This window comes from Emydura macquarii, unplaced genomic scaffold (assembly GCF_026122565.2).
Source record: "Emydura macquarii macquarii isolate MOO-44397 ecotype Brisbane River unplaced genomic scaffold, CSIRO-AGI_Emac_v2 contig_2768, whole genome shotgun sequence".
Taxonomy (NCBI): domain Eukaryota; kingdom Metazoa; phylum Chordata; order Testudines; family Chelidae; genus Emydura; species Emydura macquarii.
In genome coordinates, this window is record NW_027132905.1 from 35097531 (window position 1) to 35167774 (window position 70244).

Below are 70244 nucleotides of genomic sequence, written 5' to 3' on the forward strand. Positions count from 1 at the left end.
GATATCTCAGTTTTAGTAAGGCTTTTGATATTGTTTCATATGACCTTCTCATAAGTAAACTAAGGAAATGTAGCCTTGATGAACCTACTAGAGGATGGGTGCACAACTGGTTGGAAAAGTGTACTCAGCGTGTAGTTATCAATGGTTCACAGTCAAGTTAGAAACCCATATCGAGTAGGGTCCCACAGGGACCCTGGGTCCGGGTCTATTCAATATCTTCATAAATGATTTGAATAACAGCAGAGAGAGTACACTTATAAAGTTTGCAGATGATAGCAAGCTGGGAGTGGTCACAAGCATTTTGGAGGACAGGATTAGAATTCAAAATGATCTTGACAAACTGGAGAAATGGTCTGAAATAAATAGGATGAAATACAATAAGGACAAATACAAAGTACTACACTTAGGAAGGAACAATCAATTGCACAAATACAAAATGGGCAATGACTGCCTAAGAAGGAGTACTGCAGAAAAGGATATGGGTGTTATAGTGGGTCACAAATTAAATATGAGTCAACAATTTAACACTGTTGCAAAGAAAGCAATCATTCTGGGATGTATTAGCAGGAACATTGTAAGCAGGACACAAGAAATAATTCTTTCACTCAGGACTGATATCGCCTCAGCGGGAGTCCTGTGTCCAGTTCTGGGCACCACAGTTTGGGAAAGATGTGGACAAAGTCAAGAAAGTCCAGAGGAGAGGAACAAAAATGATGAAAGGTCTAGAAAACATGACCTATGAGGAAAGATTAAAAAAACTGGGTTTGTTTCATTTGGAAAAGAGAAGATTAAGGTGGGACATGATATCAATCTTTAAATACGTAAAAGGTTGTTATAAAGAGGAGGGTGATAAATTGTTCTCCTTATCCACTGAAGACAGGAGAAGAAGCAATGGGTTTAAATTGCAGCAAAGGAGACATTAGTGAAAACATCCCTAGCAGTAAGGGTAATAAAGCACTGGAACAAATTACCTAGGGAGGTAGTGGAAGCTCCGTCACTGGAAGTTTGAAGGAGCAGGTTAGACAAGCACCTGTCAGGGATGGTCTGGATAATGCCTAGCCCTGTCTCAGTGCAAGGGATGGATTAGATGACCTAGCGCGGTCCCTGCCAGTCCTACATTTCTACGATTTACAATATAGCAAGGGCTTCTTTAGCATTACACTGAGATTCTGGCAGGTTTATTGTTACAAAGATAGTACTTGATTCTTCTTACTTGCCTGAGTAAGGGATTGCTGAATTGGAATGCAGGGTGGGGAACTGGAGTAGTAGAAATGTGATGGAAAATATCCATTGCATAGTGATCTATAGCAATATTTTAAAGGAGATTTTAAAAACGTTTGACAAACTAAAATGCCATAAGGATTAGAACATTTTGCACCAAGCAGTAGCTGAGCTGTTACACAGAATGGGGTTCTAATAATATTTTGCACTTACTCAGAACTTTTTCATTCATTTAGGATGCCCAGCTCCATGCTCAGTCCAGTACCCCACAGCTGTAGCTGTGAGCATGACAAAAACCTGAGACATTGCAAATGCTACAACAAGCAAACTGTAACATACCCCTCTCTCTCAGCAAAGTGCATGCAATTACTTTTGTCAGAGTCTTTCCCAAAGAAATTCTTTAAGCCTTATAAAATAAACCAATGGCAAACAGTCTCCCCACTCTATCCCCTCCCCCAGAGGGTGCCTCTCTGGTCACTACCCCATATGGACAGTAAGCAGGGCGCTGGGGAACAGTAACAAAGCATCATGTGTGACCCTGTACTGGAGGAAAGAACCCATATGCAGGCTTGTGTCTGGGGATAGACACAGAATGTTGCTCCTTTGAACAGAATTTGCTGTGATTCTCAACTTTCTGGTTTAGCATCTGCCTATGAAGTGCCTTGCATGTTCTTTGCACTATGCAAATACTAAATAATAAAGCCAATAGGATAATAATTAATAACAGTGCATAGATATTACAGTGATGGACACTTTGGAAATGTAGATAGACAGTGGAGTGATCAGATAGCAAGTGTGAAAAATCAGGATAGGGGGTGGGGGGTAATAACACCTATATAAGACAAAACCCTGAATATCAGGACTGTCCCTATACAATAGGGACATCTGGTCACCCTAATAAAGAGAGAAAAAATGATTCAATCTGTGGCCCCAAATCCTGCAAGAAATTGCACTGGGGGGCCCTGTGCCTGTGTAGAGCATAAATTGAAGTGGATGGGGCTCTGCATAGGCTCATGACTCTGCTTCCTGGGAGTGACTTTGTAGAACAATCCAGGGCCCAACTTTCCCTCTATCCAACGTCCAAGTAGGTTCTACTGAAGAACTGTGCAGAGAAAATTACTTTAAAATTGACAATATCTTTCCAAATATTAAGAGAAGCTGGAACTGTCTCAAGAAGGGTGTCTTTCATCAGGACTAAAATAGGCAGCATTTTCTCATTTTTCAAATCCTTAGAACTGGGGAATATATGGGCAGGCCATCTGGGTTCTATTCCCATTGCCACTGTCTCTCTGTGGAGCACAGCGCTTATGTGCCTCAGTTCCTCCCTCTGGAAAATGAGGAAAATAATTATTATTTTTATATTCTAGTCGTGGGCCAGGACCTGTTGCGCTAGGAGCTGTGCAAAGTACAGAGTATGCCTGCTTCTCTCCTTTGGTGACCTAGATCTGCAGAGGAGAGGTGCTATCAAAATGCAAAGTGTTACTGTCAATTAGCTATCATGGTAAATCAACAGAAGAGGTGGAGAAGTGCGTACTATCCTGGTTTCCCAAGGCTTTGTGGGTGGGGTGACAGAGCAGAGCTCTTTTGTGGCTTGGCTCTGGCTCTAGGAGAGGAAGGGGAACTCGCAGGGCAACTTTTTTGGGGAAAACAAATAATCAAGGCCAGTCAAGACACTGTGAGGGGCCCAAGCCCACATTCCACTAACCCTGCAAACTCTGCCTGGATGTTGGGCTGCGAGCTGCAGGTTCCCCTTTCCCCGCTCCTCTCAGCCCACAGCAGCGGCTCTCTCCCTGTTTTCTTTTCCAAAGGCTCCCTCCCCCCCGGTCTCTTATTAGAATATTGTATCTGCCCATTTCTGGGAGCTCTTTCCCAGACTCAAGAAGGAGGGATTGGGAGAAAAAGAAAATAAAAGCAAAGGAGGTTCCCAGCCACCAGCAAAGAGGGAGGAGGAAAAGCACCCCCGAAACCTCCCTTGCAAAGGAGGTTCATGTACTTCCTACTGCCTCGGATCCGAGACTGTGTGTGGCTGCTTTGGTGCTTGCAGAACCCAGAAGTGAACAGCAGGCGACCCGGAAGGTTTGAGCTAAGCCTTTAACACACAGCAAAGCCAGAAAGACCATCCCAAGCTCGGCTTTGGGGCGGGGGGTGGGGTGGGGACAAGGGGTTTCTTTTTTTTTCTTTTATGTCTATTTACCAAAAAAAACTAAAACAAAAACAAAAAAAACCCTGCAGTTAAGACAAACCAAGGTCTGTATGCAACAACCCCCTCCCCCCCAGGAGATCGGTGGTGGTTGGGGTGCTCCCAGCCAGGAAAGGAGCAGGGAGCATGGAAGGGGGAGCCGCAAAGAGAGGGGGAATTTTTTTTAAAAAAAAGATGGGGTCGCAAGAAAAAGTTGCATGTAGTTTTCTGTCGCTCTTGGTCTCTTTTGCAAATTGCAATCGCATGTCAGTTTCCAGCGAGCGCTGTTGGGTTCGGGGCAGTCTAGCGAGAGGAGGATTCCACGGGCTTTTTTTCCTCTCTCTCTTTAATCTGGTGCATGCATTTGATCCCGATGAGTGTCGGCTGCGTGGTGGGGGGCTCTGTCTTTTCAGTGCCCCCCAATGCACTAAAGCCTGGGCGGGTTGATGATGAAGAGGAGGAGGAGGAAGAGAGGAAGCTAAAGGGGGGGACGGGAGCCCATTTTCTTCCTTGCAGACGGATCGCTGGCTGGATTGCAATTTGCAAAGGGAGCATGATTGTTGGTATAGGAAGTGTCTGTTTTTTTTTTTTGTTTTTTTTTTAAAGCCGGGTTATTCAAAAAAAACCCTTTGGTGCATTTCTCCGGTAAACAATGATTCATGGGGCTTAATGCAAATAAACTGATTGCAAATGGAGCTTTCCCTTTGCACTTTGCAGCTGCCTGATTTTTTTTTTTTTTGAGTGGCCAAGCGTCAGATTTCTGTCTTTTTTTGCAGATCTGCAGAATATGGCGTCCCTGTCCTGTTTTAAAAATAAGCCAGGCTGCCATTTTTGTTTTTCTTTTGTCTGAAAATTTTAATAAAACTGTCTGAGAATGTGGGAGAGGCAGCTGAAAGGCAAAAGGGGCACCTAAAGGGGTGGTTTTTTTCCTTTGCTATGCGTTTTGTGTTGTTGCAAAGATCTTGCTTGCACGGAGGGGGTGGGGGGGGAGGATACAATGTAACTGGACTTTTTAAAAAGGAAACAGTCAAACATTTCTGTGGGAGGGGGTTTAAGATTTAAAGTTAACTTATGCAAAAGTTTTTTTAACAGCTTTTTTTTTTTTTTTTAAAAAAGAAAGAAACGCTGTGAAAAAGGCTGCTCTGTATTTTCTCTTTCTCCCTTTGGATTATTTAATGGAAAAGTTAATTGAAGCTGAATGTAGCTATTTTAAAAAAAAACATGGTTGTGAATGTTGCATGTTGGTTAAAAGGGCTTCAGTGTGGGGGGGAGGTGAAAAGCGTTTTTTATTTGATGTTGATAGAAAGCAATGTTACAAACGGAATATTTAATCAGGAGTATTTTGCAATTGCACTTTAGCAGGAATGTGGTGTTTTCAGAGTGTGGAATCTGCAGTTTTAGAAACTGACACAATTTTTCGTGCGGTTGTGTAGAGAGGTCTGTGCATATGTGAACATGTATTTAGTGTGTGCTATCTATGTGTATAGTGTGTATATGCATTTACTATTTATACATGCATAATTTTTAATACATGTTGGATTGTAGCATCCAGGCTGTTCCAGAATATTTAAAAGAGAGTCAGATTAATAGGGTTGTATTCTAGGACAAATGATTTATTTTTAGAAAAGCTGCTCATTCAGAAGTATTGTACAGTTTAGTCAAGAGCACACATCCTTCTTGTATGGTATTGTACTTTTAGTCTTCTTTCGACAACACCTTCGCTTTTATTTGCTGGCTGTCTTGGAAAGGTGAAGTACAATTTCTCAAATGGCTGTTTGAGCTGTTCTGTTACAGTTGCTCTGTGACTGACAGCAGATGGGTCAGCATGAGGCCTCTTAAACTGAAGTCACATTTTTAGGGAGGAAGCAAAGTTTTTAGATCCTGATTTAGAGGTTTTTTGGAGGGAGTGGAGGTATGAAATCTAGTTAGGCCCCAGTCCTAAGGTTGGTTCTGCTTTTGTTCAAATATTCCTAAATAGTTTAGTCCAATCCTGTTCCTGGGATAACTCCTCTGACTTCAGTGGAGCTACTACAGGGATAAATTTGGCCCTGGTTTATTTTCTCTAAAGAGCATTCCCACGGATTTGTTAGTTTGAAGGCAGTATCTGTTGACCATGTGTGTGTCTTCAGGGGCTCATTTTTGGGGTGTTTTCTGGGTATTTGATTTATGGCTTGGGTGTGTGTATTGGGGTGTGTGTGAAGTTATCCTCCTTGTCCCCTATAGAACACCACCTTGCGCGCAGGATCTGTACTCTGCTAGATCTGGAGATGGACAAATGTAAGGGGAAGCAACGACAGTACATACAGAGGTGGGCACACTGTTATAATCGATGACAGATTTCTACATGTCCTAGTCACCCACCAAAGTGCATGAAGCAGTTTAAAAGTAGGGATCTGACCAATCTCCAGCATGAATATGAGGCATGATCTTCCCAAGCCGCCCACATATGGACCTTGGCGAATGTCTGTTGAGGGCTTCCAGCTGATTGCTGGATCCAGCCCTTCTGGGAATCCATTTCATATTGTAAGTCTCTAGATTGTTCCAATCTGGATCCCAAAACATTATGAAAAAATGACTTGGAACTAAAAAACAACTTTTTCAGTACTGAAAGTATGTCAAACTACCAACAATCAGCACGTCTAAACATTACTCACATGTGCATGTGTGTATGTCTGTCTGTCCATCACGGATGTGGGAATTAGCGGACCTGGGTTCTAGTCCCAGTTCTACTACTGATTTCCTGTGGGACCTGGGCAAGTCACTTAACTTCTCCGTGCCTCAGTTTCCCCATTTGCAAGACTGGTCCAGTGATACTTATTTGTCTCTTTGTAAAGTGCATTGAGCTTTCTGGATGAAAAGGGTCTCTACAAGTGCTCAGTATTGGGATTATTATCTGTATACTGTGCAGCTGTGGGAAACAACTGGGTATGCATGTACACACCCTCTTGCTAGATAACTTGGGATCATAGCTTCACCTGCTGTCTTGGTTTCTGCTGTCTCAGCAGTGAGCATTTGGAATCTGATTTGTCCAAAAGACGCTTTCCCCATTAGCACAAAACCTCTGCATTTATGGAAGTTTTTGTGGTGATCCAAGTTGCTAACGAGGCCCGGTGTGCAGAGCTAGACATTAATGTGGTGAGGACTTCTTAGATGGCTTTGTTGTAATGTTCATGGCTTAGGCAGGAGTTCTGCCTTCCCAGCAGTCTGATAGAAATGTCTCTGTATGTGTTAACTTTCCTGGGAGTACACAATGATGGGAGAGAACAGGGCTGAACTGGAGGGTTTGCTTTGGCAGAGAAGTAAGCTGTAATGAAGGTTTCCCTGAAAGTATCCTTTGGCCTGTGTGCTCTGATTATGCTAAGTGTTTACACTTCCTTGTTGATGTGGGGTGGAAGTATTATTTATTTCTATTACAGTAGCACAGAAATAATAACACCTAGATCCTGCTCCTGCTCTGCCATTCTGCTCTAATAGTGGTTTATTCCCATGCTGTATTGTAAATATGGGATCCATAACTCACCAGGGGTGCAGCTTTGCTGATAGTAGCGGTGGTGGAAGCACTAGTGTAGACAGGGCTCAGGTGCTTTTAGCAGCCTATTGTCTGACTTTGACAGTAGGGTGATAGCCACCTGTATCCAGTTCGTACTGGTGCTTCTGCTGTTGCCAGTGGGGATGCACCAGTAGTAAATGGTGCTGCAGCCAGAGGGAGTTGGTGTGAGGACTGGGATTAGGACCAGTGGTTCTTGGATCCTTGCCTTGGGATCTGCCATTCTGAAGTGGAAATGCACAGAATTCCAGTGAAACCTCTCCTGGTGTAAATCGCTTTCATCCGATAAATCTCCCCCATGTGCACTGTGCCTCCAGCAGAGCTTATTGGTGCTACACCACTGAACTTATTAGGGGACATGCAAGTCTGACTGTGGGGCCTAGAGCAGAGATGGCAGCCCCCAGGAGCTGGGCAAACACTCTGAGCTTGTGGCTTTGGTTTTATTTTAGTCTGATCCTATTTATGGGGTCTGTTGGTGTCTCAGGTTCCCCTCAGTGGCTGCTGAGTCTTGTGGCTATTGCAGGTCTGCCCTGACAGTTTGGTGGTAGAAAGGGTCCAGTTAGGCCTCTGCTTTCTCCCAAATGTTGGATCCCTCCTATGGCCAACAGCAAGACTTCGACAGTGGCAAATTCAACTGAGAGTGCTGTGGCAGGTAAATGGATTTTAAACACAAGACCTTGCCATTCAGTTGTCTCTTGTGCTCCCGGCCTCTGCATCAGAAATCCCACAGCCACGTCAGCTCTTAGCACGGTAGCCCTGAACCGCCGTCTTGGCCTGCGTGACTCCCTAGCTCTGTTAATTAACTAGCTTCAGCCTCTGGCTGCAGAGTTGCCCCATCTTTTGAACGTGTCTGAAGCAAATGCAGGAATCATGCTGCAGTGGTTTCCCCTGGCCATGATTTTCCTAATACACAATATGGTCCAGACCTGGCCATTTCCCCCTGTGATTACTGTAATGTGCTGGATAGTCACATTTTCCCAGTGCAGTCGCTGACACAATTCTCTATATACACTTTATAAGGGAGATGGTTGGCCTCACTTGTACCTTATGGTCTCTCATCCCCTTTGCTTGTCGGTGTGCATGTTTGCTTTTCTCTCTCGTTAGAAATGGTGAGGATAGAAGAACTCCTGGTGCTGATGGGATGGCGGGGGGGTTTGGTCACTCCCACATTATAAGATTGACAAGTCATCCTGGAGTTCGCTGGGAGCAAGTGTGAACCCAGGGCATCTTCCGCACAGTACACCTTCCTTGTGCTTCTGTGGTGGTGGCAGTCTTATGGGTCAGGTAGCCAGAGTCAGGATCAGGGCTATTGTGCTAGGCACCGCACAGACAAAGAGGCTGGGATTGGTTCCTGCCCTAGAGCACGCTCTCGGTAATTTGCGATGTGTGCACGTGGAGGGGTCAACTCTTCTAGCTCGCTGGAATGAGAGGTTGGCCAGGACTGGTGTGACCCAGGGTTAATGCAGCCATCAGAGACGGGTGTCGTGTGGGCAGCGCTGTGCAGGTTCTGCCAAAGTCCTTCAGGCCTGATCTATAGCCATCTCAGCCCCGGCACCTCACACTGAGCTCTTGAATTGTGGGCCTCTGCCTACCAAAGAGGCATTGGGTGGCTGGAGAGGGAGGATGGCCCAGTGCTTAGGGTGCGAGCCTGGGGCTTGAGAGACACGAGTTTGATTCCTGGTACTGCCATAGACTCTCTGGGTGGTCCTGAGCCTCTCTGTGCCTACGTTCCCATCTGTACAGTGGGGAGGATGGCAACGGCCCTGCCTCACGGGTGTGAGAAGTGATCCACTAACGATTGCGAGGTGCTCAGATACTACAGTGACAGAGGGGCACGTCAGATCCCAGCAAACTGATTTCGTCTGTGCCTTGCTAGGCTAGACGGGCCATCTGCAGAAGATGAGTTTTCTCCCTGCCCCGGTTAGCCTGTGTTAATGCTGTGGCGATTAGGATTGTGTCAGCTCTCCGGTCAGATCCATGATCCCCTCCCAGGAGCTGCCCTGTGTGTGTGTGTTTCAGGAATGAGAGAACTTCAAACGTGGTAGAGAGTTTTGGCAAGGCCTCGGGGAGCCAGGATGTTGGCAGCTGGGTCACACACATGCTCAAGGCTGCACAAGGAGAGGGCCCCAGCTTTGGGGTTTTCCTGATCTAGTGTGGCGCACCCATGGTGGTGGCCTCCAGAGGAGGTGATGGGGTCCCCTCTCTCCTGCTAGGGGGCCTGCTGAAGACCTCTGCATTTCCAGGGGCTGGGGAATGTCCCCGGCTGTCAGGGAGGAGGTGAGCTTGTGAGTGGGGAAGGGGGTTGCTTCTTGTTGTGGGGGCTTGGTCAGCTTTGATCAGGAAAGGAAATTGGAATGAAAACACCAGAGTTGTGGACCTTTAGGGGGTGGAAGTATAGGATTTAATTGGTTCCATCTTGGGTGAATTCTTCTGGTGCAGAATCCCCACGGCTGCTCCTTCCAGAAAGTAAGATCTTGATGGTAGGTTTCTAGACTTCCTCTTCCTGGGTTTTCTGGCTGAGAGTCTGGTTTTTTTGTTTTAGTTTTTTTTTTTTTTTTTGCTTTCACAGATGTTATTCTTTTTTGGTGTCTCTGCCTTAGTTAAATTCCTTCTGCATAGGAAAAATAGGATTGGTGTGTGCGCATGTGGGAAGAGGACCTCACGGTTTCCACGTGTGATTTCATAGCCATTGCCATGGGGAGTGACACAGCGTCTCATCATCAGCTGCTTTAATGAGGCCACGAGTTCCCATTGCAGAACCGGCTTTTCAGTGCCAACGCCATCGTAGCTGAAGGCTAACTTTTGGGAAGGCAAGTTCACTCCCCCAGGTGAGCCATTCATCTGTACATAGCTTCTCCCTGTGCCTCTCAGCATGTGCGTACGCAGGGATCGAACAGCCTTGTAGAAGGCCAGCTACTGAAATCATGGCTGTATGCGAAAAATTAAATCTCTTCTAAAAATCATCATTCAGGAGAGTAGGTTAATTTCCACTCCTCTCCGTCCCACTCAGTTTTGCCAGGGAGAGAAGAGTGGTAGAGAAACTCCCACTGGAGCAAGAGGTGAGGAGAGTGATATTCAGCCCATTTGTCCTGAGGTTCCCCCCAGTGCTTTATGTGGAGTGAGGGGCTGAAGCCCCACAGTGAGGTAGGTCACGATCATTATCCCCATTTTGCTAAAGGGGAAACTGAGGCACGGAGCAGGACAGTGACTTGCCCATGGTCGCTCAGTGAGTCAGTGGGAGGGCCAGGAATGGAACTCAGGCGTCCTGATATCTAGTCCTTTGTCTGAACTACTAGATCAGTCTCTTCTTGGGAAGGCTGAGAACTCCTCAAGGGTATGAGTTGGGTGTGGACAGAGAGAAAAGGGATTGAGCTGGTGGATGGAGAGCGCAGAGAGAAATTGCAAAAAATGTGTTGAGCCCAGAGTGCATGAGAGCCCAACGCAGGAGGGCAATGTGTTAATTTTCATTTGAATGCTTTTTGAAGTTTGGTGCCAGTACGTTACCAAATCCACCTTTCAGCACCCCAGTCTGCTTGCTGGCAGTGCCAGGGGCACCTGGTTTGAGGTGATTGGGAGGCTTGGCTGTGGCTGGGAGATAGTCACGGGAGGCCAGCGCTTCTGCGGAGGAGTGCGGTGCACTAACTGGCTTGGCTGCCCTGGCTCTCTTGTTTGTGGTATTGCTGCTGGCTTTTGGGGCTCTTCCTCGCCCAGTCATGCCCACAGCAGGCGGGGGGAAACAGGAGCATCTTTGGGGGCTGCTGGGTGGTGCTTTGGGCACATGGCATTTTAATCTGCTGTCGGTGAGTTATCCCCGTTCTGACTCTCAGAGAGAAGCTGGCTCAGTGCTTGTTGCTGCCCCCAAAAATGGCTTTGAAATGCAGGAAATTGCACTTGGCATCTCAACATCTCCACAGAGATGGGACTCCAGATCCCATTGCCCCGTCCGTACTGCTTTATATCCTCCCCTCTTTCTTTGGGCTGTCTGTGGCCTGGGATTTTTGCTCACTAGCAATTCAGTGGGTGGCTCACCCTCTCCCCAGTGCTCTGGTGTGGACTCTGGGGCACTGTGCTGCAGGAAATCGCATTGGTGATTTTTAGACAGGGGTGCTCTTCTCTGAGTCCGTGATGAACAGCTCTTGCATGGTGCTAGGGGGTGGTCTGTTGGCAGAGGGTTGTCTTTTGCACGGCAGGTAAAACTAAGTTCTGACTCCTTCCGGCTGTTAAAGATCCCATGGCACTTTCCCCAAGAGTAGGAGTGTTTAGTCCAGGTGTCCTGGCCAGACTATCCCAACCAGGATAGTTTCTCCCTGCCTCCCCAGATCCCACTGCAGTTTAAAACAGATACAGTCTCTTCCTTCCTTGCCCAAACAATTGTGTAGGGTTACTGAGTGCTATTAATCAGCTGCCATGTTCTACCCCAGATGTGGCTGCGTGGGTGAGTGGTGCTGGCATCTCGGCCTCTGGTACTGTGATGACTCTGCTGGCCCAGAGCGTACACAGCCATGTGCTGCCTTGCAGTTTCCATGAAAAGAATCTCTTGTTTCTTTTTATTTCAGCAAAGACGAGACAGAGGGGGCTGCAAAAGTAGAGGAGTCCCCGATAGAAGTGTAGCTTGTATTAACGGCAGTGGTAGGAATTGGTGAAGGCTAGTGTGCTTCTGGGACTGGGGCTTGTGCCTGCCTGCACCAGGAGGGATCGTCCACCTCTGCCAGCCTGGAGCATCATCTACACGTCTCCCCAGGCAGCTGCGGCCACCTGGCTTCTGAGGCCAGCCTGTGAGTACTGAAACACGAATGCACCTAATGTCTTCCCTTTGCGGGGCCGCGACAGGTCCCTGTGCTGCAGCTGCCTTCTGAATCGCTTACCTGGGCTTCATCCCCTTCCCTCCCCGACCCTGAGGCCATGCAGATCTCCTTTGTGACAACTGCTTTCCACACTCTCTCAACATGGGGCTTCAGTTCACACCACCATCCTGGGGCTGTGATGGGTCCCCTCTGCTGCAGCTGCTGTATGTGCACTCCCACCCAGCCTGGAGCCAGCACTTCAGTCCATACCCTGGAGCCACCATGGGTCCTCTACTGTGCTCTATTTGCAAACCATGCTCCTAACTCAGGGTCCCACCAATGTTGTTCCCGCACCTCTTTTCCCCCTGCCCCTGAGAGTGCTTTCCAAACACCCTGCGGCTGCATTAAGATCCCTCTTGCCAGCTGTCGCCCTGTTCTGCCGTGTTCTGCCTGTTGGCAACGAGCCCCAGAATGCAGGTAACACCCTCGGGCCTGGCGTCGTTAGCTCTGGGGGTCTCTCCCTATCTGGGTCCAGACCCTTTTGCGGCAGATTCCCCTCTCATGAGATGGAGCCTGAATGCCCCTGTCACCCTCCAGTCCCTGAGTGAAGAAATGGGAGCAGGTTTGTGCCGTTCCTCTTTCTTGCCCCTCCCCCCCCGGGGGTATCTGGGTGAGGCACAGGGAGGTGAGGTCTATCCATGCTCTCCAGCCTTTGGGGCACATGTCCAGCCGTTCCTGCTGGTCCCCTGCTGCGGGAGCACCCCCTCCCACCACCAGTGCTGGTCACGCAGGAAAAAGCTCAGCCTCTTTCTCTAAGGAGCCGTGCTGCCCCATTGTGTTGGGGCCGCTCCGCACATGGGCCAGAGCCCCCAGCCCCAGCAAGTGCCAGTTGGCTCCAGAATGAGCTCTGCTCTCTGGAGGGACAGCCACGTCTCCCCCTCACTGCAGCACGCTCCTGCCCCCCAGTCCTGGCTCTCAGGAGCCCCTTCACTTCCATTGTGGCGGTGGCCACTGGAGAGGTCATCGTTGCCCGTGGCCCAGGTCTAGGAGCATCTGGTGGGTGGTGAGGATTCCAGAGCCCCTCTGCCTGTGTGCAGGGAACTGCAGGAGCTGGGATCCCGGTGATGCTGAGCTACTCAGGAGCCCCAGGCGAGGCACAGCTCAGGTGTCCCCAGGGATCCCCACCTGGCAGCTCCCCATGTGGCTCTCTTCTGCCCTGGCTGTGCCTTCCATGAAGCTAGTGCCCTGCACTGCTCTCTCCTTCATTCCTGTCTCCCACTCCATGGGGCCCCGGGCCTCGTGGGTGGCAGCTGTGAGACACCGAGGCCGACAGCAAGCAACCCCAGAAAAAGGCTTCTGCTTGGCACCGGCGTCGGCCTTTCCAGCAGTGGGGCAGCTTCCTTCTGGGCCCAGCTCATCCAGCCTGGGTGGTGGATTGCTCGGGGTTAGGGCTCCAGCTGGGAGGGAGGAGGTGAGAGCCAGGGTCCTGCGGGGTGCGGTGAGGTGTCAGCAATGCCGTGACCCAGGAAGCTTGTCTGCCTTGAGAACAGGCAGGGCGCGGAGCTGATCGCCGTGTGTGTGAGAGCATGTACGCCTGTCCATGCCTCATTGTGCACGCCTGAGTGTGTGCACTCCAGTGTCTGCTTTGTGGGTGTGCGTGAACTTGCCTGCCTCTCTGAGCGTGCTCCTGTCTGTGCCTCTGTGTGTGCGTCTCTCTGCCTGTCTCCGCCTGCCTGATTGCCTGATCCTGTTCCTGCATGCACATGTCTCCCTGCCCACCCGCTCCCCTGTGTGTGTTGTAGACAGAAGGTGCTTGGCACCTGGCACTGGTGATGCCAGGCATTTGGGGCTCTCTCTGTGCCATAATGGGATGCAGATATGTGGAAAGACGCGCCTTAGCCTGTCTCTCCTGTCCACGGCAGGAGTCGCTTTTCGCAGAAGATAGGTCTTAATCTGATACTGCCGCCCCAGGGCTAGTGGCTGGGACATCCTGCCTACACGCTGCTGCCAGCAGCGGCACTCGGTGTGGACGACAGTGGCTGAGGGGGTGCTATGAGCTGCACCACCTCCCGCTGGCCTGGAGGAGGGATCTGCTGCAGTGCTTCCCACCCTTCACAATTTCCATTTTAATGGCTTTTTTTTTTTCTCTGTGTGTCAGCTTCCATTTTTCATATTTAGCTGGAAATAGAGAGAGGGAATTCATATATTTTTCATCTGCTTTATTTCCCCCTAGTCACCCCAGCACTTCCACCCCCCCCAAAAAAAATTCTAAGCTCAGTCTGAATCTTTCCAACCTGTGCAGGGAGGGGGCAGTCCCATCTGTTCCAAATGAAATACTGTAACATAGAGCTGGGACTAGAAATAGATTGCTCTGCACGCTTACTATTTTCTGTGTTACTGTATTATTCTAGGCCAGTTTGTAGATCTCCAAACATTACACGTTCTGCTGTTTGTAGCAGCAACATTATTAAAGAGACCCCCACCCACCCCGCGGTCAGGACTGTACAGCAACCTCTCTGGAGGTCTTTCTCTGTTTGCAAAGTCTATGTCCTCCTTTCTGTGTATCTTTTTTTAAAAGTCACATTATAGTTTTTGAAAAAAGGCTGCCAACAACCCCAATGTTTACAACCAATCCTATAATAATAAATGTCAGTCTCTGCAGCCCAGAACTCATGGGTCACCCCACAATAACATACTGGTATACTCAGTACTAGCTGTCTTGAGAGATCCTGCCAAACCAAGCCAGTTTTTTGCAGCTTGACTCCTGCGAGCAACCCTGCAATAATAGATCAGTGGAGGTGTGGGAGCGGGTGTTGGTGAGGGACACAAGTTTCCATATCAGGCTGTGTGGCAGGGGTTGTATGGTGGTGGTAGTGTGAGAGTGTGCAATTGGATGAGTTCTCAGAGCCGCTGCTACAGTTTAAACCTTTCCATTCTGAAGGGTCTATTTTGGTTGTTGATGCTATTCTCAGTCATTCGCCCTCTGCCCAAAGATGATTTTTATTGTGGTTGAAAGTTTGGGCAAAAATGGTTCCGCTGCTTGAGTAATGGAAAAATGTTACAATGTGATCTTTGTTTTTTTTAAGAAGTTGGAGTGTTGTTTGTTTATTTCTGAGCAGCTTTGGCACATCAGCAGTTTGGGAGGGAAAAGTGAAATTCAGCCGGGGGAGATGGGGTGAGTCCCTAGGTCAGACCAGTGTCTCTCAGAGCTGTGATGAAAATCCATTTTGTTTTGGTTGAATTATAAAGCTGTGAAAACACACGTGGTGCATGCACGGCAATTTTTTAATAACAAGGGTGTTCTGATAGTTATCTTCGCTTGGCCCTTGCATTGCAAAGCTGAGTGAATGCTCCTAGATCTTTGAGGGTGTGAATGGAATAAGGCAGTGATGTGAATTGAGCGATCCTGTGCTGAATGAGCTGCAGCTGTTATATTACAGCGCCACCTAAAGGCTGCAATCAAGATCAGAGCCTGTTGTGCTAGGCGCTGCATAAAGTACAGGACAATCTTTGCCCCCACAAGCTTATGGCCCATAGAGACCAGGCAAAGGGGGATGCGAGAGGAAAGAGTAGTATTCCCACTGTGTCAATGGGGAACGAAGGCACAAAGGCTCTGATTCAGCAAAGAATTTAAATACATGTGTAAAGTTAAGCCAAAGAAATTGAAGACTTGATCCTGTGCTCATTGAACTCACTAGGAAAACTCCCATTGACTTTAATGGTGCAGGATCAGGGCCTAAGTGACTTTCCCAGGGTCATTCCATCTGTGGCAGAGCCAGGAATTGCACCCAGGTTTTTGGAGTCCTAGGCTAGTGCTTAAACAAGACCATCCTCTTCTTGAATTGTGCCACAATTCCCAGAATTTAAATATCCTATCTGTGGGTTGGTCCTGTGTTGGGCAAGGGATTGGACTAGATGACCTCCTGAGGTCCCTTCCAGCCCTAATCTTCTATGATTCTATGATCCTTGGATGATGAATGCACATCTTGTGCTAAGCAGAATTGTCTGCTGCTCACTTGCAAATCCTTCCACACTGCAGACTTCCTTGTGTGTTTGTGTGTGGGGGGAGGGACGGACTGGAGGGGTCCTTTTTTTCGGGGTGGGGGAAGGAAATCTAGGAAACTGCATACATGAAAATATATTCAGAGGATGTTAAGATTGTAAAGTGAGGACTCAACAATCAGGAAATGTAATAGTAAAGATTTCCTCTGTTCCCTTAACTCTGCCTTTTGTGATCTTTAATTGCATAGTCACGTGCCATTAATTCCTCAGGACCCCTGCACAGTGAAGGAGGCAGGGACCCGTAGTGAATGAAGCACAGGGGTCCAGGGATCTGTGCCTTATTTTGGGCCAAATTCTGTTTGAAAATCTGGAGTCAAGGTATAACCAAGAGTGCATTGGTTCCTCAGCAGAAAGTCCTGCCCAGGGCTGGAAAGATTGACCTCACACCCCCGGCCTAACCCAAGGATTGAGTGTACGTCTGCACTGCAGTGGGAGATGTGATTTGAGCATGTGTAGACATGCCCAAGCCAGCTTCCATCCAGCTCGCATGAGTACCAACAGCAGCGAAGCTGTGTTGGCATGGACTTCAGCATGGGTTGTACAGGCCCACCCAGGACCTTGGGCACCCACCCAGGACCCTGGGTACCCACCTGGTCACCTAGCCAGATGAGTTCTGTCCACACGTGTTGCAGTTACACCTCTGACTGCAGTGTAGGCATAGCCTGAGCCTACTAGCCAGAGTTAAAAATACCTATGGTGCCTCTCCCCCTGCAATCTAAAGGAACAAGGGCCTGCCCCACAGGTGAAGAACTTCACGTGCATGAGCAGTGGGTCTAAGGCACAAAATGTAAGTTACTCCTATATGCAGGTGTTTGTAGAATCAGGCCCTGATATAGCTGTGTACTGAGCAGTAATGATGGCCATTGGCTTTCTGTTTAATGATTCTTTTACCACACGTAACTCCTTGGTAGGGCTGGTCGAACACCAGACAAATGTGTTGCCGGTCTATGAGATGAGCAGTGTCACCAGTATGTGCTGAAGAACTGCAGAGCTGACTGAATCCCTACCTTGCCAAGTAGATTATTTGGCTAATAACAGTGCAATTTGCTGAATAATATATGAGTGAGGAGCACTGGGCCATCCTCCTGAACTGTGTCCTTTGCACCTTTGTTCCTCTCCTGGCTTCAATCCATTCTCTCCTCTGACAGATCGTGGAGTATCTTCCAGAGGTGCCTCGGTGTCTCTTTCTGCTTTTCCTTCTTTTTTCTGCTGCCCCTTCTTATGGACCAGTTTCTTGGAGCCCAGGCTGGATGTGCCTGGAGTAGCTGGGCACTCATTCTGATCATGCAGCTCTGGGCTCTCTCTGTGTCCTGCTGTATGTTACGCTGGCTGCTCATGCCCCTGGGGACATTGTGGAAGCTGGAGATTGCTGGGGTGTAGGGAATCTGTAAGTGGGCTACGTCTCCTTCAGCCACTTCTCCTGTCTGGAGCCCAGGAGCGGGGTTGGCATAGGAAACGCTCTGCAGCCTTCATACCTCCCTCTCTGCCTTTTCCCTTCTCTACATTGTGCATGTTACCTCCTCCCTTAGCAGTAGGTGTAGTTGTTTGTGTTATGGTAGCACCTAGCAGTCCTAGTCATAGGAATTACCAGACTGGATCACACCTGGGGGCCACCTAGCGCAGGATCCTGGCTTTGAGAGTGGCCAGCACCAGTTGCTTCAGAGGGAAAAACCTTGCAGGAGAAGTTATGGGGTAACCTGTCCCCAGAGGAAGTTTCCTTCTGAGTCCTAGGAGCTAGAGGGACGGCTCATGCCCCAAGGAAGGAGAATTTGTATCCCTTTTAGTATTTATGATTCTAACTCTGATTTCCCTGTAAATATCTAATACCTTTCTGAACCCTGCTAAGCAGTTGACCTTGACAGTCTCTTGTAGCAGTGAGTTCCATGGGCTAATTGTGTGTTTGCAAAAATAGGACTTGGTCCCAACCCCACAGAGCTCAAGTATGACAAGTCAAACATGTGGGTTTAACAAAAGCGGAGAGGGAGGACACTAGTCGGAGTGATTATGATTACTTAACCCCTGCTTGGGGACAACATGAGACCCAATCCATTTAAAAAAAAAAAAAAAAAAAGTCTTTTTTTTTTTCTCCCACCCCCTCTTTTTCTCTGCTGTTCTTCTTTTTGATTTATCCTGTCTCTCCTTCATACCCACCCATGCAGCTGTTCATAGCTGGGATATTTTACCAGACACCCAGTAGCCACAGGATTGTCCCATTCCAGGCCCTTTTAGCTGTTGTGAGGTTAGGATTGTGGTTTTCCACAGCTCTGCCTCTGGCTCAGCTTTCTGTTGGCTGCCTGGGGCAGGTTGTATCATGTCTAAGTGTCTCTATAAGGCCTTGCTTTTCCAAGCAGAGGGAAATTGACCTGATTCTTGTCAGTTTCACAGCTGCCCAAGATGCCTGCAGGGTTCTGAATAGCAGCTTTTGGTTAGTTTGCATTCAGCTGCAGTTTGGCAGAGTTCTGTGCAGCTGTGGAGGCACTGGAACGGTCTGTATGCAGACTAGGACAGACAATGCCGGATTGGTTGTATTTGATTCAAGTTTGGCAGGTTTTCTTCACACCCACAAGGAGTAATTTTTTTTTTTAACCGAATCTGAAGTTCTGCAGAAGTTTATGGTATTGCCCGGGAAAGTTTCTGACTCTGTACGTCTCAGCGTCGGAATACAAAGTGTGCGTGGGTTTTGTTTTTTGTTTTTAATGGGGGGAGGTGTTTGTCTGTGTTAGTCATTTTTAACTGGTGCTTGGCCACTGAGCAAAGGTTACAGTTCTAACGAGTGGGCCTGGGATCTGGGATCATGGTCTGAAAGCAACTCCTGTTGCACTGTGTGAGAATCACTTGATAGCTCTGGCCCAGGCGGACAAATCTCCCTCTGAGTTACATTGATGTCAGTTCAGAGTAGCGCCATTAAAATCAGAGCCAGGATCTGGCCCCCAAAGAACGGTTCCCCCTCTGGGGTCTGATCTCTGCAACCCCCATTGATGCTTGTGGGAGTTGCAGGCAGAGGGTGTGGCTGAGCAGGCATGCACTGAGCACAGTGTGAAGTGTTGCTGAGGGCTTTGTATGAGCTCTCTGCACTAGTGTGACTCTTGCCCGCAGATGTTTGCAGATGTTCTTAGTGTTACAGGAAGTTCCTCCAAAGTGCTGAGCAGCCCCTGGCTTCTGCAGCAGCCGGCTCAGGACCGTTGCTATTTCAGCAGTAGCAGGGCTGGACCTTTTAGTTCATGTGTCACAGTGCTCAGCACTTTGAGTGCATAAAGCAAAGGCAAGGGGATAATCTGGGGCAGAGTGTTTACAGCTGCAGGAACGTGCCCCCTGGCGCTGTAGGAATGGTGAGGTCATGTGGGTACTGGGGCAAGGGGACCAGGCTGTGATCTAGCCCTGAGTAGCTGGGATGTGGGAGCTGCTCTTTCCAGGAGTCAGGCTTGGTTCTTAACCCAGCAAACAGGATCTTTGCTGGTTGGTTCAGGCAGGGGCTGGAGGTGGGGTGTCAAATGAGGTGAGATCCTCCAGCTCGATGCTGGCGCAAACCCCAAGGATGGAGGAGGCTGATTAAGGCAGTCGAAAGGGGACATCACTGGGAGGAAGAAGATGGGAATCAAAGGCACATTTAGGCTGGCTACTGGGAAAAGCTTCCCAGCCATCTGCCCAAGAGTGGGGGGTGCATGTTCCATCACTGGAGTAGTTTCTAGATGATCTGGAGAGAGCCGTGAGAGTAGGCCCTAGGGGGCAGCTCTGCTCTGCCTCCTCACCCCCCTGAAGGAGAAGGGATCCTAGCTGTTGTTTCCATCTCCAGGGCTCTGATTGCCTGTGGGGAGTTTCTGTAGCAGGGTTTGGCCGTTGAGGTGCTGCTTTCCCCTTCTCGACTCCACTCCTTGCTTCTGCCAGGGTGGGGTGAGATTAGCCGGCAATGCCTGCTGCCGTGTGAGGGCTAGTGGGGACCCCAGCAGTGGCCAGTGGGTGGAGAGAGAAGTCCTGGGCAGCAGGAGAGAGATTTCCCAACCCAGGAGAGGAGACCACTTCTGAGAGGAGATTTTGTCACACCCAGAGGTGGCTGAGTGAGGCCAGTGACCGACAGGCCCAATCCCTGCCCCGAAGCGATGAGGGAAACTGAAGGGGCCTTTTGCCATCTCATGTAGGTAACGAAGCCCAAAGCTCTGCCCTTTGAACTGCCCTGAAAGGGCTGATGCAGCAGGCACTAGGAAACGCTGAGTCCTTGTTTGGCGGAGCTAGGTGAGCCCTTGCCCCTTCATCTCTGTTGTGTGAGTTCCGAGTTGGTGAAAAGTGCCGGCGCCCACGTGCCTCAACCTTCATGGATCATGATGCTGCGGTGCTGCATCTCCCTGGCTTGTTTGTTCTTCGTCCCCTCTGTTGAGATGCTGGCTAGTGCCTCTGGACACTCGTGCACCAGGTGGAGACCCACCAATTCTCTTTACATGGGCCACTGAACAGATGATGACAGCTTCTGACCAGGGCTGGCTTTGAACTAGAGGGCGTCCCTAGTTTCCTGAAACACCTGCTGCTCCTCAAGCACTCTTGTGCTGCTCACTGCAGAGCTTGTCTGGCCTGTGAGTGGACAGCATTGGTACATTTCCTTTATTTGGATCCTTGTCTTAGAGAGTGAGAGGCAAACGGCGCAAGTGTGAAATCCTAACACTAGAGCTCTGTCATCTGTAACTCGGCCGAGCGCTGTCCCCAGGCTGCAACTCAGGAGATCCGGGTTCGCTCCCCTGCCCTGTCATAGACTCCCTGTGTGACCTGTGGGAAGGCACTCAGTCCCTCTGGTCTCCATCTGTAAAATGGTAATGATGGCTTACTGCAAATATGTGTGGGCCTGACAGCTCTCTAGGTAGTTAGTGGGACGTGGGGTGGATCTGTAAGGGTGAGGGTTTTGTAGAGCAGTGTTCCCTTCTGGGGAAGGAGTAGGAATGAAGTTAGAAGCTTGGTACTGAACTGCCCCTGGTGAAGAGGGGAAGCCCAGGGGCTGTGTGACGGAGGGGATGATCTTTTCTGGCTGGTGTCTCCTGACATACACCACTCTGCAGTTGGGTTCTTGTACGTTTCACTCATGGGGGGTTTTGCTTGGCAGAGTTGCAGTTTGTGTATTAGCCCCAGTAAACCTCTCATCGGGAACACCCAAAGCTTTCACAAAATTCAGATTTGTAAAACTGGTGGGCAGTGCAATGACTTGTTGCTGAGCTGGGGATAGAAAGGGGACTCCTGAAATGGGGCTTTCCTCTGTTCTGAGTTGTGGGATCCAGGGAAAGAATAGTCTAGTAACCGTGGAAGCTGCCAGGGACAGGATAAACAGGCCCTGTGATAGCTGCCCCCAAGACAGCTCTGCAAATGCATCTCATAAAAATATATGAAGGGCCGTACTAGGTCAGACCAATGATCTATCCAGCTCAGTATCCTGTTTGCCGACAGTGGCCAATGCTAGGTGCTTCAGAGGGAATGAACAGAACAGATAATCATCAAGTGATCCATCCCATCACCCATTCCCAGCTTCTGGCAGACAGCAATCCCTGCTCATCCTGGCTAACAGCCATTAATGGACCTATTCTTCATGAAGTTATTTAGTTCTTTTTTGAACCCTGTTATGGTCTTGGCCTTCACAACATCCCCGGCAAGGAGTTCCACAGGTTGACTGTGCGTTGTGTGAAGAAATACTGCCTTTTGTGTGTTTTTAAACCTGCTGCCTATTAATTTCATTTGGTGACCCCTTGTTCTTGTGTTACAAGAGAGTAAATAACACTGCCTTATTTACCTTCTTCACACCAGTCATGATTTTATAGACCTCTATCATATCCCCCCTTAGTTGTCACTTTTCCAAGCTGAAAAGTCCCAGTCTTATTAATCTCTCGTCATATAGAATCTTTTCCATGCCCCTAATCATTTTTGTAGCCCTTTTCTGTATCTTTTCTAATTTTGATATATCTTTTTTGAGATGGGGCAACCAGATCTGCACACAGTATTCAAGATGTGGGCCTACCATGGATTTATATAGAGGAAACATGAAATTTTCTGTCTTATTATCTATCCCTTTCCTAATAATTTCCAACATTCTGTTAGCTTTTTTGCCTGCCGCTGCACATTGAGCACATTCTTTTCAGAGAACTGTCCACAATAACTCCAAGATTTTTCTTGAGTGGCAACTGCTAATTAAGATCCCATACATTTAAATGTGTAGCTGGGATTATGTATTCTAATATGAATTACTTTGCATTTATCAGCATTGAATTTCATCTGCCATTTTGTTGCCGAGTCACCCAGCTTTGTGAGATCCCTTTGTAACTCTTCACAGTCTGCTTTGGACTTAACTATCTTGTATCATCTGCAAATTTTGCCACCTCCATGTTTACCTCTTTTTCCAGATCATTTATGAATATGTTGAACAGAGCTGGTCCCAGTATGGACCCCTGGGGGACACCACTATTTACCTCTCTCCATTCTGAAAACTGACCACTTATTCCTACCCTTTGTTTCCTATCTTTTAATCCAGTGGTCCCCAAACTTTTGGGGTATCACCCCACTTTATCTGGTCCACGCCACAATCAGGAGCCAGGGCTGGGAGTGGGGCCACAGAGCTGGAATGGGGCAGTGGGCCTGCAAGGTCCGGAATGGGGCTGGAAGCCAGGGCCAGCAGGGCCCAGGGCCATGAACGGGAGCCCAGGCTGCAGTTGTAGTAGGGGCACAGGACTGGAGCGCAGACGGGGGCAGAGCAAGGCTGGGTGGTGCTTCTTCTCCGCCTCCATGGGGGCTGGCCCAGGCCCCGCCACGCCTCCCCAAAGATTCCTCCATGACCCCCATGTGGGTACACCCCACAGTTTGGGGACCTCTGTTTTAAGCAGTTACTGATCCAGGAGAGGACCTTCCCTCTTATCCAGTGACAGCTTACTTTGCTCAAAGTCTTTGGTGAGGCTTTCTGAAAATCCAGGTACACTATATCCACTGGATCTCCATCCTACTCCACTGCTATTTTAGTCCCACCCACCTCAGGCTCCCCTGGTGCGCCTCAGTTCTGACCAGTTGCACCCTGTAATCGTCCTGTCACGTGCCCCACAGGAGTTAGTTATTTCACCCTGGGCCTCTGCTGCACGCAGATTACTCATTTCACTGCAGTGTGCTAAACTCTTGGCTTTGGGGATGCAGATAGATGCCCCATAATGACTTTGAGATCCACCAAATTCAGTTCCTGTGTGATCTCCAGGGACAAGAGTTTATTAGGTCACCCTGGGTCTTCCTCAGCTGACCCTGAGCCTGGTTTGTAAGTGCCAGGGATAGGGGGGTCTTGCTTGCTGGGTAACTTCTGGGGTGACTGCTGCCCAAGCAGCACCAGGCAGTGAAGCGAGGTGCTGAGCAGGTTACTGGCTGTGCGCTGCAGGGTGTGAAGCAGACAGGTTGCTGCCCTTGGAGGTAGGAGACAATGGGCGGGGTTTGAAAGGAGGCCAGGGAGTGCAGGGAGCTTGCAGCCCAAGAGACACCCCAGTGGAGCAGAGGGAAGGAGGTAAATAGAGTATCGGAAGGGGGTGCAGGGCAGTGGGAGGAGGGGCACAGCAGGGGGAGGGGTGCAGGGCAGTGGGGGGAGGGGCACAATGGTACAGAGCAGCGAGGAGAAGTGAGGAGCAGTGGGGCAGGACTCAAGGTGAAGGGAGCTTGAGAAGCTCTTCCTGTCCTTCCGCTTGGAACGTGGCTCCTTTTCCCTTGGGAGCTGGGGATCTAGCTCACAAAGTCCCCACGTGGGCGGTAGATAGGGAGCAGCTGTTCCTGGCGTTGCTCTGGGCACGGCTCACTGCACTGCACAGGGACCAGGGATGAGGACTGCCCATGCCATGGAGACTGAGTGATCCTCGTGGGATTCCCTGCAGGCCCTGGACAGGGCTGTGGGTGGGAGAGGGGAGTTGGGAACCTTGCCTCCTCACTCCCATGTTGGTTCTGTTTGGTGGATAAAGAGGGAGAGGCCTCGCCGTGGCTAGATCGCAGCAGGCCGGGGCCTGGGAGTTACGTATTGGGGCTCCGCAGACTGGGACTTTTCGGCTGTAGCTCAAACTCTAGCTTTGTCTCTCGTGTACCTGCCGGGGCCAGACAGCTCTCAGGAGGGACTTGCTACTAAACTCTTTTGTAATTTTCTGGCCTAAGAGCAGGACTCATGCCAGGTATAAAACCTATGGGGGAGGAAGGATGGCTTAGTGGTTAGAGCACTGGCCTGGCACTCAGGGCCCCTGGGTGCAGTTCCTGGATCAGCCACAAGTTTCCTGTGGGACCTTGGACAGTCACTGAATCCACCTTGTGCCTGTTCTCCAGCTGTGCATCCATGAGGACCCTTCCCTGTCTCCCAGTGGGGTCCTGAGGATAACATCCATTTACACTTAGGAGTTGCCCAGCCACTCAGGGCTGAGAACAGTGGAAATGTCTCGAGAGAGAGAAGAGCTTTCTGATGGGACAGAGGCGATGGTTACAGTGTAGCTGGGCACCCATAACTGGGTTCAAACCCAGAACCAGCCCAAAGTGTTAGCCCAGTTACAGTGACATGGTTAGGATCTATCAACACTAACTTTTACTGTGTTGTAACCTGTCATGTAGACAGGACCTTAGGGGACACTGCCATTTCCAGCCCCAAGCCGATGGCATTTCAGTTTATCAAGCCTGCAAGAATGATGTAAACGTCCAGGGTAAAATCCTGGCTGCGCTGAAGTGGGTGGCAAAACTTCCGTTAACATCAGTGGGGCCAGGATTTGCCCCCTCGAGTATCTTTCAGTGTTCATGTTCCTATGCTTTTTCTTGTTGGGGTTAGTGAAAATGGACTGAGCTCTGTCACTTTTGTTTCCAAGTCAGTGTTTAGTTTTGCTTTGTGACTCTCCTGGGCTAGCAGTCTGCGGCAATGCTGGGTTGCAAGTTCAGCCTGGGGAGACTGCGTCCTTCTCTCCCAAGTCTCCTTTTTATGTTTCCTTGCTTTGGGGGCTCCGTCCTCCACTGCCTCCCAGTAGAAAGTGCTAGTCCCTCAGAGCTTTCATTTCAAGGCTGTGTGGGTGGGGACACGTCAAGGCTCCCTCATGCTCCCGAACCAGGTCTGCTCTAGCTAAATGCCCTGCCGGGATCTGCTTTCATTTAAAAATGATTAGGGGTTCCCCCCCGGAGGACGTTGGGGAGATGCAGGAGGGAGTGAGGAGGATGCGGGGGACAAGGGAGCCCTATCATTTAGTAGGCTGGAGAGGCAGAAGAGGGATCCCCTGTTTAGGGAGGGGTGGAGTCGCACTCTCAGGTACCTGATCTGCAGCTGGATTTCAGGGGCTGGTTCTTTCTCTCCTGTTCTGGGTTTGTGATGAGCTTTTTTGGCTTCCCTTTGCTCATGTGTCTGGCATGGGGAGTCCTTGGCAGAAGAGAACTAAGAGGGGAAATCAGAGCGCTGGCTTCCCTCCCTAGCGCTGGCACTGAGACACTACGGGCTGAGCGCAGTATAAGAATAGAACAGAGAATAGACATGCACAGGAGCAAAATCTGTTCCCAGCAATAAACAGGGACTCTGGGGACATAGGAGTTGATTCAGCACATCTGCAGCCTTCTCCAGCACTCTGGGCCTTGAGTCCGGTGGATGTTTAGGAGCTGAGGCTCGTGCATACCAGCTAGTAGGTGCAGTATAGTCTAGAACACAGATTTTACACACCTGCAGTTTCTGTTGTCTACAGGGAGGGCTGCCGGGGCTCATAACCTCCCAGGATCAGGCTCTTATTGGATGTTTATTTTCACACTTATTTTGAGGATAGATTTTTTTTCATTCTAGTTTCTTCATACATTTTGATTGAAATTCTGTTTTATCTGGAGTAATTATTCCGTATTTATGATATTTCATGTTTAGAACCTGACTGGGAACCAGGACTCCTGGTTCTATTTCTAACTTCGTTGCTGATTCACTGTGTGACTTAGGACAAGTCACTGCCCTATCCTGTGCCTCAGTTTCCTCATCCCTAAAATGAGGAGGATAATACCAAATAAAGGCCAGGAACTTAACAAGATTCAAACAAGGGATTGTCATTTATACGGATACCAAGAACATCTAGCGTTGTCATAATTAACAAAACAACAATTGTGGAAGAGATATTAACCCTCATGCTTCAGGGGGTTAATCCAACTTCTAATATCAGTGTTATGTGGAGGCAGATTATCCCACAGCTGCTACTGTGTGGTTCTTACACCTTTCTGTGAAGCATCTGGCAGTGACCACTGTCACGGACAGGATACGGGGCTAGATGGACCCCAGGTCGGATCCATTCGGGCAATTCCTTTGGTCCTAAACTTGCCTTCTAGGGATTTATTAGGAGGTTTAATTCAATCTTTGGATGAAAGGTGCAAAGGGAGGAGCAAAGTACCAGACAGCCTTGCAGAGCTGCCGTGACCTTTCACGAGCCCGGAAGCAAAACCTACATGGCCATCCTTGGCAATGGTGGGAAAAGCCCCTCCTAGCAAAAAATAGACCCTGTTCCAGCCCAGAGAGGGAGTAGAATTCTGCTCGCCTGTGCTAAGACTGTGTGGATGAGTTCCAGCGCTGTGGTGTCTGGGCAGTGCCAGTGCATTGCTGTGGAGATTCCACTCCCCTGGGCTGCAGGAATTGCAAGCCAGCCACTCTGTTTGGTAGCTGCGAAGGTGCATAGTTGTAATAGCGGATGAGTCTAAATACCTTTTCTGGCAGCAGGCTGCTGTAGGAATGGAATCCAAATGGGCTCATGGTCACCTCCCCACCAGCCAGTTCCTCTCCCGCTTCCCGCTCCGTCCCCAAGAGCCACATTTCCCAGCTTTCGAGGCTGCTGGTGCTGAGCTTCAGCAGTGCCCTCCGCTGACCTGCTGCTCAGTAAAAGCATCTCGGCAGCCTTCCCCAAGTCAGGCAGGGATCTCACAGACTGGATTCGCGAGTCGCACAGCAGACGGGTGGGAGCTGGGGAGTTATTAATGGGACTGGAGAGGCCTGTGTTAAAAGCCATGGGTTCCCTGATGGCTGGGATTTGGAGTGAGGATGCAGGGGCCATTGGGGAAAATGAATGCTTATTACTAAGCCATTACTGGAAAATCATTGTGTTCTTCAGCTCCCCCTGGAGCTGAGTGCAGAGCCAAGCTGCTGTGCCAGGGTGTCCCACGGCACCAAACACCTAATAGAACAGGGATCGCTGACATGTGGCTCGGGGACTAAGTGAGATCCCTAGAGTTGTACAGTACAGCCTGCAGCTGCCTTTGTCTGGAATCCGGAAGGGCAGTTGGTGGGTGGTCATGCCACGGTGCATGCTGGGATCTAGTCTCTCTGGCGTGCGTGTTTGTGTTACAGATGAGGGCAGCTGGAAGTTAGTTCTGTTCTGTGCCAGCTAGGTGCAGCGTACAGAGTCCAGGAAAAATGCAGAGTTGGTTCCCTGCTGGGCAAAGTTAGAGCACCTTACTTTCCAGCAGGTTAATCCCAAGGAAGCATCTTAAATCCAGGCCTCCCCAGCTTTCTAACCCCCTTCCATGTCACAAGAGGTGTCTCCTTTGCAGCTCTCAAGGCTGGGAGCCAGGAGAACTTGTACTCTAATTCTGCCTCTGCCTCAGTGTGTGGCCTTGGGCCAGCCACTGCTCCAGCTCTGTGCCTCAGTTTCTCCATCTATCTAATGGGGGCTAATGATACTGACTCGCCTTGCAGGGGACTTGGGGAGACTAATTTAATGTTGGTAAATGTCTTTGAAAATGTGAATTGCTATGCAAGTGCTAAGGTCTGTCTGTCTGTATTCCCCAAAAGCCTTTTGTCAGGACTGGGAGCCCATTGTGCAGTGTGGGGTACAAATGCAGATGAAAAGACAATCCCTGCCCTGAAGAGAGCATAATCTAATTTAAATCAGGGCTCAACAAGTGAGTGTAATAGACAGTAGAAGAGAAGCACGGAGGATGGTGATAAGATCCCATAGATAAGCTCAGTCATTTGAAAACACTTTCTCTCCTGTGGCTCAGTAGCTAATCCCAGCTGCCTTTCAAGGTGGCCAGTGTTACAGGAAGGTTGTAGGCATCTGAGCAAAAGGGGAGCTTGTGAACGATTTAGAAGGGGGGGTAACGGTCGTATGGATCAGGGTTGGCACTGCTGGCGTAAGAGCACCATGGGAGGAAACCAAGGGTGGGAGAAGCTGAGAGATGGAGGGGGGGCAAATAAGAGACTAGAGCAGAGTTAGGTAGGGACTTGATGCGTATGGCAAGAAACGTGAATCTTCTGCACAGTGGAAGAATTCAAAGAAGGGGTTCCATGATCAGTGTGATGGGCAGAGAGGGTTATTTTAGCAGCAGCATTTTGTTATAGATGAGGCAAGACCAAGTGTCAGTGAGGCCTCAGACTAGAGTTTTGGCTGTCTACAGAGGAGGGAGCATGGATCTCAGAGATGCCAAAGAGGAAGAAACAGCAGGATTCGCATATGGCTTGGATGTGTAGGGAGAGGAAAGATGCCCCCCAGGCTATAGCCATGAGGAAGAGGGAGAATGGTGGGGTTTAAACAGTGATGGAGAGTCTGGGCTGAAAGATCAGTTTGGGGCATGTTAAGTTGAACCTGACAGCAAGACATCCAGGAGGAGGTGTCGGAAAGCCAGGTACTGGATGGAGGGAGACAACTCAGGAGCAAGCAGGGAGCTGTTCAGTCATCAGTGTAAAGATGGTAAATGAAACCACATGAGTGAATGAGATCACTCAGGTGCAGGTGTCCTGATTGGCTGGAGTGACCCACTGTCATTTCCTCAGGGATGGTCTGTTAGCAACATTCTTAATATCCACAAACTGGGTTTGGAAGTTCTATTGGCAATAAATAGCCATAGCGGGGTTGGAGTGCCCAAAGTCACAGGCTAATGCCTGGGTTCCCCGGGGGTGATGGTAATGATTGCCACCCAAGGGGCAAATGTTGGAAAAAAATCCAGCCTGTCTTTTGGAATAGATGCCTAGTGTCAACTATGTTTTTTTTTTTCAAATGGAGAAGCAGTTTTGTCTAGTGGCTAGTGCCATGGGCAGTGACTTGAGAGACCTGGGTTCTGTTCCTGGCTCTGCAAATCAGTACCCCGCTGTGTGCCTCAGTTTCCCCCATCTGTACAATGGGGATGGTGATGCTAACCCCCTTTGGAAAGCATTCTAAGATCTGTGTGTGAAAAACTAGATGTAATGAATTTTTTTTTTTAAATCCAGTTTCTTAGAGTGCCCCCTTTAAATAGCAGGGCTTCATCCAGGCACTACCCAGGAGTCTGGATCATATTTGCACATGATAACCCTGGTGATATGCGTGCCTGCAGTGCTCCTGTGGCTGCTGATATAGAGCCTCTGGTATCCTCTATTACTTGAAAAATCCAGTTATCACCTTTTTCTCCTGCATCAGCAGGTATCTGGTACGTCTCTGGTATTTCAAGCAAATCTCTCTTTCTCTGGCACTGACAGACTGTCTGTTTTCACAGCTTGTAATTGTGTCTCTGCTGTGGGGGTAACAATTTTTTCTGCCTTCCTGCTGTTCGCAGGTAGATGGCATGTCCAGATGGCAGTGTGGACAGCGGTTTTGTGTGTTTCCTAATAAAGTTTTTGGCTCTCTCGCTTTCCTGCCAGTGTGTATTTGTCTAGTCTGTTGTTTTTGTAGCTTTGAGCAACTGCAGTCTTGTGGGAGGCAAAAACCTTGTCTGGCTGTTAGAATGTGTTTCTCTTGGGATGTTTCGGAGGTCCAGCAGGGCTGGAGCACAGACCTCTGTTTTGTTTAGTTTCTTTGAGAGATTTTCGCTGTCTGCCTATCTCTCTTGGCTGTCCCGTTACTCTGGGGGCTCACTGCCAAGAAGGTGATGGCACATGGCAGGTCATGGCAAAATCCTGTGGTTCTGCACTTGAGCGTGGGTCAGTAATCAGAAGCTTTGCTAATTTCAGGTCCTGCTGATTGTGATTGGATCTGGGTGACCCCTGTGTACTGCTTGTGTCTGATCGTTTGACATCTCCATGAATTTTTAATGGATAAATGGGCTTCTTTGCCAACCTTAAATAAATCTCTCCCCAGCTTTTGCTAGTCTCTTTGGCACATTTTGATTCTGTGTTTTGCTCTTGGAAAATGATTATATGCATTACAGTAAGCAGGCATGTCTCTTATTTGAGCAATTGTTTCAGGCAAGAACAAAATCTCTCTTGCCTTTTGCTTGCATTTCTCGATACCTAGATGACAGCTATGTGTCTTTTTTGCTGAGCATCTTTTCTCAGAGCTTCTGGAACAATCGAGTCTTTTTCCTTGCCTTCCCTAACTGGTCAGTGTGGTTTCAGTTTCGGGTCTAATGCCGCTAGTCTTTCCTTAGGTCATTCTTGTTAAACTGGTGATTCGTGCTCACTGTGTTTTAATGTGAAATTGTGCTCATTTTTGAAATACTTATAGGCATATGCCTCCTTACATGATTTTCCCATTCATCAGCATTGGCATCAGGTGATGTTGATCTATTTACTTTCCTGGTACAGGAATCCAATTCTTGACTGATTTATATTCCACGTCTTTGCAGCTCACCGCACTGTGGACTGTAGGTGGTGCAAAAGAAACTTGGTGATGGTTTCTGATCAGTTCTGTGGTATTGTTTATTTTCTTACATGTAGCTAATTTAATCCATCCTGTCTGCATATGAATTTCAAATAGCCAATCACAATACTCAACCTCTTCTTTTCAATCAGGACAGTTTCCTGGTCCTTTGTTTAGGATTCTCAATGTAAATGCAAGTGGCTACTGTTCTGATATAAGGGGCCTGCACTCATTCCATCGGAAGTGGCATCTGCAACTGGCTTAATTAACCATCTTTTAAAACTGGCAGATTAGTAATCAGTGATGCAGGCCTTGATCCTGGAGAGGTTTATGCAGACATTTACCTTTTACTTATGTGAATTGTCCTACTGACTCCAATGAGACTGCTCGTGTGCTTAAGATTAAACGCATGTTAAAGAGCTTCACAGAACTGGGGCTTTAAATTGCCGAAGTGGCTGTTTATGTCAGGTCATTCTGTTGTTGCCATTTTTCTGCGCTTCCTCTAAATGGTGCTTATAACCAATGATCGATTTGGAATGAATTTTTCCAGATAATTTATCAACCCCGTAAATCTTTGTCTCCACTTTACCTTGTGGACTAGGCATTTCAGATGTTGCTTCTATTGTATCTGAGTCAACCCTTAAGATAAATTTCATTTGGACTTGGTTTTTGGCTTTTTAAAAGATTTTTGTTTTTTGGTGTGTCTCTCTCGCTTTCTTACCTTGCCCAAGTCTTTCATTGCTGAGCTCAAATTAAAACATTATTCACTTATAACTTGAGCACCTTGTAATCCTTGAAAAGTCTGTGCAATAACTCTTTGAAATAGCACAGGAGCAGAACTAATACCTATGGGAATTCACTTAAACTTTTAATATCCAAATGACATTAAAAGTCACTAGTTTAGTGCTTGATTCATCTGACTTTTCTTGCCAAAATGCATGCCCTGCATCTAATACTGAGAATGTGGGGTTTTTGTCTTGAGAGAGTTTAGCTGTTGCTCCTTGAACAGTTTTCAGGGGATTATGTTTCCATTTATGTCTTTATTTAAATCACACGGATCAGTGCATATCTGCACTTACGTTTGGCTTTTCAACTACAGCCATAGAATTAACCCGAGATGTAGGTTATTTATATTTTCTACAACCCTGGCTTTTGCATTTTACAAAGCTCAATTTTTATCTTTTCAGTCATGGTGGATGGATCCCAGTGTTGCTACCCTTGCCTTGCCATGTCTTGTCACTTTCAGCCCATGTGTGATTCTGGGGCCTTTTCAGCAAACAACCTTGAAACTGAGGCCTGGTTGCCTCTAGGAAATTAGTTCAGTTTAACTACGTCAGGCAGAGGTGTGAAAAATCCATACCCTTGAGAGGTTGGCTTAACTAAGCCAAAGTCCCATGTAGACTGTGCTAGGTTGATGGAAGAATTCTTGCTCTCAGAGAGGTGGATTACCTATGCCAACAAGAGAATCCCTCCTGTCAGCATAGATAGTGTCTACATTAAAGCGCTACAGAGGCACTGCTGTAGCCTTTTAAATGTAGACAAGCCCTGAGTTTGTGGTTTTTAATCCTACCACATCAGTGGAAAGTGAGGAAGTAACACTGATTCTTAGAACAAACGGTCATTGTTCCTTGCCCTGGTATTTGATGTCTTGGATAGGACATTGGCTTTCCTTTAGGTTGCTACACAGTATTCTTGGCTCCACTCTGCTCTGTAGTTTACTTGCAGTAGCACTGCATTTTACTCCAGCGACCAGTTTAAAGGCTGCTGCTCTTTCCTTCAGCTGCTGGAGCCATCCCCTTGAGGGCGGGGTTTAGGGAGATAATTATTTGTGGATGGAGCTCAAATGTGACTGAGGGAGTGTCAGCCAGTGACTGGTGACCTGCAGACGTGTGAGATTGCCCATTTTCCGGGGATGCTCCTGATTTTAGCCACCCTCTCCCAGGCTCCCTGCCTCTCTTTAAGGAAAAGCAGCTGCTCAGACTTCCCCAGGAGGGAGCCTAGTGCAATGGAGACTGGCTTTGTGAGAGCCCTGTAGAGACAGCCGCCCCAGCGTGGGCCCTTCAGCGGGAAGATCCAGAGTGCTGGTGGGAGGGTGGCGGGCAGATCCCAGGGGCGGGAGTGGGCCACTGCAGCTCAGTAAATGTGGCAGCTGGAAGAGGTGTGGTTAGAAAACAAAGGGGGCGGGCTGTCTGAGCAGGACACACAGCACAGAAACAAGGAGAAGGCAAATGCCCTGGAGACTGCAGGGAGGGATTTTAAGAGGAGTTGGGGGAGAATTAGCTAGGCTGGAAGACCTGGGTTCACATCCTGCAGAGACATACTTTAACAGACCAGGCAAGCCACTGGGGCCGCCCTCCTTTTATAGGGTTTGTCTGCCATCTGGTACGCACACAGAACCAGAACTGGGCTGGTCTGGTATCAGACAGGGGATGCCATTGTAAAGAGCACGCCCCCCTGCCCCTGCTGGCATGACTTCGCACACAAGATCACGCCGGCGGGGGCAGAGTGGTGTGCTCTGGAACATGCCCCCCCACCCCTCCATGTAGCTTGCATCTGAGGTCCTCCTGCATGGGGTGTGCCATTTTTAAGAGCATGCCCCCACACAGCGAGGGGGGGGGGTGTGTTATGGCAGGAGCAGGCCCACACCATTCCCAGAGGTACCTGAGTCCCTAGGAATACGTGAGGGGCCACCCTATACAGACTCTGCCCTGAAAGAGCTTGCTGTCTAGTGCAGGGCAGGATGGTGAGTTTGAGATGAGGGAGCTGGAACAGATCTTCCCAAACAGCTGTTAGCTGGACCCAGCCCTGGTAAACTGGTGACCGACAGGGCCAGGGTTCTCTAGCTGATGAGCAGTACCCGGAGGTATCCAGACCCTGTAAGTGCTAATGTTATACCTTGGGGAACGAGGCTGCTTTGTGGGAAGGTGAATGTATTAAATCAGGCTCTGCCCTTTGTGGAGGCGTCACAGGCAGGGTCTGCTCCTCTCTGGGCATAGGCAACGTCTCCCACACTCTGCTGTGTCTCTAACACATGCTGTAGCTTATTCTGAAAGGGACAGCGCCCGTTAGTAACATACCCATGCAACCTTTTAATAGAACATCCAAATTCACTGCTAAAAGCCGTGCTTTGCAGTATAAAGTCCTTCCCACAACTAAGCCAGCTTCCCATTGAGAGACATTATTTTATCCTTCATAGTGGGTCATGATCAACATTTTAACCCATAACCGTCAGACCCACAGGACAGACCTGTGTCCCTTTAGCTCTAGGAGTAACTGCTTAGGAAGGTGTGTTATTCCCCTTTGTGTGGACCAGCCCATATGCGGGGAGACAGCATACAGACACTGTGGGTTACACATGTGAGTTGGCAACAGTACACCTGGGCAGCAGGAGTCTTGCTTTCTTTCCCTGGCTCTGGGAGCAGATGGGGGTGTAGAGATTCCAGACAGCACAGCCAGATGTTACCACGCTCCCTAACTGGGTTACCTGCCAGATTCAACTTAGGAGCACTAAGTGCATATGAGCTGGTACCACTGAAGCAAACAGCAAAGTAATATAAGTGTCATAACCATCTCCGTGGACAAGCTGCTAGAAAGTAACACGGAGCTGCTCTTTGTTACTGTGGGTTACAGAAGCATCTAATTTGCTGTGTTCCTTCTAACAGTCTGCGGGTCTGTCTTCACTGCAGAGCTAGCCCAGATAATTAGCACCTGCGTTAGCCTAGCCCAGATGTGAGCAGCCATGCTGCAAAGTTCTGCTTGGCTTACCATGTCCTTACTGGAGCTGTACTCCACTCTGTGTGCCACTGAGACTTTGGGGGCGCACCCCAGGGTTCTTCGTGCTGCAGCGAGCTGAGATGCTCAGTGATTCTTTCCCGGTGAGTTTGTGGGAGAACTTCTGTGACCTGGCATGTGAGGGCCACTGTGGGAAGGCATTAGAGGACTGGCAGCACCTCTCTCCTGCCAACATAGCGCTGTGCACTCATGTTTTGCCGGCATAAGTGCTCATGTCTCTCAGGGGGGTGTTTTTTCCACATCCCGAGAGACATACATTTTGCTGACGTAAGTGGTAGTGTAGACATGGCCAAACTCTGCAGTGCAGACAGATCGTATGTGGCAAAGTGGAGGAGGCTTGGCTGTGTCACCTGAGAGCCCTGCTTCTGTTCCTAGCTCTGCCTGTAGTGACTCTGTGCAAGTTCCTACACTAACAGTTCACTTGCATGATCTACACTTGAGTTAATGCTGCTCAAATTAACCTAGCTCAGGTGAGAGCAGCCACCCTGTGAAATCAGACACAGATTGCAGAGTGATTGGATTAGCAGCGGAGTGGTTGTGTTAACTTGAGCAATAACTTGCCAACTGGAGTTCAAAGTTCCAATGGTATTCGCCAGCGCTTTGTGTGTGTGTACGGGACTCAAGTTAGAATCAGCAGGGAGTGAAAATGAGCCTTCACCCACAGTTACCTTATCTGTGGCCATGTGTACACTACAAAGCCTGTGTCAGCATGGCTCCCTGGTATGTCCCCAGAAGGATCTTTTTGCCACAGTAATAACACCACCTCCCAGAATGACATTAGCTTTGTCGACAGAAGCACTTTTCTGTTGGTTTAGCTGTGTCTGCACTGAGGTTTCTGCCAGCACGTGTCACCTAGGGGGTGTGACTTTTTCACACTTCTAGCCAACATAGCTTTGCTGGCACAACTTGGTGGTGTGGACCTGGCCTGTAAAATGGGTGAATGGTCACTACCTCCAAGGTCACAATATGAAATCTGGGTTCAGAAAGGACATAGAAATATCAACAGCAGGCAGTGGAGGAGCTGGGACTAGAACTCATGGTCTCTGAGCTTGTATTTCAGTTCCCCCTCCCCTGCAATCTGGAGCATGGCAGGTCAGAGTTTCATTCACTGCACTTTGCTTCCCTGAAATCATGTGCTAGCCAGCATTTTTCATATCCTCACAGGAATGTCTATAGCTGGGGCCAAAATCAGGTTGCTTGCGTGATTGTTGGCAAACATAACGTCAACATAGATTTTATTTATTTATTTGTGTGTAATTTTTTGATACAACATCCGTTGCCACACCTGAGATGTCCGGGTGCCATGTGGGGTTGAGCTTGCCACTGGGCCCCTGGCCCATGGGAAGGTGTCAGGTCACTCCCGTGGCCACCTCCTTGCTGGGAGGAAATTGGGGTGCTTACGACTGAGGGGGGAGAGAGAGAGAGAGAGAAATAGCTCAGGGCAGACAGGAAATGGGTGGTGTGTTATGAACCCAAAATATTATAACTCAGTTAATTTCTGGTGTGCATGTAAATGAAGGGATGCATATTCATCAAGTATGCAAATTAGACAGTAGTAATTGCATTAATTGTCCAGCTTTCTGGCCCATCAGCCTTACCAGGTATGGACATTATGAACCACATTTTCAAGCGGCCTCTGGTTTTTGGGTGCCTGCCTTGACTTTTGGTCCCATCTGGTCAGATTCGCACGGGTGCTGAGCAGATGTCGTCAATGGGAGCTGTAAGTGCAGAGCATTTTGAAAATCCGGCTCAGGATATCTCAGGTTGGGCAATGCAAAATCAAGGCACCTAAAACTAGATGCCACATGTAAATGGAACTGTCAGTGAGCACCGTGTGTGCAAGGGTGAGCGTAGATAGTGTTTGGGGCTGGGACTGTCTGAAATCCTTCCCTTACTGTATCTCCTGAACCTCCCTTCCCTTCCCCAGAGGGATGCCCTGGTAAGGAGGGAGAGTTGATAAGAAATCTTTGTGATTAGGACTCAGCAGAGCATCATCGAGAGAGAGGAGGCCATAGTGACCCTGTACAGGCACTTGTGGGTCTAAAACCCAAAGAGGGAGAAGGGCTGATTGTTCTGCTGGCAATTGGGGATAGGATTTAGGCTCGCTTGTCAGACTCCTAATTCCCTACTAGAGCAGCAGTGTAATGTAGAGATGGTGTGCAGGATTAAAGAAAAACACATGCTGTGGCCACCCTAATGCAATGGCCAGAGATGAGTTAGGGGCCCGAATGTTGCCATCGAGGAATAGGATGAGAGTCAGCAAGGTGGGGCGTAGCCTCCGGACTAGACTGGCAGTGTTAGTCCAGGGAGAAATGCAGGGCCAGTCCCATAGAAATCCATGGCACTGAGAGAATGGGGAAGAACGTTGGATGTCCGTGCTATAACGGAGAGGTTCCTCCTAAATAGGTTGAGCGGCTGTGAATGTCTGACCATTGGAGCTGTTCACCTGCACCATCGTCTCCCTGGGGACGTGCTGGGAACCTGATTGCTGTGGGCATTGCCATTCCATTGCACAAAGCCCAGGGAGCCGATTGCAGGTGACTCGTCTGCCCTGGACACACACATTCCCCCCACCCCCCATTGCTGGATTAGATGGGGCCTAACTAGTCTCTGGCTTCTCTGCTGAAAGGAGCTGGTGAGATCTGGTGGGGCACTGGGCCCCTGCTGAACAGTGAAGGGTAGGTGGTACGAGTTGTTACCACTTCATTGTCTTCCAGGTCTGGTGTGATCCTCCATGGCCCCACAGCCCCTGTGCAGGGATGCTGCAGGCTGGTCTGGGGGTGAACCCTCCATCTTGATTACCCCCTGTGAGCCACAGGGCTTTCCTGCCTGGGGCTTAGGGGTGCCCTCATCATCCCACTCTGAACCCTTGGGGACCCCTCCCATCTGTCCCTGCTTTGCCCTCCGACCCTTAGAGGTTGTATTGCTGCCACTGCCTTTCCAGCCAAAAGGATCATGGAGCAACTGCTCCTTAGCAACCCCCAGCTCCATCGGGATGTGGGTTTGATTGCCAGGCCTGGCTCTCCAGGCGTGGGGGTGACATGCCTCACCCCAGCCAGGCAGCATCACTTGGTTCCCAGGGGCGGTCAGACCCAGACCCCCGAGCTGGAGGTGGTCTCTAGGGAGCAAAGGGGGAATCCTAGTGGCTATGGGAGCTCTGCTGTCCGAGATGGTGTACAGTGAAACCCAGGGCCCTGCTGGCCAAGGGGGGGGGGGCACTCTGCTGCCTCATGGGCCCTTTTCAGTAGAGAGGCTGGCAGTGCCGCTTTCATAAGAGACCAACACAACCGAGCCATCGCCCTTCCCAGGCCAGGCAGGGCAGCCGCCTCCTGCTGTCAGCTGGCACCCAGGGGGCAGGTCCCCACATTGTCACCTGATGCCCACTGAGGGCAGAGAGGCCCAACACTTGTGAACTAAGCTGGAGGAGAGGCCTGTGGAGATGGGGCAGTGGCGCGGGACTGGTGGGTGGAGTGGGAGAGGATAAACCGTGGACAGATGGGTTAGATAAACCCGCTGCCTCTGTCCCTGCCCCATAGACTCAGTCCCGGGCCTGTAGTGGCGTCCACGAACACTGGCTCCTGTGCTTGGCCTCTGGATAAAGCTCTCGTGTCATCTCAGATCCAGCTCTGGCACTGTCTGTTCTGCATGGTTGGGAGGCCGGGCTTGGTAGGGGGTGGTGGGTGCATGACCTGCAGGCGTTTTCCGGCCCTGTCATGCTGCATGGCACCTGCTGTTCTGGGGAGAGGGTAATGGAGCCCGGCGGTGATTGCCACCTTGTGACCCTTTCTCTGTTTTCCTCCTTGCAGGATGGCGGAGCCTCGCTTTAACAACCCCTACTTCTGGCCGCCCCCTCCCACCATGCCCAGCCAGGTAAGACCCCCTCCCTACCCTGCAGCAAGAGAAGCAAGGAGGGGCAGCTTTTTGCAGGCGTGGGTGAGATCCGGCTGCAGAGCAGCGAGATCCCAGGTAGTGGCTGTTGGGGGCAGTGGCAGGGCCAGTGGAGACCTCGGGAAGAGCACTGGGGCGGGACCATGGCTTGACTCAGGGGCAGGAGGGACCGACCCCGGGCAGAGATTAAGGGTGCTAAAGGCCTGCAGCAAGTGGCGATCCGGATGCTTAGGTCACGTATCAGGAGCCACGGGGCTGTTGGGCTGGGAACGTGATGCCAGGGAAGGAGCCCCTTGCAAGGTCCAGGGCTGGATGAGTGGGGATGATCCAGCCCTGAGCTCCCCAGGGGAGTGGGGGGATGCGAATGCACTAGATGAGCTACTGCAGCATCTATGGTAGATACCCCAGCTGTGGCTGGCAGAGGGGGAAAGGGGTGGCCTTGGCAGGCATCCCAGCCCAGAACAGTGTGCCAGCTAGCTCGGCGGGTGGCTGGGTGGTGGAAGCCCAATGCCACGTGCTGGGATGGGATCTTGCCAGTGGTTGGGGCCCTGCTGCATGCTGGGAAGCATGCAGTTTCCCACAGGACTTGGGGAGGGAAGTCTGTATCGGGGAGGGGGGGGATGCCTCTCTGCCCCCCAAGCAGTTCTACAGGTGGGGCTGCAGGTGGGAGCACCCCTTTCCCTGCCACAAGGACTGGCAGGGGCGGGGCACGCCCCAGAACAGCGGCCAGCAGCATAGTTGTGGGGTGGGAGCCAGCATCCCCTCCCCTGTGCTGACAGCTTCCCGGTGTGGCCGGTACCTGCCGTGCTGCCATGCCTCTGGCAGTGACGTGTGCGTCTTGCTTTCCTCGTCCCAGCTGGACAACTTGGTTCTGATCAATAAAATCAAGGAGCAGCTGATGGCAGAGAAGATCCGGCCCCCTCACCTGCCCCCCACCTCGGTGTCCTCCCAGCAGCCCCTGCTGGTGCCCCCCTCGCCTGCAGAGAGCAGCCAGTCCATCATGTCCCTCCCCAAACTGCAGCAGGTCCCAGGGCTGCACCCACAGGCCGTTCCCCAGCCTGACGTGGCCCTGCATGCCCGGCCGGCCACCAGCACGGTCACAGGTAACCAGAGCCCAGCAGCACCGAGCGGGCCTGGCCGCGATCTGGGGTGTGGTGTTGGGGGGACTGGATGGGGAGGGGTTCAGATTGGGGTATGGAGGGGTGCGGGTGTGCATCTCTGCACCAGCAGGAGGGGACAGGACCCAGGCTGGGGGGAGGGCCCAGGACTCCAGAAGTGGCGGGGCCCCCGTTGTGCTTTGGGGAACCTGGATTATCCTGCAGGTTCCCTAGGCAAAGGCTGGCACAGGCCCCCGTGGCCATGCATTCTCCCTTTGCAGGACAGCCTCTCTCACCCTCTGCCCCATCTGCCGATGGGGTATGGAGGTGGACCCCCTCAGCATTGTGTCATAGTTGCAGGGGTCCCTTCCTCTGCCTCTATTCTCAGGAGCTGGGAGCTTTGGGGGGCCAATGGGTTACCCCCCAGTGGATCCCCTAAGTGGGACCAGCTGTATCAGGGAAGCCACACATGTCTGGGGAGATGGGGACTGAGTATCCCAAAGCCGGCTGCCCCCTGGGGGAGAAGGGTGAGTTCCATCCCTGTGGGGCTGCGTGCCACTGACACCACCCCATCCTTTGCCTTTCAGGTCTGGGGCTGGCCTCCCGTGCCCCCGTGGTCAGCACCTCGGAGACCAGCACTGGCACCAGCACCCCCGCCACCCCCCCCGCCACCAGCCAGAGCAGACTCATTGCCTCCTCGCCCACCCTCATCTCAGGGATCACCAGCCCCCCTCTCCTGGACTCCATCAAGACAATCCAGGGCCACAGCCTGCTGGGAGCACCCAAGTCAGAGCGAGGGCGGAAGAAGATCAAGGCGGAGAACCCGTCGGGGCCCCCCGTCCTCGTGGTGCCCTACCCCATCCTGGCCTCGGGCGAGACCGCCAAAGAGGGCAAAACCTACAGGTTGGAACATGTGCAGCAGAGTGTCCTTTCTTCCGACCCCAGAGCCCTGGGCGGGCAAGCCACCCACACCAGGCGGGCGCTCCAAGCCAGGAAGCCTAGCTGTGATGGCTGCTCCCTTCCCTCTGCCCCTGCCGAAGGAAGGGACCCAGGACAGGAGCAGCCCCTTTCTGTTCTGGTGCCACTCTGCGGCTTTCATCTGCTGAGGTGTGGCCCCACCCTCATGCAGCATTCCCTCTGCCAGTGTGGGGCATGGATTTGAGCACAGGACTGGGAGCCAGGACTCCTGCATTTTAGTCCCAGTGCTGGGAGGGAGTGGAGGCCAATGGCTAGACCAGAGACGTGGAAATCCGGGTGATAGGGTTCCTTCTGTTCCTGGTTCTGACACTGATTCCCTGGGTGGCCCTGGGCAAGTTGCTTCCTCGCTCTGTGCCTCAGTTTCCCCATCTGCTCTGGGGCTCACAGTTGCCTGTCCCTTGGCTAATGGCCCAGTGCTGGGGATCTTGGGTGAGCGGAAGCCATCTCCCCCCTCCAGCCATGCTCAGCTCCCGCATTGCTAGCTCCTGCAGACGTGTCCCCGCCATGGGGGCTGCCCTGCCCTCTCACACTGGCTTCCCATGGACTTTCCCCTTGCTCCCCCCCAGCCTGCAGACCAGCGTGTGTCCATCTCCCAGCAGGGCGGAGGGAGGGGAATGGGACAAGTCCTGGGCAGGTAGCCAGAACTGTGGGATGGATCTGGCACGTGGTGGCCAGGCAGGAGTTACTCCCGGGGGAACTGGGGCTGCTGCGGCCCATGTCCTGCACTGTTCTCAGACCCTGCGGCGCTGCAGGGCACGCCGTCCTGGAGCTGGCAGCATCCTGCATGTGTGCGGGGCTGTCTGCGGGGTGCAGGGCCAGGCGGGGTGAGCTGGGGATGTGCTGCTCGTCTTGCCATTGCCTGAGGCCCCCCCGGGACCTCCTCTTGTTGTCCCTTCCCAGGTGTAAAGTCTGCCCCTTGACCTTCTTCACCAAGTCGGAAATGCAGATCCATTCCAAGTCGCACACAGAGGCGAAACCCCACAAGTGCCCGCACTGCTCCAAATCCTTCGCCAACGCCTCCTACCTGGCCCAGCACCTGCGCATCCACCTGGGTGTGAAGCCATATCACTGCTCCTACTGTGAGAAATCCTTCCGTCAGCTGTCCCACCTCCAGCAGCACACCAGGTGAGGGGGGGGCGTTGCTGGGTGGGACTGCCCCAGGGAGCGTTGCAACAGCCAGTGCCCAGTTGGCTCTGAGCAGGGACCACCTGCACGCCCCATGGCATCCCAGAACAAACAGGCCACAGACGGCTGGCTTTGGCCGACAGCCTTTGTCCCAGTGTGGCTGGAAGCCGTAGCTGCACCAGTTTGTCTGGTCCTCCCAATGGTCCTGCAGTGCAGGGCTTTATATGGGGAAATTACCCCTCATCTCCTGCACCCACCAAAAGTGCCAGGCACTATGGGATAGCTACCTCCGGAGTCCCAGAATGCACTGGGATAAGCTCAGTGTGGGCATGCCAACACTGTCCTGTCAGGACCAGGGTTACTGGGGGTGAATCTGGCAGCACCTGCTTTGTCCGCATCATCGAGGTGTGTCCAGCCCTGAGCACCCCGAGAGCCATGTAGAAATTCCGTCGCACACGTGAGACCCAGCTCCTGTGGACATGCCAGTTGTGGTAGATCTGTGCCCTTGCACCAGTGTTTGCACAAAGTGAACATGGGGCAGGTTCCCCAGGTCTGCATGGGAAGGTTCATGTGCCCAGATGCTGGATTTGGCCTGTGAACAGGTGCGTGGCCTTCCTCACATAGCATGGTAGAATCTAGCCCAGGTTTTCCCATTGGGCCTGCCTGTGAGAGCGTTCCCCCGGCTACCTCAGGACCTCTAGAGAGACGCAGGTTATGACTCCTAATACCAGCCACTGCTTCCTCTCCCTATGCCCTGTATTGCCCCCTAGCATAAAAAAACCACAAGCAGGCGGCCTTCAGAAAGCACCTGCTGGCCCCTCTGCTCTGGGAGGCTGTCTGGAATGAAGCCAGAGGGACAACTGCCTGCCTCCATGAGCCCTTGGGACAGGCCAGCCATCCTCCTCCTGTGCTCCATGGGCTGGCCCTACAAATCTCCCCTTGCTCAGAACACACTGCCAGGTGCTGCCTGCATGCCCCGTGGGATCATTCTGGTTGTCCTGGGTTTTTGTGCTCTAGAGGTGGCAGCCTAAGCGAGTCAGACTCCACAGGATGGCTGAGAAGGAAATAACTAAACAACCAGGTGGTGCCAGCACTGTTGCAGCTTGGTGGCCCTTCACTGCAACGTTAACGCGAGTGACCAGAGCTGCAGAGACTCCTCTCGAGTGAGCCCAGCTCTGGGTAACACAGTCCCACTGTGACATGCCTCTCCTGCTGCCAGGTCCGTGCTGGCGCTGCACGCACTCGTGTGAGGTGCTAGGACTCGTGGGGGCACAGCCCAGGGCTCTCAGCGCTGCAGGAGGCTGGGTGCTCTGTGAATACTTTCCCAGGGATTGGGGGAGAACTCCTCTGTCCTTCCAGGCACAGCAGGGCATAGTGGCAAGGAACTGGCAGCACTTGAGTGGAGCTAGCCTGCATCCTCACAGCAGAGCGGTCGTGTTAGCAGGTGACAAGTGGTGTTCACTTGAGTTTGAACCCGGTCCCCTCTCAGGGCAGACAACTTGAGCTAAGAGCACCACTGGACTGGAGTGAAGGAGTTTTGTGTGTGAACATGACTCCGGTTTGGGGCGACGCTTGGATTGTAACTCCAGCCAGGGCAAGTGGAGGCTTGTCTCAAGCTGGCTTTGTCTAGACAGCATGCTGGGAACCGTGTTCCTCATTGCCCCAGGGCTGGGGTGGTCCCTCTCCGTTCCATCACGCCTGCTTTTGCCTGCATGGCCCCTGCGGGGCTGGAATCCAGCATGCTGGCGCAGGCAGCCCTTTGCAACACACCAAGTCAGATAGAGCCACATTGCCCCACCCTTGCTCACTGAGTGGTACGGGAGAGGAGAGGGGCAATCCAGGTACCCTGTGGTTGCTGGGGTCAGAGGGGGCTGCTGCATCCCCATGATAGCAAGTGGTGCGTGACTCTGGTCCCACTCTGGAGCGGTGGGGGGCTGTGGCATGACCCCAAGGTTGACCTGCCTGTTGCTGTATTGCAGAATTCACACCGGCGACAGACCCTATAAGTGCCCACATCCTGGCTGTGAAAAGGCTTTCACGCAGCTCTCCAACCTCCAGGTCAGTGCCCCGGCCTGGCGCCCCAGCCCAGCGTGGGTCAGCCCACGGGATGCTGAGCCCTTGGGGAGGGGAGAAGCGAGTGGCCACGGGCTGGGGATGGGGTGGGTGGGGGAGGGCAGAAATAAGAGGCTGATGGGGGGAGGAGAAGAGGAGCCTGAGCTAGATCATGAGCTGGACAGTTGAGGGACAGGGGAGACATCTCCTCCGCCCCGATCGATATCATCCTAGGGAGGAGTGTCAGTGTCTGGGGCCCTAGGACTTGGGAATGTGGCGCCAATGCCCTGTGGACCGAGAGTTGCTGGTCCGTGGCCCACTGGGGTGGGGGCGGGTCCCTAGAGTTGCCAAGGATTGTGCCACGTAATGCTGCCCATCCTTTGCCCCCCGCAGTCACACCAGCGACAGCACAACAAGGACAAACCCTACAAGTGTCCGAACTGCTACCGGGCGTATTCGGACTCAGCATCGCTGCAGATCCACCTCTCTGCACACGCCATCAAACACGCCAAGGCCTACTGCTGCAGCATGTGTGGGAGGGCCTATACCTCGGTGAGTGTTGTTGGCAGTGCAGGGAGTCTGGCGCCGGCCAAGGTGCCCGCCATGGGGCCAGAGGGGCCACAGGATAGGGTCTGTTCCAGAGACGGCTCACGTTCCCAGCCGTGTCGGTGCTGGCCGCGTGGGATGAGAAAGGAAGCGTCTCTGCCCATGGCTGGGTGCTCATTGGGGGTGGAGCTTCTTAGCGCAGCAGAGTCATCCCTGTACTGGCAAGGGAGGCTCTTAAGGTGCTGTAGAGATCAGGCTCCAGCCAATCACAAACCAGCTGGTAAGAGAAAGTTGCTTTCTGTTGGCTAGAGCCTGAAATTGGGGCTTCTTCCCGCCACATGGAGGCAGATCCCTAGGGAGAGTCAATCAGCTTGTCACAGTCCTATAGTGCTCCCAGGCGTGTGAATGAGGATGGATTCCAGGCGGGAGGGAGGGAGGGCTGGCTTGGGGGTTGGGGTGTCTCCCTTCTGGGCACGGGGTCCCTAGGACGGGTCAGGGTTCCATCCCCATTGGAGGCAGGCAGTGGGCCCCTCCCGGCCCAGCTGCAGCGCTCACCCTGCTGCCCGGCTGTCTCTCCCCTCAGGAGACGTATTTGATGAAGCACATGTCCAAACACACCGTGGTGGAGCACCTAGTGAGCCAGCACTCACCTCAAAGGACGGAGTCACCTGGCATCCCAGTGCGGATCTCGCTCATCTAAACTGGGGCTCCCTCCCCCCACCCCTCGCCTGCGCAGCTCTCCTCCCCCCAATTCCAGATCGTCAGGGGCCAGGGGGTGGCTTGGAGACGATTGCACGACCCCTCCCCCCCAGCCCAGCACCACCGCGGGCGCCTACACCTGCCGAGCCACGGGAAGCGACTGCAAAGAAACTCATTTTTGGGAGAAATTAATGAATGAAGTCATGTTTTGGAAACCCCCTCGGCCCTGGCCCTGCCCCCACCACCCTGCGGGGAGAGCCAGCAACTTGCCCACAGTTTTGGTGACATCCAAAGACTATATCAGAGCACTTTGAATCTCTGTGTTTGGTTTCTTCATTTTCTTTCTTTTGTTTCGTTCTTTCTGCCTCCCCCCGACTCCTCCGTACTTATTTCTTCTCTCCTTTTGGAGACAAGTAGATATATATATATTGGCCAAGAAGTTGGTGCTGCTAAAACCGAAAATCAGAACCGGACCGAGAAATGCTGGATGGCGTGGGGCGCAGGATCCAGGGCCCGGCGCTTGGGCTCCTCCACTCTCAGGATGAGCCTCTGGGGCGTGCCCCCAGCCTGGCACTTGGTATCTGCTGCCCCTCCTGGACTCCATGGGGAGCCACCGTGAGGCTAGTTGAGAGGGGAATGGGTTAACCTGCTGGCTGGAGAGTGAGATCTGCTGGCTGTGGGGATGGGGTGCTTGAGCAGCGGCCAGGAGTGTCAGGCCAAGCTTGCTCGCTACTCAGCGGCGCTGCAAGAGGGAGACCTTTGTTCCGTGGACGTCCCTGTTCACCGACCGGGCTCAGCCCTCTGCCGCTTTGTCTAACCTCCTTGGGATGTTTTGGTTGTTTGCTTTTGTTTGTTTAACTCATTCTGGTTCGAGCTGCACAGGGCTTGTTTGTCCTGCAGCCAGCACCTCGGTCCATGCACATTTCACCCTCGCCCTCCCCCAGCAGTGCAAAGAATCCCTGCCAGGGCTCACCCTGCGCGGCCGTAGATGAGTGGGGGGCTGCTGGCGGACTGGCTCAGCCTATGACAGGGACACAGCCAGGGCGGCTGAGTTCATCTAGGCCGGGGGGTAGGGGGGAGTGAGGTACTCAGATGTCTGTGTGTTGAATCCAGAGGTGCAGCCCATGAAGACTACAGGTCCCAGCATGCAGTGCTCCCATTGAAGCTGAGCAGTATCTTGTCAGGTCGAGAAGGCATTGCCTGCTGGGAACTGTAGTCTGTAGGCTCCACCTCCTTATTCAAGACTGGGGCAGCGTGTTGCCAGTGGGCAGATTGATCAGGCCAGGTGTGGCCAGCTCTGGTATGGGCCCAGCTGTGGGGCTCCCCTCTCTGGACCCCGCCACTCTGCTAGGCTGTCCGGGAGTGGAGGGGCACTCTTGGGCGTGGGGCTGAGTATCCAGCAGGGGTTTCACAGCAGGAATTTGAGAGCCTCAGCTGCCCACAATCCACCCTTCCCTGAGTCCACCTGGTGCTAACGAGGGACCGTGGGAGTGTGTGAGAGATGGGGTGCTCGCCGCATGTTCTGCTCTCTGACGTGTATTGTTTTTCAGTCTCTTTTCCCCACTACAGGCATATAATGCTGCTGCTCTGGAAGCCCTGGCACCACACAGCCCTCGCTACCAGGGCTTCCAGAGCAGCAGCAGCATGGGACAAGGGGGCAGCCTGGGGTCTCCTCTCTTTCTGTTACCTCCTGGGACCTGCATTTGCTCATCAAGGTGCTGGGCCCTAGGCCGGAAGTTGCTGGCTGGGAGCGGGAAGTGTGTGCATGTGAGAGAGAGGAGTTCGCCTCCTGGGAAAGGTGCAGCCTTCTCCCTCCAGGCCCCCACCTACTAGATTTTTCTTCATCCCATGGTGCCAGGCAGTACAATGGGACTCCGAAGTGCACAGGGCCCCGCACCCCGACTCTCTCCCTCCCAATCAAGGGTTCCTACTTCTCTGCAAGTGGTGCCCTCTAGGATCCCAGCATGGCTCTTGGAAGCGCTTTCTGCACTGTCACAAGATTCACATAGAAAACCCCTCTGGCCCCAGTCCCTGCCTCTCGCTGGGTCCCAAGACCTGAGGCGAGGCTGCCCTGGCTGTGTGCCTGAAACGGCGCCTGCACTCCCTATGGCTTTGTCACTGTCGGTTGTATCTCCCTGCTGTGGCACCTGCTGGCTGGCGTGAGAATTTCCCTCTGTCTACTGGCACGTCTGTGCAGCATGGGCATGAACCCAGCTGCAGAGTATGTGTTGGCTGGCACAGTGACACTCGAGAGACAGCTAGGAGCATCCGGGGGTGGCTTGCAAGCAGAGCTGTAGCTAGCACAGTCGGGCTTTGCAGGGAAGACAGGACTTGTGGAGACAGGAGTGCGTGCAGAGAATGCTCTGCATTTCTCCTGTTCCCTGCTGCTGGCATCAGAGGAGAGCTGCAAGCTGTGACATTAATGCAGCTTGGCTCTGAAGCTCTCATCTGTTGGAGTCTGATTCTGCTTCCATGACAAGCTCTCCTGGAGATTACTGGGGCAGGATCAGGCCGTGAGGGTGCTGTCCCCCTAGCTCCTGGGATGCAGGTAACAAACCAGCTCCTTCCTAACGCACCCAAGGGGGAACAGGAAAGCTGGCATGTCCCGGAGTGTATCCAGTAGGGGGTGGGCTTGCTGTGTCCTGGCACCATGTGACTGGGCCAGACAGGTGAGGGGAGAAACACAGAGCAGTCAGTATTCTGGAGTGGAGTTCCTTCCCCACCTCTGCTTGCCCTCGGGGAAGTTGCACCCCCTGGAAGTCAGACCCCAGCGGTGCAGTCACATGGCAGGGCCCTTGGAGTGGGCTTAGGAGGGAGAAATCCAGCAATGGAAGACATGGAGTCCTGCCCTACCATGGGGTCACCAGATGATTCTCCCACCCAAGGTGCTGTGGATCTCTCTCTGCCTTGCCGAACCCAAAAGTCCAGTCACAGAGAAGCAAATGCAGCAAAAAGAATAATTAGAAAGATGTAAATGCCTGGGGGGGGGGGGCTGCATCAGCAAGAGTCAATGGCAGCAGCAGGCCTTGCAGAGAACAAATACACTACGGCAGTGTTGCCTGGAGAGGTCTCAGAGCTAACCCAGCTCAGCAGGGCCACTGTAGGGTCTAGGGTAGGAGCTAGGACCGATGGATGGAGAGCTCGCCATAGCTCCAGCCAGAAGTGCTGGTTGGCTGCTCACGCACTAGCCCAGCTTCTCCCAGCAGGAGGCACTGTGCATTGCTGGTGAGAGCATCCTTCCCAGCAGGAGGCGATACAGCCACGTAAAACTTTTGCAGCCAGAACAGAGATCTTCCCGACCATAATATATTTATAAAGCAGAGTGGATCCATCCCATCTCCCCATTACCTCCACCAGCAGCAATTCATAGATCCTTCCCGTTGGGTGAAACAAATTCAATCTGGTATTTAAAAAAACAGCAAACAAATAGGCTCGCCCTCTTTGCCAGCACCCCTGTTTGGAAAGCCATGCACACCCGTGTGTGTGTGTGTGTGTGTGTACATATACATGGGGTTATATGTATATATAACACCTATGTATAGAGAAGAAAGAATGCCCCACGCCCCCAACCCTCCAAGAAAGACAAGACAAAAACTCCTATATTATGTACTCTTTGGTTCTGTTTTGGATATTGACTGTGTTATTTTTATACACTTTTTAAGCCTTAACTATATCATTGTTTTACCAGGTTGTTTGTTTATTGCCTCTTCTGTTTATTAATTTGATTCTCTTTTTGCCCTGCCCCGTGCCCTGACCTTTGTTTCTGAATCGATGTTGTACGATATTCAATATTGTAACCTTTTTGTCAGCATGTTAATACTGTGTAAATATGCCTCTTATACATACTGTTAACACATCTTTTTTTTTTCTTTTTTTTTTTTTTCTATATGAAAATCCAGGCCACGTGTCTCTAGATCTAGTTATTACCTTATTAAAAAAAGAAAAAGGAGGGGGAAAAAAAGGATTCTCCTTCCCCCTTCTCTCTGTCTTGCATTGTGGTTAACAGAAAGACATGAGGAGGCTGTGGCTTCCGCATCGAAAGTTTGCATTATGTTTAAAAAAAAAAAAAAGTTAAAAAAAATTCAAAACAATTTTGCTCTTTGTATTTCTGTTGTGAAAAAAAATAAACTGTACATGCAAACTTCGGAAAGGCTGGCAGATGTGCAACTGGTTTGTTCTGAGATAGCCAGAGTGGTGATTAGTCGGAGACCCAAGCTGGGCCATGGTATGGGAGTGGAAATCAGAGAGTGCTGGCTGAATCACTTTGCCTCCAAACCAATTCCCCCATGTGTAAAATGGGGATGATGAAACTGAGCCACCATTGAGAGGAGCTTTGAGATGCATAGATGAGACTGTTTGGAGGGGGGAGACAAAAAAGTAGTTAAGGACATAGGGGTCAACAGTAACTGCATAAAATAGAATATGGCTTCACTAAAGGCAGATGGTGGCAGACCAACCTGCTCTGTCTCTCTTCTTTTTTTAGGAGACAACTGCTTTTCTAAGCAAAGGCAGTGCAATAGATCTAACGTTACTTCATTTCAGTAAGGCATTTGATACAGTTCCACATGGGAAATAACTAGGACAGTCAAGCGATTAAAAAAATTAATCATAGAAGATTAGGGTTGGAAGGGATCTCAGGAGGTCATCTAGTCCAGCCCCCTGCTCAAAGCAGGACCAACCCCGACTAAATCATCCCAGAGCCAGGGTTTTGTCAAGCTGCACCTTAAAAACCTCTAAGGATGGAGATTCCACCACCTCCCTAGGTAACCCATTCCAGTGCTTCACCACCCTCCTAGTGAAAAAGATTTTTCCTAATATCCAACCTAGACTTCCCCCACTGCAACTTGAGACCATTGCTCCTTGTTCTGTCATCTGCTACCATTGAGAACAGCCTAGCTCCCTCATCTTAGGAGTCCCCCTTCAGCTAGTTGAAGGCCATTATCAAATCCCCCTTCATTCTTCTCTTCTGCAGACTAAATAAGCCCTGTTCTCTTAGTCTCTCCTCATAAGTCATGTGCCCTAGCCCCCTAATCATTTTCATTGCCCTCCATTGGACTCTCTAATTTGTCCACATCCTTTCTGTAGTGGGAGGCCCAAAACTGGACACAATACTCCAGGTGTGGCTTCACCAGTGCCAAATAGAGGGGAATAATCACTTCCGTCGATCTACTGATGCAGCCCAATATGCCATTAGTCTTCTTGGCAATAAGGGCACACTGCTGACTCATATCCAGCTTCTTGTCCGCTGTAACCCCCAGGTCCACTTCAGTCGAACTGCTGCCTAGCCAGTTAGTCCCCAGTCTGTAGCAGTGCGTAGGATTCTTCCATCCTAAATGCACTTGTCCTTGTTGACCCTCATCAGATTTCTTTTGGCCCAATCCTCCAATTTGTCTAGGTCACTCTGTATCCTATCCCTACCCTTCAGCATATCTACCACTCCCTCCAGCTTAGTGTCATCCGCAAACTTGGTGAGGATGCAAGCCACCCCATCCTCCAGATCATTAATGAAGGTGTTGAACAAAACCAACCCCAGGACCAACCCCGGGTCACTCCATTTGATACCGGCTGCCAACTAAACATCAAGCCATTGATAACCATCCATTGAGCCTGATGATCTAGCCAGCTTTCTATCCACCTTATAGGCCATTCATCTAACCCATACTAATTTAACTTACTGGAAAGAATACTGTATCAAAAGCTTTACTAAAGTCAAGCTATATCATGTCTACCGCTTTCCCCACATCCACAGAGCCAGTCACATCTTCATAGAAAGCAATCAGGTTGGTCAGGCATGACTTGCCCTTAGTGAATACATGCTGACTGTTCTTGATCACCTTCCTCTCCTCCAAGTGCTTCAAAATGGATTCCTTGAGGATCTGCTCCCTGATTTTTCCGGGGACTGAGGTGAGGCTAACCGGTCTGTAGTTCCCTGGATCCTCTTTCCTCCCTTTCTTGAAGATGGGCACTATATTTGCCTTTTTCCAATCATCTGGGACCTCCCCCGATCGCCACAAGTTTTCAAAGACAATGGCCAATGGCTCTGCAATCACATCAACCAACTCCCTCAGCACCCTTGGATGCATTGCATCTGGCCCAATGGACTTTCGCATGTCCAGCTTTTCTAAATAGTCCTGAACCTGTTCTTTCAGGTCCGTTAATTGTAATTTTAATTGCACTGTTAAACAATAATAGAATACCATTTACTTAAATATTTTTGGATGTTTTCTATATTTTCAAATACAGGCTTGGGGCTCCACGTTTCAGCTCTCCTTGGGGTGTGGGACTCTGGGCTTCAGCCCCCCTAGGGGCACAGGGCTTCAGTCTCCCCTCTAACCCTCACCACCCACTGAGCTCTGGGCTCGGGCTTCAGCTCAGAGGTATGGAATTAATGCATTAAAAAAATTACCATGTTAATTTTGTTTTCAGTTAATCGGAGGTGTTAATTGTGATTCACTGACAGCACTAGAAATTACTAGTTAAATTGGTGAAGATGGGGATTAATATGAGAATCGAAAGGTGGGTAAGCCAGTAGTTAAAGGGAGTGGGTCATGCTGAAAGGTGCACTGTCAGGCTGGAGGGAGGTTACTGGTGGGGTTCCCCAGGGACTGTTCTTGGGACCAGTCTTACTTAACATTTCCTTTAATGACCTTGACACAAAAAGCAGGAGTGTGCTAATTAAATTTGTGAATTAAACAAAGGTGGGAGGTATTGCCAATACAGAGGAGGACTAGAATATCAGAGAGGAAGATCTGGATGGCCTTGAAAACTGGAATAAGGAATGGGATGAAATTTAATAGTGCAAAGTGCAAGGTTATGCACTTAAGGACTAATCAAACAATTTTTGCTATAAGGTCAAGATGTATCAGCTGAGGAGGAGAAAGACTTGGGTGTATTGGTCAATCACAGGATGACTATGAACACCAATATGTTGTGGCTGTGAAAAAGGCTAATGCACTCCTAAGATGTGTCAGGTGAGACATTTCCAGGAGAGATAGGAAAGCATTATTACCATTATACAAGGTTCTGGTGAGCCCTCATCTGGATACTGTGTACAACTCTGATCTCCCATGTTTAAGAAAGATGAATTTAAACTGGCACAGGTGCAGAGAAGGGCTATTAGGATGATCTGAGGAATGGGACACCTTCCTTATGAGAGGAGACTTGAGGCACTTGAACAAAGATTGAGGAGAGATATGACTGATCTTTATAAATACATCAGAGTGATAAACACCAGTCAGGGAGAGGAGTTATTTAAGTTAAGGGCCAATATTGACACAAGAGCAAATGAATATAAACTGGCCAGCAACAAGTTTAGGATTGAAATTAGATGAAGGTTTCTATCAGAGGAGTGAAGTTCTGGAACAGCCTTCCAAGAGGAGTAGTAGGACCAAAACATCTAACCTGTTTCAAGACTGAGTTTGATACATTTATGGAGGGGATGGTGTGATGAGGGTGCCTATAATGGCATATGGTCCATCCACAACTGCTATTAACAAATCTCTCCAAGGACCAGTGATGGGACACTAGATGGAGAGGACTCTGTGTTACTACAAAGAATTCTTTCCCTCGGGCCTAGCTGGTGACCCACATGTTCAGGGTCTAACTGATTGCCATATTACAGGTGAGGCTCTGTCGCCTGCAATGTGCAGAAAGTCAGACTAGATGACCTCAATGTTCCCTTCTGGCCTTAAAGCCAATGAGCCCCGCACTCTTGCTGCTGCCATCACAACATGGGGCCCATGCAGCAGAGAAGGTGCCATTTGCAGTGTGTTCGTGAACATCCCAAACAGAGCAGGAACCCACCTCGCACCCAGGAAATGCAGTTGTCCCTGACCCTCCACATGCACACATTCCTGCCCACCGCCAGGCTGCAGGTCCAGCGAGAACTGGCACTGCAGCCCTGCTTCTGAGATGCCTGGTGGCTGCTGGAGTTCCTGGCTGGTGCCTTGGCAGGGGGGATGGGGAAGCTTAATAACACTTTCCCACCCCACCCCACCCCCCAGAAGAGGATCTCCAAGTGCTCCACTAACAACCTCAGGAGGCAGGCGTGACCCAAGAACCTCTTCCTGCCAACTGGAAAGAGGTGCCGCGTGACTACGGGCATCTCATGAGCCTAGGACTTACATTCTAGCTCCCCACACACGGTCTCTAAGAAACCCCTGTGTCACGCTGACCATTGGTACCATTGTGAGACCGAAGTACTGAGCCTGTGTAAAGAGTTCTGGCTAACTGGTGAAAATATGGTCTGGCCCCCTGCAAAGGTGAAAGCCAAGTTTTCTGTCAGCCAAGAAGTCTTGGCTTCATCTGGCTGTATATACGTCAATCCAGTATTGTGCAGGGCCTAGTGGGCTCCTCTCACATGGCTAAACTGAATGTTAGTGAAAGGCAGTAAAAACTTCAGAGTGTAGGCACAGCACAGGCCTGCATCCATCTCCTTCTAACCAGGGCTTGCATTCTCACTGAGTATTTCGTGGAGGCCACCACACCCCGGCCCCCCCTCCCCCCCCATTCTTTGCAGGAGGTGCCGGGGCTGGGGGCTTCAGCCCTGCAGAAGACACGGGGACGCAGGGATTTATCTGTGGAATAGGAGGTCTGCAGGCCTTAGCCTCATGGGGCTAAAATTTTTACCAGACCTCCACGGCAGACTGCTCCAGCTGAATTTAAGCCCTGCTTTGACCCTAAACAAACCTGCTGAGAAGGCACCATTTTGCTAGGACTTGCCAGAATTCAGGGGAGGGAGAGGGCACAAATTGAATTCTGGCAGGTCTCATCAAAATTGTGCCTTCGTGGCATATTCTTGCGCTAGGGCTCCGGGAGGTAGAGCCCAGCTGTGGCCCAGGCCTCTGTGGCCAAGTCAAGCAGTGACGGGCCCATTACAACATTGGTGACAAGGTGTGACAGTCTGTACTCCTGTGTTTGCCCCTTTACAAGATTATATTACATTTTGTACAAATCATATCGCGTAAGCCATAAGGAATCATTTGAAAACTCCTGCTTTGCTGATCATTATTGTCCTGGTAAAATATGTTGGCAACATTTTGTAACGATATAAGAGTCCATGATATGGTATTACCATGACATGTTCCAGAGCGTAGTCACAAACACGTTCCCCAGAGATAAATGGCTGGCCAATGCATCAGCTAGGTGTCAGTGAGATCAAATGGATTGCATCTGATTAATTGGCCATTCTTTGGCAGGAGAGAGGGTGTGGGCAAAAAAATCTACCTTTTGACAAAGCAGCAGCTTAAGGTTCTGGCCACACAGACATTCTGTCTCCTGAACATCAGCTGGAGATGATTCTTGTGCAAGAGAAAGGGCTATAAGAGAAGAGAACAGACACCCCAAATCATATTTCCCTTGTGCTCTACCCACGGCATCATCAACTCTTGCAGAACAAAGGAAGAAGCATTGGCCTGGTTGGGGGAGCACAAGATCCTGACTGAAAGAGGTTCAGCTGGACGATGTGGTGTGTGACCTTTCTTTGTATTCCCTTAGCTTGTTACGTTAGGTGTTAGTTGCATTTTACCTTTTATTTCTTGTAACCAATTCTGACTTTTATGCCTCATTAATTGTAGTCACTTAAAGTCTATCTTCCTGTGGTTGATAAATTTGTTTTGTTGCTTTATCTAAAGCAGTCTGCTTAGATTGAAGTGTTTGGGAAACTCCATTTGGGATAACAAGATTTGTGCATATCATTTCTATTAATAAATGACAGGCTTTATATGAGATTGTATTGTCCAGGGGTGCTGGGCACTACAAGACACAAGAAAGTCTGGGACTGGGAGGTTGCTGGTGCTGCCCTGCAGTGTATTTCATGGGTGGCTGGCTATAGTTCTCATAGTATCATTGGGAGTGATTTACATGCTAGAGGCTGTGTGAGCGGACCAGGAGTGTTTTCTTTCACAGCAAAGCAGTGTAAAAGGCATCTTAGGTTGGAGAACTGAGGGGACACAGCTGTCCATCTGTCCAGACTGTACCCTGGGTAATGTCATACAAGGTTCTTCTTTCTTTCTTTTCTATCTCAGGTTGGACCTTTCTTTATCAGCTGAGGGCTTGTCTACATGGGGCTGTTATTCTGGAATAAGACAAGGTGTGAATTTATAGAGCTATACCTATTCCAGAATAGAGTGTCCACCTGGGGAATGTCTGCCAGTCAATCTCCCCCTATAGCCAAGCTCTGCATCCTCCCCAGCCCAGCTACAGGCAGTTTTCTCACCCAGCTCACAGGTCTTTGTTAGGCCCCACTCCAAATGCCCTGTCTGATTTAATAGATTATAGCATTTAAGGGGAAGCAACCATTAGATCATCCAGGCTCAGCTCCTGCACAGAAAGGGACAGAGAATTTCACCCAGTTCTCCCTGCATTGACCCAAAGCCTTTAATTAGACCAAAGCCGTTCAGCCCACCAGAGACGAGAGTGTTGTGACCCTGCAGAGCACACGAGAGACAGAGATGCTGCTAATGCCCAAGGCCCCTGCCATCTGGATGTGCCCAGATGGGCTCAGTGGACCTGCGTCTCATGCTGCAGAGGAAGGTAAATCCTCCGGCATGGTCCCTGCTGATCTGGCTTGGGGGAAGTTCCTTCCCGACCCCAGACCCGGTGATCAGTTTGATCTTGGGCACATGAGCAAGATTCACTGGCTAAGCATCTAGAAAGGATTCTCTGGACCATCCCAGAGCACTGGTCCACCCTGTCCAGTGCCCCATCTCCAGCTGTGGCCAAGCTCTGATGCTTCACAGGGAAGTGGAACCTCCCCATCCCTGGAACACATCTGGCCAACTGTGATTTTAAAGAGGCAGCTCCCATTTAGCTAACGATATCATTGATACTTCTGCCAATAACAATACAAATAAACAGGCAGACAGAACTGGAGATCTGCTAACTATAAACCCCTTACTGGAAGGCTCTTGGTGGTCATGTTCTCTTGCTTCTAAGTCTGTGCTGCCTGGGATGTTAGTGGAGGGAAGATGAAAGCATGCACCTCAAGGGGTTTGGGTAATTGTGGGGGGAGGGAAGGGGGTTGTCTCAGCCTGGTGCTGCCCATGCTGCCTTTGGTCTGGGGTAAAAATGGGGGTTTGGTCTGCAGGGCCATCCTTCACCATCCTTCACCAGCCCTAAACACCAGGCAAATTGGTAGAAACTATAGTAAGGAACAGACTTATCAGATACCTAGATGAACATGATTTGTTAAGGAAGAGTCAATATGGCTTTTATAAAGGGAAATCATATGTCACCAATCTACAAGAATTCTTTGAGGGGGGTGAACAAACATGTACAAGGGTGATCCAGTGGATAAAGTGTACTTGGATTTTCAGAAAGCCTTTGACAATGTCCCTCACCAAAGGCTCTTAAGCAAAGTAACCAGTCATGAGATAAGAGGGAAGGTCCTCTCCTGGATCAGTAACTGGTCAAAAGATAGGAAACAAAGGGTAGAAATAAATGGTCAGTTTTCAGAATGAAGATGGGTAAATAGTGGTATCCCCAGGGGGTCTGTACTTGGATCAGTGCTGTTCAATGTATTCATAAATGATCTGGAAAAAAAGGGGTAAACAGGGAGGTGGCAAAATTTGCAGATGATACAAAACTACTCAAGATATTTGTGATAGAGTCTCCAGACAGGGCTCTGGAACCACGTGGGATGCAGCCAGTCAGAACTCTAGTGTTTCGGAGTCTGCCCTCCCCTCCCCCTGGGTCTCCACACACCAGTGCAGCCACCTCCTGACTCTGGCCTTGCAGCGTTCAGCACCCCTGCTCTGCCTGGGCCCCCCCATCAGACCACCTGGCTGGGACTCTGGGGGCCAAAGGGCCATGCACCTCGCCTTGCCGTCCAAAGCGATTCACAGTCAGTGTGGAAGTTAGAAGGGTTTATTAGATCTCAGGATCACAGCGTAGAAGGACTTTGCTAGCAGCTTAATTAGGAGTTATAGCAGCAATCCCCGAGGAGTCCCAGAGCACCATCCTTGGGCTCTGCTCCCCAGCCAACTCCCCACGGGGCACTGGCTTTTCCTTCCAGGCAGCCCATTACACCCTCCCCAGAGATGTCCCCTTGCCTCTCCCCAGTCCTTTGTCTCCTTCCCATGCAAGGTGGCCATTCCCCCTGTTCTCTACCTGCCATGACCTGTTGCAATTGTTTGGGCCAGGGCAGAGGGTCCGGGCTAGGTTTGTGTATGTGTGGCTGGGAAAGGTGCATCTGCCCTCTAGTGGTCTCTGAATGATCACACACCCAGATCCCATCACCAAAATACGAGTAACATATGCAGAAACTGAGGCGCACACACAGCACTCAGAGAAAACCCCAAGAATATCTCCACTTCATCACAATAGTTAAGTCCAAAGCAGACTGCAGTGAGTTACAAAGGGATCTCACAAAACTGAGTGACTGGGCATCAAAATGGCACATGAAATTCAATGTTGATAAATGCAAAATAATGCACATTGGAAACATAATCCCAACTATACATACAAAATGGAGCTAAATTAGCTGCTACCACTCATTGGAGTCAGTGTGGCTAGTTCTGTGAAAACATCTGCTCAGCGTGCAGTAGCTGTCAAAAAAGCTAACAGAATATTAAGAACCATTAGGAAAAGGATAGATAAAAGACAGAAACTATCATATAAATACATGCTATGCCCACATCTTGAGTACTGTGTGCAGTTCTGGTTGCCTCATCTCAAAAAAGATCTATTAGAATTGGAAAAGATAGAGAGAAGGGCAACCAAAATGATTGGGGGTATGGAACAGCTTCCGTATGGGGAGAGATTAAAAAGAGTGGGACTATTCATCTTAGAACAGAGATGACTAAGGAGCGGTATGACAGAGGTCTATAAAATCTTGACTGGTGTGGAGAAAGTGAACAGGGAAGTGTTATTTATCCACATAACACAAGAACCAGGGGGTCACCCAATGAAATTAGTAGGCAGCAGGTTTAAAACAAACATACGGAAGTATTTCTTGATACAATGCACAGTCACCGGTGGCACTTGTTACCAGGGGATGTTGTGACGGCCAAAACTGTAACAAGACCAAAGCTATAACTATTCAAAAAAGAATTGGATCTGTTCTTGGAAGACAGATTCAGCAATGGCTATTAACCAAGATGGCCGGGGATGCAAGCCCTTGCTCTGAGTGTCCCTAAAGGTCCGTTTGCCAGAAGCTGGGAGTGGATGACAGGGGATGGATCACGTGATGATTGCCCATTCTGTTCATTCCCTCTGAAGCATGTCGCACTGGCCATTCTTGGCAGACAGGACGCTGGGCTACATGCACCATTGGTCTGACCCAATGTAACCGTTCTTATGTTCTAATTCCTATTTAAACACTGAAGCACTGAGAAAGAGACAAGGAATGTTTTTTAACTCTGCAGCTTTTTTCACTTGACCCCTTTTCAGTGAAACGCTACAGCTGGGGGGATCCGGGGCTGGAGAATCCTTGCCCCACAGCTCACGCTGCTAACCGCAGCTCCCCAGAGCAGCTCAAGTCTCTGCACCCCTACACTGTGCTGAATGGCCTGTGGCAGCCAAAAGGCTGAATCCTGCGCCAACAGGAGCACCCCTGCTGGGCTGAGGCACCATTTAGTAAGAGGCAGGAACCTTCCTAGCACATCATCCAGAGCGTGGAGCTGGAACCCAGCGCTCAAAGTTGGGGGAACCATAGGCCGGCCCCATAAAGGTGTAAGCAGGTCTGAATGAGTTCTCCCTAGCTAGTGCTGAGTGGGAAAAGAGGACTTTAGGAGCCAACCTTGTTTGCATGGGCACAACACCCTGCCTAGGTGTCTTAGGGGACTCATGAAAATCTGGGTCCTGGTATGACTGAATACCAGCAAGATCTACAGAGAAGGTTTTAGGTGCACATATGTTTTAGATACAATTAACATATTACATTGTAGTGACCAGAAAGTGTGGGATACTTTTGTTTTGTTTGTAAGCATTTTCTGTTTATTATCTTTGCTTAGTATTGGTTCTTCATTCACTAATGTATGCTTCGTTTTACTAGTGTAAGGAAGTAGCGTGTGAAGACACAGCTGACCCCACAGGCTGGTATCTGCCCTGTCTCATTGAAGACAGCTGCCTTTGTAATTTCTGTGTGTGACTTGTAACAGGGACTGGCTACTGCAGAGGAAGGCGCTTCCTGGGGGTTCAGGGACTAGGGCCAAGCATTACCTGCAAGGCAAAGCAGGAGCTAACAAACTTGGCGGCCAGGGAGCTGTCACTCACTTTCACACACATCAACACATCTTGCTTTTGCTAAGGCAGAGGGGTAACCAGGGCACCTGTGGCTGTGGATGTCCCGAGAAAGCGTCACACCTGGTCTCCGTTAGGGGTGAAGGAAATCCCTGCGCTGAGCACAGATGCTCTCGTGTCCCAGACGGTTTATTTAAATGATCTCTGATATGTACCTTCCCTAAAGTAAACTGAGGTCCCAAAGAGGGGAAATTCCACTCGGCCTGCAGACCCTCATTGCCAAGAGCCAGGCTCTTCTGCCCTGGCATTCCCCATGGCAAGCAGGGGGTACAGAGTGGCTAGTCGTATGTGACACTGCATGCAAATGAGCCAACTTGCATATTTGCAAACAGCTTGCATATGATGAGGAAGTTCAGCCTAGAAAACATTTCAGGGATTTAATGCTGGTGAAAGGCATCAGCTCGACAGTGCTTGTGACCGGAAACCTCTGTACATCTACAGAGCAGTTTCTGGGGAAACTTCACCCCCCCCCCCCCCCCCAGGTCCTCCCTGCCAGCATGGCCCCAGGGGCTCTAGGAGGAGCATCCTCTGCAGGCGCTATGGCCCAGGGAAGTCTTGGCTTGTAGATGCTGCCAATTGGTGTAAAGGGGAAGCGGAGTTTGTGCCATGGGAGCTAGAATTGATATGCACCAAACTCATCTCCACAGCCATCCGAGGGGGGAGCAATTGTTAACTGCTGCTGAGCCGGGCTGCAGTCAAACGGTGAGCTGCAGGAGAAGGTTCCAGAAGCTTGTCCCCTTAAGCCCTTAATGAGGCACCTTCAGGAATGAGGCTGCTTGCTGGAAAAATGTTTATTAGATCGAGAGCCGACCTTCTGGGATCCTAGCCAGACAGGGAAAATCGCAGTTGCTGTCAAACACTAGGCTACAATCAAATACTCCACCCTGGAGGGTTTCCATTAACGAAACCACAAACAATAAAAATGCAGTAAAATGAATAGGTCAGCCGGACCAAGGTTAGACATGCAATAGCTTGTCAGAGTGAAGCTTACCCCTGATACCTTCACGCAGCCTCTTACGCCGTGGGGTAGCAGCTCTGCCCTATGGTCCCCTGCCACGCAGCCAGCCAGGAGCCTCACAATTCGAGGAAGGGTCCACAGAGATTCCATGGGCTGGGCAGTCCTGTGATCTCTGACAACCCAGAATGGCCTGCTGTAGAGGCAGGGATTGCTTGGTGTCAAGGGCCTGGCCTGCTCTGTGCCAGGAGCCTAGCGTCAGGGTCAGCGCCGTACAGAGGGGGACACCATCCCCAGTGAGCCAAGCAAAGCGAGGCTTTACACTCAACTTGATGGCATTTCTGTGTCTATCTGTCACGCACTGAGTCTTGAACACCATATCTGAGCAATTCCAAAACTTCAGGGAACGTTCTAGGAGCCAGTGAGCAGAACCCTATTGATTTCAGTGAAAAATGGGGAGAAGGAAATGGGGGACCCATAGAGCCCCTGGCATCTGGTTGGCAGAGCCATCAGCTTCAGCCACCTCTATAATTGTCTACCAGTCAAAAAATCAACTTGATGGGGCCTTTGACACTTCCCAGAATAACACGCACCCCAGGCCCTCCTCTGCTCAGCCTCCCAGGGAATTCAACATTTTGACACCCTGAATGACACATCTCCCAGACAAGAAGAAAAGAAATAATTTTGTGTGGTGAGAAGGGGTGGGTTGCCAACCGTTCATACATTTATAGGCAGGCAGTAAAATAATGTACAATTTGAACACTGTCCATAAACCCGTAAATAAATGAAAATGTCTATGAAATTGGGTAGAAATAAGCCATACTGTATTTTGACATTGAGTGTTGTCATTCAGAATCACTTCTTGTATCATAAAACTACACTGACCATGACTTTATTAATTTCCTGTTTTCTATCATTGCACACGCCCAAAGAACCCGTTTGATCAATTAACTGCAGCTAAAACAATTGCGTCATTTCGAATTCCTGTGTACAGAATATTGCGAGTGAGTACACACTTGTGGGACATTATTGTATTGTTTATGGTATTTTTAATGATGTCTGTAAAAAGTTTACCGTGTCAGTAAAAACAAATCAACTTCAGATTTTCATGTCAGTGAAAGCTAAAATGCAAGGTTGTCAATCGTCGGTGGGGATGGGGGTGAATAGGGTGGGCAGACAGAGCCCCTGGCACGGAGGGGATAGGGGAAGACACAGAGCCCCTGGGGGAGTCAGTGGTAAGGAGGATATGGGGATGCAACAGCGCTGGTCAAGCACTTTCTGCTGGACACTCACCAGGTTGCTGTGTTTGGGTTTCACACATGGTGCCCATGTGCTAAGGAGCCTCTGGCAGAGGCAGGCCTCAGCCCTGGCTCTTTTTGTGGCATCTCTGGCGCATGGACCGGGCCCAGGTTCTGGGTCTGTGACCCCTCTATGGGCCCAGCTGCCCCAGGGCCAGTGCTACCTACCCCCTGCTAGCTTAAACACACCCTCGCCCAGAACTAGGCCCAATCTACTCCAGCCAGCTTCCCTCGCCCTTGGCTGGGCCACATTCAGAAGAGGGACCCTTTCTCATCCCTCCTGTCCTTTTGCGCCTTGCCCTATCCCTGGCTTCCTTTGTCTCTCACGTGGGAGCTGCTCTGCGTTTTGCAAGCCCAGCACTAACTCCTGTTTCTTTCTTCCCCTGCCTGGGGAAATTCCCCTGCTCCAGCATCCCCCCGCCCCCGGTGTCAGCCATCCTGTTATGCTGAGGGCTCAGTCCCTCTTGAATGGGAGCTGTGACCAACACTTCATTGTCCCTGGGCTGGGCAAGCAGGGCCCTGGCAGCACTCGGCTGGCTCCACAGCCACAGAGGCATTCAGGGACACAGCAAATTCACAAGCTGCTTCTCCAGGTCATCACAAGGAGCACAGAGCCCCTGGCATGGGGGGGAGGGGGAAAGCAGTGCACAGAGCCCCTGGCATGGGGTGGAAGGAAGGATGGGGGACACAGAGCTCCTGGCAGGAGGGGAAGGGGGAATGCGGGCACAGAGCTCCTGGCATGGGGGGAGAGGGAATGGGGGCACAGAGCCCCTGACATGGGGGGAAGGAAGGATGGGGGACACAGAGCCCCTGGCATTGGGAGGAGAGAGAATGGGGGACACAGAGCCCCTGGCATGGTTGCAGAGGTTGTAGGGAGTCCCTGGAATATACAGGCAAGGGATGGTGACACACTGGAGACTTGTGGAGGGAATGGAGGGCGCAATGAGCATGGCCGACAATAGCTATGAAACGTGCGACACCCTCGTCAATATAATACTCCCAAAAGCTCCATGCCAGGTTCCAGCCAGGTGCCCAATGGGACACTCTCGCTGGTGGAGTCACCGAGCATTCGGGCGCACCACGCTGTACTGCTTCTCAGCCCACAGCAGCCTCGCCACGCGGATGTCCCTGCGCAGCCCGAATGCCTCATCCCAGCAGAACTCGGGAGACAAGATCTTGGCTGGCTTGTGCAGCCAGAAGTACTTATTGAGGTGGCTCTTGTCATGCCAGAGGGCCTCCACGCCATTCCTGTTGTCCTGCAGGACAGCCTGGAAGCAGCTTGCCGTCAGGTTCTTCACCCGTGGACACGAAACCCCGAACACTGCTGCGTGGTAGTAGAAGTCTCCTTCGACCGGGCCCAGGAACGCAGCCGATCCGTGGTTCCAATCATAGGTGTATAAGAGGGGCCACCGGTAGAAATAGGCATGGAGCAGGGCAACCGACTCGGCCAGCGCTTCTGACCCGAAGGGTCCAGCAAAGAACTGGTCGATGTCCATGCAGAAGACGTACTGGGCCTCCATGCAGATGGTGGCGTCCAGGGCCTGGCTGAGCCAGTGCATCCTCATCATGGAGATGTCCTGCCAGTGCTTCTGATTCTCCACCATCAGGGTCTGCAGGTGCCACTCCTTGGCTAGGTGGATCCTTGGCATCACGCCTGGCGTGTCTGTGAAGACGTAATAGATCACCCCCCAGCCCACCAGGAAGTGCTCCTCAGCCATTAGCAGGAAACGCTCCAGGTACTTATCCAGGTACCTGCCCAAGAGGCAGCAGAGGGTTAGGGAGGCAAAGGCTGGCCACAGGGACTTCCCAGGGAAAAAGGATGGTCCCGTGGTTCAGGAACAGGAAGGGAACTCAGTGACACTGTCACTGACTCATTGCAGAACCTCAGGAAGCCCTGTCCCTTCTCTGGGCCTCAGTTTCCCCCACTATGAAACGTGGCTTGGATTGCAGATTTGATCTGTATTTAGGGAGGGTCATGGATGGCTCATTATTAACCATCAGGAGCAACCTCAGCGGCTCTCGTGGAGGATGCGAGGACCCCACCCTGGCTCAGAAGGGCCCCATGTGAATAGTTCCTCGCGTCCCCTGTGCCTCCAGTTCCCTACAGCGGCGATGGGGGCCCCTCTCCTGCCTGACTCGGAGAGGGCTCTGTCCAAGCCAGCTCTGCCCCTTTTCCACCAGCAGCAACGCTAGCCAGGAGCAGTGACTCAGATTCCCGAGGGGATTGTGCCCAGCCTCCACACAGGGGCACAAGTATGTGTGTGTGGCGGGCAGGGAGGGGGGATGAGACCCCTTGTGCCATCTCCCCATAGCACAGCTTGTGCAACCTTTTCTCACCGTCTTGCCTCCCCCAGGTCTGCAGGGCCACAGCTAGCGGAGGAGCAGAGTTCCATCTGCATGGCCTATTCAGCTCAATCTTTTTGACTGAGGCTGCCAACAGGGGCCAATTAGTGCCATTGCGGCGGGTCTACTGAGAACTGGACTGAGCCCCACCACTCCACATCAGCCCTCATTCAGCTCTCAGCTCCCAGCTGCCACAGCTCACTACCAGCCCCCTCAGCCAGGCCACCCTCCCCTGTGCAGATCACGGTCGACAGGCCCTCATCTTCCCACAGCAAACAACGTCAGGCCGACAGTGAGATTCTGGCATCCATATTCCTGCTGCAAGATCTTGGGATCGAACATCCCCTCCCAGACAATGGGAGCACCCCAGTGCATGCAGGTGAGCACATCCAGCCTCGACCTACAGCAGAGAGCAAAGGCAGTGAAACAGCCAACGCTCCGCACCTGGAGATCTGCGGAGAGCCGGCTTGCAGGTGATGGGTGGGAACTGCAAATTCAGGCGCATGAGTCCCATGGAAAAGGGCCTTTTTCTCCTGGATCACTAGGTCACTCCTAGTTAGAGGCAAAGCGGGCTGAATAATGGATTTCTCAGGTCACTGCAATTCTCAAGAACCGGAAGAGAATTTTGTTTCGGGTTGACCTTAAAATGAAGTTTTTGGTGAATCCAACAGTCAACAAATATTTTGCTTCAGATGGAACAAACCACTTTGTTTTGACTTAGACCATTGTTAAATGGTTTATAAATTAAATGAAAGGTGATTTTGGAAAGAAGAGTCATTTTGAATGGAAAAATCAAAATGTTCTGATTTTCAGGGAATTTGTTTTAGGGTTTTTTTTCTGACTGAAGCAGTTTGGGGAACCTCACATGAATTTGTGTAAGGTTTTTGGTGATGCTGAATCTGCATTTTTTGCTGAAAAAAGTTTTGGTTTAAAAATTTCCCCCAGCTCCACTTAAGTGGGCTTTGAACACACATCCGCTCCCGCCACCCCGCATTGCTGGGCAATAGTGACGGAAGCTGAGACCAAGAGTTATTTAATTATTTTGGATCTGTGTTTGCAACAAATACAGAGCCAGAGAAGGTGTCCTGTGGGACAATTAAAGACCAGGGCACAGAAATGCCAAGAGGATGGGAGAGAGAGAAGTGGATCTGTAACTTTCATCCAGTGGAACAGGACGGCAGTAGGGCTTGGTCACCGTTAAGAGGGAAATCCAGCTATAAATGTGGCCATCTCCTCAGTGAGGGTTGATTGGCCTAGCTCCATTGAGGATGTTGCCCACATTAGAAGCTGAAGTAAAGAAAAGCAGAGAGAAAAGCTAAGCCAGTGAGCTATAGGCCTAAACCCTCATGCTTCGTGCCAGAATCTGAAGGCCCAGGCAGGAATTTCTCTCGCTGAGTGCACCACAAGAATCAGACAGGTGCACTGTGGGGGTTTTCTCTTACTCTGAAGCATCAGGGATTGTACCACTGTCCTGACTACCGAAGGAGACAGGACAGTGGGCTGGATGGATCAAGGCCCAAAGTCTCAAAGGGATTTAGACTTCTAATTTCCATTGATTCCAGTGGAAAATAGGAGTCAAAATAATCTTGAGGATTGAGGCCCAATAGTCTGGTCTGACCCATTTGGCAAGTGGTGAGGGGAGAAGCAGACTAGAAGGATGAGGGTGTGCTCTGGCAGGGTGACACCAGATCAGATAGTTCAGCGTTCTGAATCAGGAGGGTAAATCCTAAGTTCTTCTGTAAAAGGGAGGACACAGAGGACGTGAACTCAGGTCCTTACCAGATGTTGAGGGAGCTGTTTGAGTCCATGCCACGATGATGGAAATGAGTATCCTGTGGTAACGGACAGACTCCCATGGGGATGAAAGTTTCCACATACCTGCAATGATAACAAAGCACATTACAGAGCTGTGTTATTACTGTAATGGTAATTCCGGCTTAGGCATACTCAGAGCTCCCTCTATGTAGCTAGCTGACTGAAATCGATGAAAACAGTGGCCAGTCATTTTACCTGCTTCTGGCATTATACCCATCATCCTCTGGGATATACCCACAATCCTCCAGGATATACCCATAATCCCCATGCCCTGGTCAGACCTGCCCACTGTGGGCACCGGAGATGGGGAAAAATTCTGCAAACACTGCATTTACAAGCATTTGTTCCTATACTGAAGACCTGGCCGAGTGAGGCCTGGTCCTGCCCCTGACCAGCCACACTCTGTGAATGGGGCTTTGCTCACACAGGTACTGTGTGCAATGGCTGTTCCTCCTATGGATACACCCCTCCAATGAGACAATGGCGATTCATGCACAAACAAGAGCGCTTACTATTCCTCACTCTCTGGTTCAGAACATTTTAGACATACAATGAGGAAGCAGAAACAACACCCTGTGATAAAGCAGCCAGACCCCGCCACTAGTGACCAAAGACACCATCCTGACGATTTGTTTGCAAGGAGCCCATTACTGAGAGTGGTTTGCAGAAGAGGATCTGTCCAATAGCCATCAACAATGACCCAGTGCATGGAAACCCAAGTCTGTGTAGGGTGAAATTGCATCAGAGAGAAGGGCTAAGAGGGGGTTGTGGGAGTCAGCAGCCCTGGCACAGAGAGGCTCCTATGTTCAGTGTGGATCTTACCTGAGGGTATCATAACTATACAGGTAAATCAGCAGACCCACACAGCCGCCGAGTAATACCTTCCACTTCACTTTCATGAAGAACCTGAAAGAGAGGAGGAGAGGGGGAGCAGAACAGTCAGACCGAGATGTCAAGACAGCCTCACAGCGGTTGAGTGTGTGTTGTGTTTCCATATCAAGGTCTAAAAATGACAGTTCAGATCAGAGGAAATCACAAAACAACAACAAACATATGCAATCAACAAGAGAGAGCACAGTGTGTGCACCTACTTGGGAACAGACTGCAACAACACTGAGACCAAAATGCCTGAAATCCCGGTACACACATGTAAAGGCTCAGCACACAGAGTACAAAGGTACATACGTAGCCTTTGACGGATTCCCTCTGTCCATCATCACTACAGATCATTTCCATGTTTCCCGTAGGCTCTGTTGGAAAATGGGGGGCAAGCACGAATCCCCACTGGAATTGGACCCACCCTCCCACACGCCCCTGCAGTGCAACTGGAGAAGGTTGTGTGGCCAACAGGCCATGGAGGGAGGGGTTTTATAGCACAGATAGGCCAGAATCTACAGATATTCCCCATCACACAACGAATGGTACCCAGACCCAAAACTGAGTCATGCCAGAGAAACACAGGCCTGTGCATGCTCATCCACAGGGTTAAAATGCCCTAAACAGACCTGAGGTTAATCCCCTTGTTGGAAAGCTGTGTATGCCCCAGACGGACAATTAGCTAATGATTCACCACTCAAACTGGGGGTGTAGTCTGTGCAGAAACCCATGGGAAAGGAAATCACTGTACCCACCTATTCCAAAGTGGCCTCTGATTTTGGGGGGTCCCAGCTTTGAGACATCTTGAAGTCCAGGGAGGCAGAGATGGACCAAGAAAGGTCTTTGTCCTGACAGCCTTGGGGTAACTCAAAACCCATTTCTCACAAGTTTCTGCACTTCATACTGAAAAAAGCTTTCACCACTGTAATGATATTGTTACCTCTTTTTGACCCAGGCATCTAGCCACATTTGAGCCCTGCATGTTGTTTTGTTAGGAGGAGTCAGTTATTTCTGTGATGTAATCATTAAACACTGGAGGAATCAGACAACAAGAGGCAGTTTCTTTGCTCACAGTTCCAGACCTCTTTCAGCTAGCCCTCTGCCCAAAATCTCTCTCTTGGCTTTTCTTAGGTGCACGCTTGTTCTAACTGTATCCTTGGCTTTTTTTACCCCTACTTGTTCTCCTGTTTCTCTCTTACAGTCACATAAACTTTCACAAAACAAAAGCCAGAGAAATCCCTCTGTCCACATGTGCCTTGCTTGTGTCTTTGTTTTGGGTGGTGACGTGCATGTATTTGGGGGGAGGGAAGGCTGCTATTGTTTCAGTTATCAAATTCCAAATTCCATAAAGTAGTGTACTATCTTAAATGAAGGTGGTCACATCCAACATGCAACAATACATTCACTTGCAGTCAATTATTCAGCCACTACAGGACATTCTGCTGAACAGAGTTCCATGGAGCTGGTCCCTGGTAAACAAGGGAGACAAAGCTGGAATTTTGGCTGTGTAGAAACCTTTGTTTGTGCCTGGAGTTGGGTTTTTGTTGTTAGGGTGTTTTTTTAAGAAACAGCTCCTGTTTCAGAGCCTGTCTTCACTGCAAATTGAACTTGAGTTCTAACTTGAGTGTTGCCCCAAACTTGAGTGCTGTCCACAAACAAAAGCCCTTACCTTGAGTGTAGTGATGCTTTTAGATCAGGTTGATTGGCCCAGGAATAGGGGGATAGGCTAAAATATGGCTAAGCACCAACTCATTAGCTGCTAACATGATTACTCTGCAGTGTGGATGCAGGCTAGTGCCACTTGAGTGCCATTAGTCCTTCAGTGCCTTCTCACAATTCCCCTATGGGCCAGAAAGGACAGACAAGTTCTCCCACAATTCACTGGGAAAGAATTCATACAGCAGCTCAGCTTACTCCAGTGCTAAGAACTGTGAGATATACCTCCCGAAGCCCTAGCAGCACACCTGAGTGAGTGCAGGACTAGGGTATACACAACAACTCAAGGGTTCTTTCGCAGAGTGGCCTTTCTCAGTGGATCTGGGCTAACTCAAGAGGAGTCACTGGAGTGTATATCACTCATGCTAACTCTCCAGTGAAAACGGACCCTCTAATGGGCTGCGAGTCCATGCACCATGATGGTTCCATCCCTGGGTAAAGCCCTGGGCTGCCATTTTAATGATCTTTCCAACAGGAAATGCAGCCTGGTGGCATATAGCATGGCAGAAAGATCAGAGCTGGATCCAGAGACATAGAGGGCTGCTGCACAGTCCCTTTCCCGCACTTCCTCTTACTACAAACCCAGAAGAACTGTGAAGAGTCAGCAGCCAAACCCAGAAAAAGACACAGTCCATAACTGGAAAGAGCTGTGGAAATCTGCTGGTCCCTGTGTCTTGCTGCAGCTTGCTGCAGTTCTCATTAGGGATAGCTCGGAATTGGGATGGATCTGAATTTTCTGTTCTGGGGGAAATTCTGCAATGTCAGGGGGGTTTATTTTTTTTTTCCTGTTTCAAGACAGAATGAAAACAAACCAAAAAAAATCAAAATTTCCAGTGAAATGGAATCCGCCCCCTCCCAATTGTTTGGAGTTGATCAGAATGTTTTGTTGCAACAAAGTCAAAACATTTCATTCCAATTTTGAACTTTTAAATGTACCTTCCAGCGCAGGAAATTCCAGACCTGTTTAACCAGAAGAATGGGTGTCAGAGACTAGCATCACACCCTGAAATGGACATCTGTGTGATGCAGGGCACGTGCTGTAAGGAGGCTGATTGGGTATGTACCTCTGACAGCGGTCTGGTTACGGACATCACAGGCTGGAGGGAGGTTACTAGTGGAGTTCCTCAGGGATTGGTCTTGGGACCGATCTTATTTAACCTTTTTATTACTGACCTTGGCACAAAAAGTGGGAATATGCTAATAAAGTTTGCAGATGACATGAAGTTGGGAGGTATTGCTAATACAGAGAAGGATGGGGATATCATACAGGAAGATCTGGATGACCTTGTAAACTGGAGTAATAGAAATAGGATGGAATTTAATAGTGGAAAGTGCAAGGTCATGCATTTAAGGACTAATAAGAATTTCTGCTATAAGGTGGGGACGCATCAGTTGGAAGGGACAGAGGAGGAGAAGGACTTAGGCATATTGGTTGATCACTGGATGACTATGAGCTGCCAATGTGATGTGGCTGTGAAAAAAGCTAATGCAGTCATTGGATGCATCAGACGAGGTATTTCCGGTAGAGATAGGGAGGTGTTAGTACCGTTATACAAGGCGCTGATGAGACCACATCTGGAATACTGTGAGAAGTTCTGGTCCCCCATGTTTAAGAAAGATGAATTCAAACTGTGTGCGGTGTGCGTGCTTTTCTAGTGCTTCTGCTTTTCTAGCAAGTCCAGTTGGTGTTTTCCCACACTTTGTTTCCTCAGCTTCCTTGGCTTGTGCTGCTACCTCTGTCTGCTTCACTTCCAAGGCTCTCTGATGTGCCAGTTTTTGGCCCTCAACTTCTCTTTCTTCTTTATCTCCAGTTCCTTTAGCAGCAAGATTAATTGGTGCTTTCTTTTCTTTTCTGCCACCTACAATCTATACAGCTCCAGCTTTGCAATTGCTTTACTGCTTTCACTCATCTTTAAGCTTTTCTGTCCCTATTTCTCTTTCCCAAAATAAGCAAACAGGAAATAATAAAATAACCTTCCTTTGAAAGTTCTCAGCCACCACACTTAAAATCATTTAGTCTTAACACCAGTGTATGAAGAGTAAATCTCACTCAGAACAACATGCTGTGTATTTCACCCTGCTCACTGCGCCTCTGTGATGGGGTACAACGTGGGACTGGGGTACGGCTGTGCCCCCTTAACTCTCCAGTCTGGGCTGTCCCACACAATGCTCTGCTGGTGACAAGCAGAAAATCCATTAGGGTGCTGATATCACTCAACCGCACAGCATGTGGAGTTCCACGACCAGCTAGATTGCAGGAATGCTCCCAGAGTCATTCACAGATCTCACAGGGAAAGGCCCCAGCCAGTTCACTCCAGCTCCCTGCCTTGCACCCTGAAGTTACACCATCCTACCCTGGTCATAAGCCTGACCAGTATAAGTTTATAAACCAGTCAATGTGGAGAAGACGTACACCAGCCTTTGTTAACTGAGCTGAGATTCTCCGAACACTTCAGCAGAAACACACTGTTTTAGTTAAAACATAAAACAGATTTATTAACTACAGAAAGATGG

At 50.4% G+C, this 70244-nt stretch overlaps 2 protein-coding genes across 9 annotated transcripts in view; one reads left to right on the forward strand and one right to left on the reverse strand.

The window, feature by feature from the left end:
- The first annotated feature begins 3115 nt into the window (after positions 1-3115).
- On the forward strand, positions 3116-48636 carry ZNF362 (zinc finger protein 362). 8 transcript variants are annotated; one of them, XM_067567022.1, is made up of 10 exons: positions 3410-3468; positions 5624-5708; positions 11504-11722; positions 37908-37971; positions 38846-39092; positions 39674-39989; positions 40965-41189; positions 43169-43247; positions 43635-43793; positions 44371-48636. In XM_067567022.1, exons 4-10 carry the CDS (start codon positions 37909-37911, stop codon positions 44485-44487), a joined length of 1206 nt encoding a protein of 401 aa, XP_067423123.1. In that variant the 5' UTR covers positions 3410-3468; positions 5624-5708; positions 11504-11722; position 37908; the 3' UTR covers positions 44488-48636. The 8 variants fall into 8 exon arrangements, with proteins under 8 accessions (XP_067423125.1, XP_067423124.1, XP_067423127.1 ...); XM_067567021.1 differs by lacking the exons at positions 3410-3468; positions 5624-5708 and adding exons at positions 7559-9427; positions 9567-9775; XM_067567020.1 differs by lacking the exons at positions 3410-3468; positions 5624-5708 and adding exons at positions 9407-9427; positions 9548-9775.
- A 13402-nt stretch (positions 48637-62038) lies between these two features.
- A3GALT2 (alpha 1,3-galactosyltransferase 2) overlaps positions 62039-70244 on the reverse strand; it is a 21278-nt gene continuing 13072 nt past the window's right edge. Inside the window, 4 exon segments of the mRNA XM_067566399.1 lie at positions 62039-62732; positions 63580-63723; positions 65103-65201; positions 65961-66044. Coding sequence (XP_067422500.1) covers positions 62039-62732; positions 63580-63723; positions 65103-65201; positions 65961-66044 — 1021 coding nt within the window.

Excerpts from the sequence above, each read along its gene's own strand:
- ZNF362 (XM_067567026.1), top strand. The coding sequence starts at position 3,759 with ATGCATTTGATCCCGATGAGTGTCGGCTGCGTGGTGGGGGGCTCTGTC. Across the intron at positions 39,093-39,673 it reads GGCCACCAGCACGGTCACAG|GTCTGGGGCTGGCCTCCCGT; the intron begins GTAACCAGAGCC and ends TTTGCCTTTCAG. Across the intron at positions 39,990-40,964 it reads AAAGAGGGCAAAACCTACAG|GTGTAAAGTCTGCCCCTTGA; the intron begins GTTGGAACATGT and ends GTCCCTTCCCAG.